The sequence below is a fragment of the Apium graveolens genome, chromosome 8, assembly GCF_009905375.1.
Source record: "Apium graveolens cultivar Ventura chromosome 8, ASM990537v1, whole genome shotgun sequence".
Classification (NCBI taxonomy): Eukaryota; Viridiplantae; Streptophyta; class Magnoliopsida; order Apiales; family Apiaceae; genus Apium; species Apium graveolens.
The window spans coordinates 160,033,848-160,105,936 of record NC_133654.1 but is presented as its reverse complement, the minus strand read 5'-3'; the positions used below and the strand labels follow the sequence as shown (position 1 = coordinate 160,105,936).

The window sequence follows — 72,089 nt, the reverse complement described above, 5'->3', positions numbered from 1 at the left end:
AATTGAAGCCAAGAAGCAGATACTTAACCAGATTAAAAGAATAAGACAAAGCTGGAGAGACCCAAATACACTCCCAAGACTCTTAATATTCCTTGCACTAGGGATAGAGTGCATTTGAGGCCATATTGGTTAATGAAGTTCAAGGATGAAAAGAATATCAGAAGATTTTTCATACTAGAAGATTAGCTAAAGATTTCAAGCAATGGAACTCTCATGAGAATGCAAGAGATGTTGGATCAATCTAATGAAGATGAATCTAAATTCTACAGACAACTCCAAGATCGGATTGAAGAGAACAATGAAATGCTGGGAAAAAAGACTAGACAGACAAGGAGAAAAGATTAATTTGCTCAGACTAGAGGAGCACCTTGAAAAATGGCTTGTGAAATTTCTATTAACCATCTTCTTTACAATTTTCAATAATTTGAAGCACTTTTCAGTTTTATCTATTGTTAAATGCTTTCTATGTAAAAAGGTGTTTTGTTATCACAAGTCCCTCTAAATTTATGCCTACAATTCTACTAGACATAAATTGGAGGAGATTGTTAGGAATATATTGTAGACTTGATGATATGCTACAAAAACACCTTAGTAGATTTGATTAAGTGTAATTGTAGCTTTCAACGGATAATGTACTCTGCCATCCGTTGAAAGAGTAGATTATGTTTAAATAAGTTTTGGTAGCACATTTCTGCATATTTTAAAACCTTAGAGAACTAGAAGTTGTAGGATATTCTAATTCATGTTGACTACTAGATTGATATTCAAGATATGTTGGCTAAGTGTAAATATTGGATGCCTTGTAAACTTCTATAAGTGAAATAGAGTTAATTGCTATGAAGATACTCTCAACAGATGTTCCACAAGGTTTCAACAGATGATCAACTAGAGTTTCAACGGATGATCAACCAGACTCTCAACGGATGATTCAACAAAGTCTCAACGGATGATCCAACAGAGTTTCAGCGGATGATCAAATTCAAAAAGCAGTCGATAGTGACTTGACAGTCACATGGGTTGATTGTTTGCAAATGGAATGTGGCAGCCTATTAACAGGTTTTAGAGAACAAAGAAGCATTTCCATTTCCATGCCAAATTGAAGATATTCAAAGATGCTGGATGGAGAAATGGAGCAACATGAAAATTAGACTAAGACATTTTTGTCTTATTAGTTTGTCTTTTTATCATATAACTTGGTGATATATAAACCAAAAGTAGCAAGTTAAAAATTAAGCAAGAACTGAGAAATAGAAAAAGTTGTATTTGTTAAGAATTTATCTGTTCTAAGTGTATCATACTTGTAAGCAGCTGTGTGTATTTTTATATCACAGAGTTCTTATTAATATATATCTCTGATGGGTAAGTTCAATCCACTAGAAAATTTTTAATCCTTGTGTTTAATTACTTTGTGTTTGAATACTTATTTATTTTCATTCCGCACTTTTGCATATTCAACACTGCTATATTTATATTTGTGAGAAGTTCTTAAAATTAAAAAGAAACCAAGAATTACATTCAACCCCCCCTTCTGTAATTCTAGTTGTGAGATTGTTTAGAATTAACAAAAGGATTTAGTACATCTTATTGAATGTTGTATAAACCTGTGTTTACTAATCTATAAAGTAAATATTGGTCCTTTGTTTTTAGTAGTAACAAAGAGATCTAAATTTTCTTGTACTCTCTCAAGAAAGAAGCTGAGTTCTTATATTTTTAATATCACAGATTTTGTAGCTATACAAACTTAATTAATATAAATTAAGTGAGTTTTAAAATACTGTGTTTGTTGTGCTTGTTATTTTAATTTTGCTAACACAATATCTCTACAACTATAAACGACTTTGTTCACCATATCCAAACAAGTTTTAAAAATGATGAAATCAAGAGAAAACATTCACCCCCCTCTATGTTATACTTAATATCTAACAAGTGGTATCATAGCAAAATTTGAAAGAAAACAGATAAAGATCTTGGAAGTATGAGTGCACAGAAGCTAAGTAGCATCAAGATACGAGCCTTTGACAGGGCCAACTATACACTATGGAAAAAGAAGATGATGTTATTTATAAGGATGGCCAACCCATTATATATCCAGATTCTTAAGAATAGCCCTTTCACTCCCATAGAAAGGGTTGAATAATCCACAGATGGAGACATGGTCATCCCAGCTCATTATGCCCCTAAAGCCCTCAAAATACACTGAAACTGAAAAAGAGAAAGTCTCTCTGGATAGTGGCTTGTAATTAATTCTGATAGAGTTACTTGACAATGTGATGTATAATAATATTATCAATTGTGACACAACCAAATAGATCTGGTAGAAAATAGAGATTTTGTGTGAGGGAACATAGGAAGTTAGGTCAAATCAAAGGAGGATACTGGTGTCTCAGTATGAGGGTTTTATGTATAAGCCTAAAGAAGGAATTACTAAAGTTTTTAAAAGGTTTAACAAATTGATAAATGACTTGCAACTTCATGACAAGTATTATGAAGCTGAGGAGGTGAACCTAAAGTTCTTGTTATCTCTTTCTGGCCACCTTGAACTAGAAGATATCAGCCACAGGAGAAGGAAGAGACTTTAGTAGAATGATATTGGAGGTGTTGTATGGAATCTTGTAGACATGTGAATTTAAAATGTTACAAAGAAAGTCATTAAGGTCAAACCAAGTACATGTAGTTGATGGATCCAGTGCCTTGGTTGTCAATGACAGTGAAGCAAGTGAAGATGGGCAAGATGCACAAACTCTGGTCATTCAAGCTGTAGAGAAAAAGAACAAAGGACCCCAAAAATAAGTTATTTTAGCGCTAGAGGAAGATGAGTACTATACCCTTGATGAGATGGACCAATCTATGGCATACCTGGCTAAAAAAATTTCTAACATCGGGGTCAAAAGCCAAGATTCTTCAAGAATAAAGGACAGTCTTCCAACATCAACAATTGGAAATCAAAGACTCGGTACAACTCAGCTAGCAAAGGTGGCTACAAAAAAAAAAGATCCGTTGACAGATCAAAGATAAGATGCTTCAACTGTGATGAGTTGGGACACTTTGCTACTGAGTGCAGGAAGCCAAAGAAAGTGAAGAAAGATAAAGTCTATCTGGAATTGGAAGCAAAGTATGAAGCTCTCTTAAAGAAACAACAAGGAAAATCTTATATTGCTGAAGAAAAGAGTTGGGATGACACTGATAAAGATGATAAAAAGGAAGAATTTGGAAATTATACTTTCATGACTCTTGAGCATGGAGAATCATCCACTTCAAAATTAGAGGTACCAACTCTAACCTCTATTGATTTAGATGCAATTCAATATAAAGAAACTATTGAAAAGATGAGTGTAGAGATGTTTCATATCCACACAAGCATGGTGGAAGCTACTGAGGAAGTGAGTAGGTTGTCAAAGATAAATGAGAAGCTTGAGATTGAGAATTAAGATTTGGAACTGCAGCTTGTTGAACTTGAGACTGTCAAGAAAGAAAAAGAATATTTGAAGAACAAGCTGTAGTGTTATAGTGAAATTGAAGCTGTGTTGAGGGAAAATTTAATAAATAATGAAGTGAGATTGAAGTCATTCAGGAATGCATCTGAGTTGGTTGGACAATACCATGAGAAGAACAAACCATGTTCTAACATAGCTATTGGTTTGGACTATGATATCTTGAACATCAACAAGAAAAATGAAGGTGACAAATGAAAGGCTATTGTAAATCAAGATGTCCCAGTTATGCCGAGAAAAGTTGATGCACCTTTGTCCAAGGCATGTGAAGTCAATTTTAGTGAAGTTGAGTTGGTCATCAAACAAGAGCTTGCAGATGAAGAAAATGAGAAGAAATGCACCAAAAAAACTCCAACTCCTAAAACTGAACAGAAGCCCATGGTAAATCAAGTTTCTGAGAAGCCAATTAAGGAAATTAAGACTGAAAATTCATGAAAGAAAAAGAAGAATAGGAATGGGAAAATTCGAGTCAATAAGAGCAATAACTTTGCATTTGTTACAGATGTTCCAAGGAAGCGATATAAAAAATATGGCTCTACAAGTCATCTAACTCACCTTTGCAAAAAGGCTGTTAGTGAGCCAAAAGTGGGAGCTTGCAAATATAATGAAGCAAAGGCTGAAGACCCCTATTCCTTCTGTTATAAATTTGATTGCATTCCTTAAAATATGAAAGTAATGACAGGTGATAAAGCTCTGCTATCATAATTTGAGGAGATGGCTGGCCCATTGGTCCTTTTGGAGACAACAGCAAAGGATTCACAATGGGATATGGCAATTTAGTTTCTGGAAATGTTGTTATTGAAGATGTAGCACTGGTAGTTGGTCTTGAGGTGAATCTCCTGAGTGTCAGTCAATTCACAGATAGAGGATTCAAAGTTTCATTTGACAAAGGAGAATGCTCAATTATCAGTAAGAAGACTGGTGAAGTTGCTTTGAAAGGAGCAAGAAAGGGAAGTTTGTTTGTTGTAGACTTATTTTCAGCAAATAAGGATGGAATATGTTAATTATATACCAAGGCATTTGTTGAGCAAAGTAAGTTGTGGCACAAAAAGCTCTCTCACCTGAATTACAAAGCTATCAATACTCTGGTGAAAAAGGAGTTAGTGAGAGATATGTCAAATCTGGAGTTTGTTCAAAATGAAGTTTGTGAGGCTTGTCAAAAAGGTAAAATGAAAAGGTCTAGTCACAAAAGCAAAACTGTGAATTTTATAAGTGCACCTTTGCAACTTATTCATATGGACCTGTTTGGACCAGTTAATGTCTTATCAATTTCAAGAAAGAAATATGCACTTGTGATGGTGGATGACTACTCAAAGTACACATGGGTAGAGTTTATGCATTCTAAGGATGAAACTCTACACATCATTATTGAACACATCAAGAAGATTGAGAAGCAGGCTGAAGATCAGAATTGTGTAAAAAGATTGAGGAGTGACAATGGTACAAAATTCAGAAATGCAACCTTAACTGAATTCTGCAAGGACAAGGGCATTGTTCAAGAATTCTCAGCAGCTAGAAAACCTCAGCAAAATGGGGTAGTTGAAAGAAAGAACAGACACTTGGTTGAGACTGCTAGAACAATACTGCAAGATGCCAATTTGACAACAAGTTTTTGGGAAGAAGTGGTTAACATTGCATGCTACATTCAAAACAACTATCTCATCAACAAAAATCTTGAAAAATCACCCTACTCAATCTTATTAAAAAGGAAGCCTACTATGAAGCATCTGCATGTGTTTGGAAGCAAGTGTTATGTTCTAAAAGATAACTCTAAATATATGGGAAAAATTGACTCTCAAGTTTTTGAAGTAAATTTTATGGGATATTAATTGGAGAGAACTTCCTACAAAGTCTCTGTGATTGAACAAAAGAAAATTATGGAAAGCACAGTTGTAACTTTTAATGATGACAAGTGTCCAGGATTGGAACGCCTTGATGAAAATGAAGCTAAAGCCCTAAAGTTTAAAAATCTCAACATTGATAGTGATTCTGAAGATGAAGCTGAAATCAAAATAAGCAACAAAATGAATAAAGAGTCAACTGATCAAGTGAATCATGAGAATGGAAGCTCATCTCAAACACCTGAATTTGATAGCACAAACTTAGGAGGAGAAAGAGGAGAAAGTTTTGCAAGTCATGCCAATGGTGAAGAAAATGCAGAAAATTCAAGTCAACAAACTCACACCAGAAAATGGGATAGGAGTCACACAAGAGAAGCAATTATTAGTGATCCAAATGCTGGAGTGTGGACTAGAAGTGTAACTGCTAATGAATGTCTACATGCATGCTTTCTTTCAAAAATAGAGCCTAAGAAAATTGAGGAAGCTCTACTTGATCCTGACTGGATATCTGCTATGCAAGAAGAGCTAAATAAGTTTGAAAAAAACAAAGTTTGAAAGCTGGTTCCTGCATCAAAGAACAGAAGTATAATTGGAACAAAGTGGGTGTACAAGAACAAAATAGATGAAAATTGAATTGTATCAAGAAACAAATCAAGGTTGGTTGAAAAAGGTTACTCACAGGAAGAAGGAATTGATTATGATGAATTTTTTGCTCCAGTTGCAAGACTAGAAGCAATAAATATATTTCTTACATTTGTTGCACACTCAAACTTTAAAGTGTATCAAATGGATGTAAAGAGTGCATTCCTAAATGGTGAGTTGGAAAAAGAGGTTTATGTGCAACAACCACCTGACTTTGAAGATCCAGAATTTCCAGATTTTATCTATCAACTTCTCAAGGCTCTCTATGGATTAAAGCAAGCACCTAGAGCTTGGTATGACACACTGTCAGAATTTTTGCTTAAACATGGATTTACTAGAGGAACAATTGACAATACTCTATTCTACAAGCAGCATGGTGGTGATATGATCCTAGTTCAAATCTATGTGGATGATATCATTTTTCGTTCTACTAATAAAAAACTATGTCAAAGATTCTCAAGACTCATGCAGAATGAATATGAAATGAGCATGATGGGAGAATTATGTTACTCTCTTGGACTTCAAGTCAGTAAAAAAAGTGATGAAATCTTTATCAGCCAAACCAAGTATGTTAAAGATTTATTGAAGAAATTCGGAATGGTTGATTGTTCACCTATATCAACACCTATGTCTACAGCTACTAAGTTGGATGAAGATAAGAAAAAGTGTAGACATTTTAGGTTATAGAGGAATGATTGGATCTTTGTTGTATTTAACTTCTAGTAGACCCGATATTACGTTTGTAACATGTCTGTGTGCAAGATTTCAAGCCAATCCAAAGGAATCACATTTGATGGCTGTGAAGAGAATTTTCAGATACTTAAAGGGAGCACCAAACTTGGGATTATGGTATCCTAAGGGAACTGGATTTGAAGCTGTTGGATACACAGATGCAGATTTTTCTGGATGCAGGGTTGACAGAAAGAGCACTAGTGGAAGCTGTCAATTTCTTGGACAAAGACTTGTATCCTGGTATAGTAAGAAGCAACAATCTGTGTCAACTTTCACAGCTGAGGCTGAATACATAGCTGCTAGAAGTTGTTGTGCTCAAGTACTTTGGATTAGAAATCAGCTAATGAATTATGACCTAGTGTTACACAAAATTTCAATTATGTGTGACAATACCAGTGCTATATCTATTGTTGCTAATCCAGTAAATCATTCTAGAACAAAGCACATTAATGTAAGGTACCGTTTTATTAGAGAACATGTTGTAAATGGTACCATTGAGCTTATTTTTGTTCCAACAGAAAAATAATTAGCTGATATTTCACTAAACCTTTGGATGAAACATCCTTCACTAGACTTGTTAGTGAAATTAGAATGTTAAATTCTTCATCCTAAAGGCAAGAACTCAGCTATGTTGCAGCAGATTAATTTTTAATAAATCAAAATTAATTTGATTTATTTGGAAATTAACAGGAATATGATTTATAAATATTTCATAAATCTCTGTATATTTATTTTCCAAAATTCAAAATTTAGCTTGGAATTTTTCATATTTTAAGAAAACTGTTTAACTGTTGATTTACATTCTAAATATGTAAAATTAGCATAACACGGAATAAAAAGCAATAAAAGTATATAGGGAACTAAGTTCTCGATAAGTCTAATTGACTTCTCGACAAGTCATTTTGAGACTTCTCGATAGAGTTCTCGATAAGTCTTTTTCTAGATTTCTCGAATGACTTCTCAACAAGCTTCATTATGACTTCTCGATAGGTCATTGTAGAGATCTCGATAAGTCACTTTGAGACTTCTCGATAGAGTTCTCGACAAGTATCATTCTTAGACTTCTCGATAACTCATAACTGGAATAATTTAGTTCAATAAATTATTTTAGTAAAATACTTTTGATATAAAATCATTCTAATTTTATTTTGATTTATTCAAATAAAAATAGGAAAAATTCAGTCCATTCAGGACAAATTGGGTATTTATTTGACATCTCGATAAGTCAATTTGTAGTTCTCGATAAGAGTCAGGAAAGTGACATATCGATATGTATCTATTCTCACATGTGACTTCTCGATAAGAAAATCCCAACTGTTTATTTCTACTTCTCGACAAGTCACTTACCTTTTTCTATAAATACCCAAACATCTTTACATAACCCCTCTTTACGCTTTCGAGATCTCAAGTGACCTAATTTTTCCAAATTCAAACCGTTCTCTCTCATTTCGAACTCTTTCTTCTTCAAATCTCTTACCCACTCAAATTCAAACACCTGAAATGGCATCAGACACTGTTAATGCTTTTATCCCAAAGGAGGGCACCAACTACCTTGCATTCACAGATGCCAACAAAGCTCCTGATAGCTTTAAGAGCTTTGTCAAGTTCCTTTCTGAGATATTCTTTGCAGGTGCTCTAACTTCAAATCCAATCCTGTATCTGGATGTTCTCAATGATTTCTGGAACTCAACTGTGATTATGACAGTGGTGCATGAGAATCAAGTTGCATCTATGGTGGTATGCACAATTCAAGGGCAACAGGTGGTATTCAATGAAAATGATGTCAACCTGGCTTTGGGTATTCCTACTGACAACATGGTGGAGGTCCCAACTCAAGAAGAGCTAGATGAGTTCATGGACTTTATCAACTATAGTGAGAAGATCAACATGGCTAGCTTGAATGAGAAGCATCTGAGGAGGGAATGGTCATTCCTGTTTAACTCAATTGTGTGGGCTTTCACTTGCAAATGATAGGGTATGACAATATCTCAAGTATGGTCAAGAAGCTGGTGTTCTCCATGGATCACAATAGGCACATAAATGTGAGGCTCTTAATTCTGCAGGAACTCAGCACAAGGCTCACAATGCCTTTGGCCACAAGAGGTAAGGAAATTTTATTTCCCAGGTTTATAATATAAACTTTAGATCATAAAGTTCAAGACATTCATTTACTTAATGGTATAGATAGAACAAAAATAGGCAATTGTAAACATGTGTCCAAAATTCTATTTGGCTCACTTATTACAAATAATAAGGTACATGTAAGTCTAAGAATCACTCCATTTATGTTGGAGAGATTCAGGACTTACCCTTACCCTATTCCTGATATAAGGTCTACAGTTATAATTAGTACAGTTATGGCTCCCGTACTTGTGGAAGAACAAACACAGGAACACCAATAGGGGCCTTCCCAAACTGAGACCCTTTCTTCTGTACCATTAGAAGCTGGGAAACCAACCACTTCATGCTCTCAAAAGGGTGAGGTGAGTAAAAAGAAGAGAAAGCAGGCACCCTTGACTGTTGTAAATGAGAGTGGTGAGGATCAAACACAACCAGAGTCTACCTTGGTCAAGAAATCAAAGAAGATAAAGCAAACTGAGTTGACCACTCAATTAGCTACCTCTATATCCTCCCAAAAGGATGCAGTTGTAACCGAGGGATTGAAATAGACTCTAGAGGCATCCTCTCAACAGGGTGTCTCTATTAAAGCATTCTCCCTAGTGCATCTTGTAAAGAGTTTGCATCACAACTTGAACACATTCAAGTTTATGAAAGAAGGAATAAGGAAGGCACACACTATGAGAGCACATCACTTGAAGCTCCCTCATCTATTTAGGGGGAGCTTTCAATACTCATTCTCAAATCACCACTCTTATCTCCCAAATTTCTTCTTCATATAATGAAACACTTGAACCCATTTCTCAAGTGTCACCAAAATCAAGTGACACAGTTCAAGAAATTGTGCTCACCACCCAGGAACCATATTCAGTTGGTGAGAGGCTACAAGATGGGGTAGACCTTGATGACACCAACAAAAATACAGGGGTTTCATCAGTTTTTACTGAAGACCCTGTGGCTGTCATAAATGCGCCTTCATGTACAAATCAATCTTCACATATTGAAAGGTTTGAGGGTAGTACTCCTGAGGGGGAGCTATCTAAATTCTCTCCAATTCAATTGGAGGTTCCTCATGTAGGAACAACTCACCTCAAAACCCCGGCTGAAATTACTTTAGCAATTGAAGCTAGGAGTTAATTGTCAATGATCCAATTATTGGGGAGACAAGTCAAGCACATTCAGGTGCCAGTTCTTTGCAAGAAGAACAGGAGTTTGAGGCCATGATACATGACAGTAACCTGGTCAAATCCCCTCCAATTCAAATGGAGGTTCCCACTCTTGGTGAAGAACATACTGTCACAACCACAATTTCTATTGCGAGTTTAACTGTTATTCCAATCACAGGGGTACCTATCCCCTCTCAACCCTTCTCGTCAAACCAAACAAATATACCATCTACCTCCAACCCTACACAACAACCCTCACACCTCATCTCATAGTGGCTGCAGGATGCTCAAGCTCAACCAATTTCAATGAATGACCTCCTTGTGGATCAACTCTCTGGCCTTGCCAATATTACCCATCAGTTACTTACAACTGATATGTCCAATCAGGATTATCAAACAATCTTGTTGTCCTACAAAGAAGATGTTAAAAAACAGCAACAGAAGATTGTAAATAAAGCTGAGCAGGATGGGAATGTGGATGCTTGGCTAAATAAAGATTTTAGTTTGAAAATGGATGAGGTTTTGGCTAGTTTTAGAGAAGAGCATATCACTATCCTAGGAAGCAATGCCAAAACTCTCAGTCCACAAGAAGTTTATGAAGCTATTACAGAAGAGATATATTTTACATCCCAGAGGAGCTATAATTGGAGATACCATTGTTTCTGGCACAACTCAAAGCTTTTCACCTCATTGATAAAGCACTACAATAGACTCTGGATAGTCATCAAGACAGAATCAGGAGATTGGTCAAAGATAAATTGGATGATATTATGCCAAACCAAGTAGAAATCAAAAACAAGTTCAACAAATTTGCTGACAAGATGGCAAGGTTTTATGTCACTATCATGGAGCAGAGCATCAAGAACTTAAAGAAATCCTTTTTGGCTCTGCATGAAGTTGTCCAAAATTAAATCACAAATAATAATGACACAAGGGTCAAATTGGATCAGCTACATCAAGCTAGATATGAACCCTCATCATTGTTGATGGAGGGAATCAAGGAATCTGTTCAAGCCACAGTTGGTGCTTCTGCCTCATCAAGCTCACAACAGCCAATCTCCACATCCACAAACCTCCAAATCCAATATCTTCAACAACAAGTCTCCAATCTGCAAGTCTCCAATGACTCACTCACAGCTCAAGTCACAGCTCTCACTACTCTGGTACATAGTCAATAAAATGACAGCAGGACCCTAGTAGACTCTCACAAACATCTCCAAATGCAAAACTCTATCTCATTGGGAGCTATTATGGGTGCCTTGAATGTTCTATTACCATCTATACCTGAAGCTTTGAGGCCAGAAATTCCAACTCTACTACTCCTGCCTGCTACCAAGACTAAGGGGGAGATAGAAGCTAGAAATCAACAATCCAAGGAAGCTGGAAAATCTACACAGTCAAAGGAAGCTGGAAAATCCAAGGAATAAGTTGAAATCAACAATCCAAGGAATCTGGAAATCAACAATCCAAGGAAGCTGGAAAATCCAAGGAATAAGCTAGAAATCAACAATCCAAGGAAGCTGGAAAATCTACACAGTCAAAGGGTTTAGTACATCTTATTGCATGTTGTGTAAAGCTGTGTTAACTAATCTATAAAGTAAATTAAAGTAAACACTAGTCCTTTGTTTTTAGTAGTAACAAATAAATCTAAATTTTCTTGTACTCTTTCAAGAAATAAGTTGAGTTCTTATATTTTTAAGAACACAGATTTTGTAGTAAGACAAATTTAATCAATACAAATTAAGTGAATTTTGAAATATTGTGTTTGTTATTTTAATTCTGCTAACACAATATCTCTACAACTATAAACTACTTTTGTTCACCATATCCAAACAAATTTTAAAAAGGCTAAAATATAGAAAACACATTCACATACTCAATATCTAACAAATATAAATGAGATACATGAAAAATAAATTTGTTTTTGTAAAAGAAACAAGTCTATTGTAGGAATGATCAATTATGCCAAATTTCATCAAATAGTATTTATTTGGTTTAATTTTGACATAATTATAGTGAAAGTTTAAAGGGGAGGATGGGGTGAGTGGTAGTGGTGAGTGAGTAAAAAAGAAAAAACCTGTAAAAAAGTGAAGGTGAAATAACATAAAAAAAGGGAAGGATGGGGTGAGTGGTGAGTGAGTGAGACAAACTTGAGGGACAAGAATTTGGGGGGACACTTGTTGCACCCTGATTGGGCAGAGGAAACAGGACAAAAAGGGAGCAGTATAAGATAGTGTTGGAATACGAACAACCTGCTGCTCCTCCTCCTCCATTTCCATTTCCATTTTGTATCAGCTGTCCTGTACTCTGCAATGCCATAGGCTCTCTGTCCTACTACCCTGCCTTGTTGTTTTCAGGACTCCTTTTATTTTCAAACTTACTTACATACATTTTCAACATCACCTGCAACCACTTCATTTCATCTCATCTGCTTGCGACTACTTTCTCCTTCAACACAGGTAACTACTACCACACTTCTTAGTACTCTGCCCCTGCCTTGTTTCCTTATTACTAATGCTTTACCTGTCTTGTTTACATATTATGGATCTACCTTTCTCAATATACATTCATCTTATTCATATGCATGTACTACCACTTTTTCTGTTTTTCATTTTTGCTATTTTCTGTTATCTACCCCCCCCCCTCCATTGCTTATCTCATTTTTCATTTCAGGGTTTTATTTCTCTCCCCCACCCCCTCCTCTTTCTCTCTCTCTCCCTCTCCCCCCCTCTCTCTCTCCCCCTCATATCCCCAATCTCTTGCTCTATATGATTATAAAAGTGTACTTGCTTCTACAACTTTAATCGAAATAAGTATTTTAACATAATTTTATTCTTCCACTGCATAACAAGTTACATATATGTAATGTACAGTTTATTTCAATTTATTTACACAGTCTAAACAGTTGTTTTAACTTCAATCGAAATTTCATTCCAATGCTCTAGGCCTAGATTTTATTTTATTCTCTGTAGTTGCTTCTGTTCAAGGAATAATGGTCATGATCTGTGATTTTGATTTCACTATCTGTGATATCTACTTGCGTCTAGTTTCCTGGCTTTACGATGTTCACAAGCTTTCCAGATATTTTAATTTTTGTACGGAAAAAATTTAAATGCATGCAGAATATTCATACTAAAGGTTGCTTCTGTCTTCAAGTGATTGTCTAAATTAGGTGCTATAGGTCCATTTGTAATTTTTGGTTGTTTCTTTTTTTTTTTGCTAATTATGTTTGGTTGTTTCTTATTACCATCTAAGTATGTACTTTATGCTATCTGTGTTATCTACCTCTATTTAGTAGATTCGATTTGGTTCGGGGTTTTGATTATGTTTCAAATTTTGTCACTGTTGTTCAGGAAAATGAGTTACTCGTCAGAAGAAGAAACTGATATCAGTGATTCTGAGTTGGAAGATTATTCTGAGACATGTTTCCAGAAATTATCGGATGGTGAACTTGAGGTGAAGATTTCTGGGGACGTATATAGATGTCCTTACTGCTCTCAGAAGAAAAGGAAGCAACAGTATGGGTTCAAGGATCTTCTGCAGCATGCTTCTGCAATTGGCAAGGGTTCAGGATCCAAGAGGGACACAAAGGAAAAGGGCAAGCATCTCGGACTTTTAAAATACTTGGAAAATCTTGGCAGAAGAAAGCCCTCAGAGACAATTAGGGCAGAGGGTTTGAGGCCCTCACTGAACAGTGACAGTAATGAATTGCTTGTTTATCCTTGGGTCGGAATTGTGGCCAATATTCCTGTTACTTTTGAGAATGGCAGATATATTGGGGGGAGTGGTACAAAACTAAGAAATGAGTTTGCTGTGCAGGGGTTTAACCCCAAAAGGGTCAACCCTTTATGGAACTACAGAGGTCATACTGGCTTTGCAGTAGTGGAGTTTGGAAAAGACTGGCCAGCATTTCATTGTGCCATGAAATTCGAAAACAGTTTTGAGGCTGCTGGAAAGGGAAAACAAGATTACATAAGTGCACCGAACCGGGGGACTGAAATCCATGGATGGATTGCCCGGGAGGATGATTACTATTCAGAAAAGGCAATTGGCGACTTTCTTAGAAAGTTTGGAGATCTGAAGACAGTCCAAGACATTGAAGCAGATGAAAACAACAAATCAAACATGCTCCTGTCAAATTTGAGTAATGCAATAGAGGAAAAAGCTATGCACCTTAAAGAGATAGAGGTGAAATACAATGAAACTACAATATCATTAAGTAGTTTAATTAATGAAAAGGACAAGATGTTTCAAGCGTACAATGAAGGTATAAACCTAGTTAAGTTCACTGGTCATATATTTTGACAATATTTTGAAACTCCTTAATCCATTTACATGTTTGTTGTGTAAATTAAGTATTGTCTCCTCAGTAGTAACATCTTGTATAATGTTGGATAGAGATACAAAAGATGCAGCACAACACAAATGCCCAACTTCAAAATATTGTCAAGGAGCAGCAGAAAATGAAACAGGAGCTTGAGCAGCGTGAGAAGGAACTGCAGAAAAGGGAGGCTCGTAATGAGGGTGAGAGAAAGAAGTTGGCGCTTGAGATGGAAATGGTAAGAATACATTATTTATCTATTTTTCCATATCTTCTTTTAGGCTGTTACTCTGGTAAGATCTCATTAATGTAATCGTGCATTTCTTTCCTCCTACTCTAAGAATGAGAGAGCCACCTTGGAGCAGAAAAAGGCAGATGAAAATGTGTTCAAGTTGGCAGAGGATCATAAGGTAGTTTACTTGATTTTCTTCTGGTTTTAGAATTTCATAACACATTCTATTTGTATATACTTCTAATGAAATATTCGTTTTTCAATTTCATTAAAACGCAGAGAGAAAAAGAAAAGCTTCGCAAAAGAACCATAGAACTAGAAAAGCAAATAAATGCCAAGCAAGGACTAGAGTTGGAAATAGAGCGTATGAGAGGGTCTTTGTCGGTAATGAAGCATATGGAATATGATGAGGATTCAAAGTTTAGACAAAAGATTGATGATACTCAGAAGGCCCTACAGGAGAAAGAAGAAGAACTTAAATATGTGGAAGCATTAAATCAAGCTCTTGTTGTCCAGGGGCTTAAAACCAATGATGAGCTTCAAGAGGCTCGAAAGGAATTAATTAATGTAAGTAATCTCTTTCATTATATGTCAATGCATATCTATCAATTCATATCAACCATCCTAGATTCTGGAATCTAATTAAACATGTCCAGCTAAAAACATTATAGATTAATTAGAGTTTTTAATGTGGGTGATTGCTGAACAATTATATATTTCATAATATCGGTGTACAAGTCCTCAAGTATATGACTCTGAGTTCATCGCGTACTCACTGGTTTATATATGACTACTCGTTGGTTTATATACGACTCCAATTCATGACAGTTGAGGTCATATGGTTTGTTTATGTCTCCGAGTTCATGTTATTTTATTTTTGTCGTCTTTGCTGGTCTGTTTATGATTTATGACTAGAATTCATATAATATTTTCTGGTTTGTTTAGACTCCATATTTGTCATATATCTAATGATGAAAAACATTTTGTAATCTAAAGTCTTGAAATTTATTTTTCACCTACCAATTTAATGTCATCTAAACGCGTGCAGCGGAAGGAACAGGCCCTATAACATATACTATAGTACTGTGAAATTTAGTGGCAGCTGCTACTCTACTTTTCCTTTACTTTTGACAAGTCACTATCTGGCTCTTCGGACTTCACAGATTTTATGAACAATTTAAAAGAATTATAAAAACTGCTTGTAGGTGTTGCAAGCAACATGTCTTCAACTTTTTGGCTAGTGCGATCCATTTAAGATTTGCTTTGCTTACCAACTTTTTTAATTAAATACTTAAATTTGTGGCTTCTTATACGGTACAAGAATTTTTATAGTTATATTTCTGTTAAAAGGATTTACTTGTAATTGCTGTTAATTACACTGCAGTTCTTGAAGGGGAGATCTCCTCAATCTCAATGGATTCGTGTAAAAGGAATGGGAGAGCTCGATGATAGTCCATTCCATACTGCATGCAAAAAAAAGTATGCTGGTCCACAGGCAGAAGAAAAGGCTGTGGAGTTGTGTTCATTATGGGAGGATCACCTGAAAGATCCTAATTGGCATCCTTTCAAGATCGTGGCTCTTGAAGGTGGTAATGATCACAAGGTATGGCTATTCATAGAACTGTGGTTGTGCTTGTGCAATTAAGGTTGCTTCCTGTTTTTGAACTGTAATTCTTAATTCTTTGTTTTGCCTCTCTTGAATTGTTATCAAAACTTGTTGATTCAAACATGCTGTGGTTTAGAAGATTATTTATTACCATCATGAATCTTGTTAGAAGATGCTTAATAGGCCTCTACTGATTTGTCATACATAGGTGTTTAACCCCCTTAATTTCACTTTCTTTGGTGGACTATGTCCTAGGAAATTATTAATGAAGACGATGAGAAACTGAAAAAGCTGAAGGCTGAGTGGGGCAGTGAAGTCCAGATGGCTGTGATTACTGCTTTAAAGGAGATGAACGAGTACAACCCCAGTGGCAGGTACATCATATGGGAGCTGTGGAATCAGAACGAAGGAAGGAAAGCAACACTAGGCGAAGGAGTATCCTATTTACTGGAATTGAGGGCTAAAAAGAGGTCGAGAACCTAAAAGGTACGGTGCAATCTTATAATCTGCCCCTCTCCCTCTCAGCCCCCAATCTGCAATCGTTCACCTAAGATTGAATCAAACTCTTCCAATCTACACTTGCTTTCATGTGCCCTTTTTCTGTGGCTTAGCAAGGCACAGCTCATTCCCTAAAATGAATTATATGACGAAATGCCCATAGTGAATAAAGAAGAGATTTTCACTATTTGCAACTAAGCAACATCTACTTTAAATTTTATTTCCCATCTTTTAAAAAGATATTGTTGCTAGCATATTGAAATCATATGTTTAACAGTTGATACTTGTATAATCTCAGTTTTTTCACATGCGTCATGTGTTGTGCCTTATGAGCTTCTTCTCTCTTCAGGAGTGATAGCTGCTGCCACATCTCCAGTACTTTTGTTTCCATTGAAGAATGAAGATGGAGTCTCTTTGGCTCTGTCCATGCTTGATTTTGGTGTGATAACATGTATTATTGTTCTGAAAGACTCATGTGGAATCCTTTTGTTGACTAATGTGGTATCAAGGGTTCTAGTACTCTTTCTGGTGAACCATATGGTTTAAAGTCTCATTTGCAACTTTACCTTGTGCAAATGCTATTCTTGATGGCGAAACTTCAATTTTCTACTAGTATTGTATTTTCATGTGAGTGAAACAAACCACTGGAAATATACAAAATTGTTTTTCTTCTGTTTTGCCGCAAATCATGTCAGAATATCAGAATAAAAAAAACTACATGAATCAGCTTATTATGAGGCTATTTCGTATATGTTATAAACTTTGTACCCCTTACTCTTTAAAGAGAACTAGCGTCATATTGATATCAAAATTTGACTAATGCTGCTTACAAATCTATGCTGATCATGAGAGGACCAATTTAATCTATTATTAATTCAAAAAGTTTGGGCTCATCTTATATCATCTTCAATGATTTTTATATGGAAATGAAAATGAGAAGGAAAGTGCATCCCTCTAGTCATATCAAATGATTCGCTATATAACAAATGATTTGCTGCTTTGCATAGATTGAATCTTTGATGTGACAATCACAGCACAGTAATATTCATGTCCAAATCTTGGGGTACAATTTAAATCTGTTTCAATTCAAACACCTAACCATTGAAAAAACAAATATCAAGCTGGAAATTTAATAATCGAAAATTCCTATTAACCATTCCACATCGGTATCTCTCAAATTCCAGTGCCATCATGGATGAAAAAGCCTGGGGGAATTTATGAGAAATATAAAACAGAACACACCAGTTACAAGTTACAACTACAAGTACCCAACAAACAAACACCAATTTAGTTCCTTACATCGGCTGATGCTCAGGATTGAATGCCAGAGCCTCTCTGTAGATTAGCTCCCTCATCTGTTCTTCAGTCAACGCATGCTGTTCAAAGTCAAAGCTGAAAGGAGCAGTACACACAGGCTCATCGCTTATGTCATGCAGTGACGTGAGGTAGGGATGTGCCAGTGCATCTTCAACTGAAGTCAACACACTTACAAGGTCAAATTTAAGTTCAATATAACACTGATACATACTATCACAAAAAAAGAAGAAAATTACACATCTGAATGCAGGTGTCTAATAACATCTAGTCTTATTCACATATACTAACAATTATCTTCAGAAGTTTTTAAGAAAAAGGTTCTTTAGACATTATGGCAGGGAAATATACTTGCATGTTAATTGATTTCCACATATCATCAAGAAGCTCTGACAAGTGAAATTAATTTCTTTTTTCAACACACAAGACCAGAGTCTATTGAGGATTGTTTCTGGAATCAATAATTTGACATTTAATCGACAACTAGAAGAGATAATTCTATTTATTCTCTGAATCAGAGCTTTCTGAAATGCTGAAGATGGCTAAACCTGAAGAATTTTTTTTTAGTAAAATTAGGAGCTGAGACTTACAAAAATGAAAACTTATTTTTAAAATGATGTTACATACAAAATGCAAACGAGATTTCTTAATTTAAAACTTTGTTATTGTGTACATTTAGGTGTAGGATATTTTATCCAGAAAGAAAAACAGGCAGCAATAAGCCAATAACCATACTTGTATGTAATATAAATTTGCTAAAAAGGAAAAAACTGTTGTGCAAGCACAAATCCAAAATATCAATACAAATAATCATAGCCATCTGTACGTATAAAATCTTTACAAGTCCTCAGATTCTCACCTGTAAGTCTCCTTCTAGGATCAAATGTCAACATCTTCTCAACAAGATCTATAGCAGAAGGATGAACATTTGGAAATTTTTCAGTCAGTGACTGCCGACGATAAAGAGGAAGCTGCCGAATGTATCTTTTTGCATTTTCATTCAAAAACTCCAGCTCAGCCTCTGATGGTGTGCCAATTAGCTGCAAGGCTATAAAAGTTAGTCGAGATGCAATGCTAAAAGGATCCTCTACGCAAGTGCACAGATGTGGATTTATCTCACAATGATGTGATGATTACAAAATAAATCTTCAAAGATAAGAATTCAAATATCATTGGATGGCAGCGCATATTTATGCAAAATTCGTAAACTGTATTACATTTATACAGAATAAAACAATGAAATGACATTTTAGCCAAAAATGGATTCTTTTCATGTTTAAAATCAAGACAGGTCAAGAAATAAGTTTCTGACCATAATCTGTAAAGTACAAAAAGTAAATCTAACTTCTAAAGAATAAAAGTAACAGCAGCAGGAGCAGACGATCGAATGATCATTCTTGTGAAATAACAAAAATGTGATGACATACAGAAGTAGTACCTCAATGAGCAATCGTAGCTGGTGTACGTGATCTCTGCCAGGAAATAAAGGCTTCCTGTCCATCAACTCCATGAAAATGCATCCCACTGACCATACATCAATAGCAGCAGTATAATCAGATGAATTTAACAAGAGCTCTGGTGCTCTGTACCATCTTGTAACAACATATTCTGTCATAAAATCAGTTTCGGAAGTCACACGGGCTAATCCAAAATCACATATTTTTAGATCACAATTGGCATTTAAGAGCAGGTTGCTTGGTTTCAAGTCTCTATGTAGAACGTTTGCAGAATGTATGTATTTCAACCCCCGGAGGATCTGATACAAGAAGTACTGCACAAGATAATTAAGTAAATCAATATGCATGCACTAAATAATAAGCATAGGGCCATAGGCTATCTTCAAACAAAAACAAAAAGAGAAAGTGGCAAGACAAATGAACAATTTCTTTAAAAAAATTGGGAGAACGTCAAACAAGATAGCAAACTGGTGTAAATGATCTCTTATATTTTAGTACAAGGATAGCATAATGTGTAATACAGGTTCAAGAACGAATTGGGATACCTATACACTGAAAATGAAAGGGAAATATCAGACCGCCATTTTAAAGTAGTTTTAAGTAATTTTAATCAGGTCAGGTAACTGAGCTAGCAACTTTTACAGGTTTGGAACCTCTGATGACACAATTTCTTCCCATATTATAACCAGTTTAAACTAAATGGAGTGTACAATAAGCATGTTACAAATTATCCTGCATGAAAATGAGGATATGAATACGTTTGGTCCAAGTAAATTGTCAGATATCACAAGAGGAAGTAATTACAAAAAATAAAACAAAATCGCATATTGATATACGCATGATCCTCCACAAACAAACTAACTGTAATCAAGTGAAGAAAGTTTTCAGAAAAAATCCTTAGTCCTTGTCTTCAAATTTGTGAATAGAAAAATTTCTAACCGAAGAAACATAAAGAAATAACAAACAGAAAAAGAAGAAGCACAATGTACTCTTTTCTGGTAAACTATAAAAAAATGCCACTGTGATAGCGTCATCAAGGGGAAAAAGTACTAAATGATCTATTCCACTCATCTCTGCCACATAAAGACATAAATATTCTTAAACCTCAAATTGTATCATACTTTTGACGCGAAATAAACAACTTTTGTGTTTAATTGATTCTATTTTATACAATGTGAGTATGTGATGAGACAGCACCTGGCAATGCTCCTCTGAAAGTCCTTGGTTTGAACGAATAATTTGATGGAGATCTGTATCCATAAGCTCATAAGCAATGTATACGTCATTAAATGACCCCCTCTGAGGTGGCGGTATAATATCTCTAATTGCAACAACCTGCGTAAGAAAACCAAGTGATGTCAGTAAATAAGAAACTTGCATTGATTTATTGAACTAACATAATACTTTCTTGGTACAATATTCGCTTGCGAAGACATGTTGTAAGCAATTCTTTGCTTTTATCAATATTACTATTGTTAATGACTCATCTTTTGCAGGCTGGAGAATGCCAAAATCTGGATTTTCAAGAATCTTTAGAGTTATTCTTTTATTTTAACAAAATTATAATATGTTACTGATGCTATTCAGGATATAAATTATGTTGATTCTATATGTTTTACACCTTTATCATGGAATCTGTACGCATAAAAGGTTATATGCAGACATGTGATGTGATATATAATAATAAGAAACGGGTTACATTGGTACTTCTATACTAGTCAATATTTGTTGAGTTGTGCTTTGGTGTGTGTTTAATTTAAAGTTATGATGGGAGTTTGAAGATAAAACAGAGAAGAGATAAATATGAGACACAGTTCATGTTAGAATGGAGAAAATTGTAGAACAATACAGAGACGAAGGACAATAATTGCTGATCCACGATATCAATATCAATATCAATATAATATAAATATATATAATTAAATCATAACTATTCACTCAATTTAAGTTTGTACTACTCTTCGACAAGCTTCAAAACTCACTCCTAACTCACTATTACTGGTAGCATGCTTCTCCTGCAACTAGTTATCAGAACCCACAAAGGCTATATCTCTCGAATAAACTAGATAAAAGTGAAAGTAAAGATGTTGATGCACCTACTTTCATATTGCCATCTAAAATCCAAATTATTTCTTCTTAGGCAGAGACAAATGAGCTAAAAGTACTGCTTTAGAAGTAGCTTCTTGTGTAATTCATGTAGCAGTGTATACAATAAGCTATGTTTGGTACCTGCATACCATAAGCTAATAGCATTCATAACAGATTCACAGTGCTGTTTGTTATGGCCAAACAAGCAATTTTAATATAAAAAGAATGAGGTTTGAGGTTACATAGATAAACTACCAGGCTGGGTAAGATCCCTAGGTTGCATAAAGCTTAAAATATTATTACAACAAAACTAATTCTCATATAAAGTGAACTCGAGAACCATAGGTTCCAAGGAAGAGAAAAGTGATCCAGAGCCAACTCATATGGCAAATCACCAACTGAATTTCACTACAAGCGGAAAGTCAACTTAAACCGATAGCATACTTACTAATAGAGAAGACAAAGGTTACACAAGACATGTTACCAATTTCCAATTTCCCTGGGCTAAAACAAGTGACACAAGACATATGACCAATTTCCTTAGAACTGTTTTCTGAAAATACTATCATAAATGTGGGTGTCTATTTGCACCAATTTAATGATACACGTCTGAAGTTAATATGGCAACTTTTAATGTTAATCATATGACCACTTCAATGAAAATTACTCTTGTTTCATCTACACAAGGAAATAATATAAAGTTTATAAATAAGTAATCTTGATTCTCCTAACATCTAGTCTTAAGTATGCTAGCATCTAGATAATAGAGAATCTTTAATTAACGTAATTTTCAATATTCCGTATTTTCGTAAATATCTTACTTATGCGACATAACTAGCATTAGTATATCACTTGTGTGGATATACTTATGAGGCATAACTGGTATTAGTATATCACTTGTGTGCATATCCGCACAAGTGAGAAAATTATATTATGCAATCTAAGGTTACTCTGAAGGAACTAGTTATCAGAATATAGCTTCTCTTTCTTTTGTTTCCCAAAACCTGTTACTGATTATTAAGGAAATTACACAACGGGGCATACTTCAGAAGCTGTTAGACAACAGACCCGAGAGCAGAGAAAAATCAATAACCAAACAAGATCAACACAATTTACAATATCCCAACTTGAAAATAGGATCATCATCCATTGAGGAAACAAAGAGTCCACCAGCCTAATTAACTTTTAAGAAGAAAATTATTAGCAGTCCAAAGAAAGTAAGAAAACTATTCAATACAACTAACAATAGTCCTCTTGCAGAAGTTTGTGCTTCATAATGAATGAAGTCACTAAATTTCCATGTTTTTGGCAAAACTACAAGTCATTCGCTAGATACACACTAATCTTATTCATCTCTAGGCTCGTAGACACATTAATTAAACTGTTCATATCATCATATGCACTTTAAAAAACTGAAACTAATACCTAGCTACATAAATTTAACACTCCTAATAAAACCTTAAAATATCTTAATGTACCTACAAGTCCAATTTTAAAAAATAAGCAAAATGCAGACTAGCTTCACAACACAATTAAATCAAACTAACATTTTCATGGTCCATACGGCAAGGAAGTATAACTTCGCGCAATGTCTGCTTCGCATAAACTTTATTATCGAAAGCATTCGCAATCTTCTTTATAGCTATGTGTTCATTCGTCTTCGAATTCAACGCCGAACTGATAATAACATCACAAAACACAACTTTGATAAAAAAAAAACCTAATTAATTTATCCAAATAGAAACATTGTTGTGTGGGTGTGGGTTAAGTAGAAATCAAACGAATGATATACCAAACGATGCCATGCGAGCCTCTACCGAGAAATTTAATTGGAAATTTATATTTAGCGGTGACTTCGAAGATATTACCACCTATATTGTACTGAATGAAACGGCCATCGTGGCTTAGAGTGGCCTCAATGTTCTCGGTCTCACCGGATTGACACAAATGGCTTAGACTGGCTGTAATGTTCTCGATCTCAGTGGATTGAGACTGTGGAGCTACGTTGGATGCGTCAAAGGATTTGGTTGAATTGTCCATCACATACACAGTTTTGTTTTTGTAGATGTGTGTATTTTAAAGATCTTGAAGAGATTGTCTAGTGTGTGTTTTGGTATGAGAAAAAGATAAAGCTTTTTTTTTCGATTTAATTGTATTTTGATTTTAACTTGTGTGTATTTAATTTATTCCGGTTTCGGGAGGAAGTGTCTAAATGCATGCACTTGATATTGAAATGTCACGGTGTAAGCTTGTGTTTAGGGGTGATCAATGTACACATTTTTTATACAACCAATTTAATTTAAAAACTTACAAAGACAAATGTTAAACATCTGCATGATAAATTAAAAATGATGTTACTAAATTATTTTCAATTATATCTTTATTAGAGTTTTCTTACAAATTCTTTTCATTTACACAAATTTTTTATGGTTGATGAATAGAAATTTCAATCTTATGTAATATTATTACGGTCAAATAACACTGGCTGATCTTGACCAAAAAAAATAACACCGGCTGAAACAAAAATATCCACTATGGAAAGCTTAGTTTTGAAGAGAGGACTAAATTTAATTTTTGATCAAATGTGGACAAACGTACAATAATTCCACTTGTGGTTCCAATTGCAAGAGTTACGCAGGTGTAGAAAAATAACTCATAAACACTGTCTCTGTGCACAAATGTGGGAAAGGGCAGGTGAACGTGTGGTGTGTGGCATGTGTGTCTGTCAGTCTGCGTGAGAGGGGGGATGTGAACACTAGAGTAGCAGAATTTACTAGCTAGACTTACAATAAACTAATACGGGATTATTTTAGATATTGATGCAAGGAGAAATACATAATTTTCTCCAACTCGTAGCTAAGTCTAAAAGTTTGATGTCAGGACATAGAGCTATATTTTCATGCAGCATTATAGACAATAAAGGTTAGACCCGTTAAGAACTTGTTGAATAAGTAACAAAACATGGATGAGAAGACCAAACTAAAAGATATGGGCAAACTTCGGAACAACAATTCTATTTGCTGACCATTGAATAAAATGAAGGGTTGAAATGCAGGGAGTCTCTTTGTGACTGCAACAAAGTGAGGCAGAGATATGAAAGTTTTCATGCCGGTATAGAATGGTTCTTATATTCACTTGAACATTACCACACGAAGGGATAATCACTTCTAGGGAGTAGCACAAGTGAATCACATGCTTCCCCAGCAAACTTCCACCACCTGAAAGTTTGATGCCAAGTATTTGTAGGATCTCCTAGTTCACATTTTGACCTTGAAACCTCTAGGGATATGGAATGAAATGCTAAAATTGCAGATTGGATTCTATATATTTACAAAACCCGGAAACGGTAACTGCTTCCGAGTACCAGTCACATGGCGAGGTTATGCTGGTCAACTGTGTGTTGTAGGATTACAAGTTACAACTACCATTTGGCACCAAATCGTATGGCCTAGGGATTCTAACTCACTTCTGTGGTCTTACTAAAATCTTGTTCGCTGCTCAGTCAATGCAGCAATGAACTGGGTTGGGGTTTCGCTATAGCGTCCAAGTGTTGTTATATGTATCTTTTTCCGCAGTTAAAAAAACTCTGCCACCTAACTTGAAAAATACTCTTTATTTCAGCTACATAAAGATGCAAAAGAGATTAGAAATGAAACTTATATTAATTTTGCTAGTTCTTAAGTGAACTAGAAAACATTAAGAACCAAGTGGTTGTTTAATTACACATGTGTATTGGCATCCTAAGAAAGTTGTACTTAGTAACTAGTTTATTGACAAAAAAATTAGGAAGTAGAAAGAGTGTGTTTGATTGGTATGTAAGAAGTAATTCCTGGGGGATGCAAATGACCAAGAGAGGGTGGGTAACCAACTTCGGGCATTTAAAGTTCCAAGGAAGTTATAATTTCTTTAATTATGTTAACCAAACAACTAAATCAATGTGTACTGCCCTTCCTGAGTATTAACATGTTAACCAAACAACCACCAAATATTTTGTAATTATTGGGATATGCTAGACATTAAGCATTTTGGAAGTAGCGGACAGATACCAGAAATACCGGATATCAAATTAAGGTGTTCCTTTTGTTTCCCTAAATTTACTACTCCTTGCATCCCAAAATACTATTCATTTTGGAATTTTTTCTATCCCATAATAGTTGTCCTTCTCTACATCCAATGCAAATTTATGAACAAATCTAATACTACGTTTTAATCATTTCCGATGCAACTTTACTACACTTATATATAAAACTAATGCAATAAATAAGGGTAAGGCTTGAAAAATATAATTCAACTAACTTTTCTTAATATGAGTTATTTTCCAAAAAGAGACTATTAAAATGTGATGGACGGACATTGATTAAAAAGAAAAAAATAAAATGGGGCATACCTCGAATCTGCTCGAGGACAGAGCCTCATAGAGGTACTATTAAACAAATGAGGCCCCAACTTAAAAAATTTAAAATCTTTTATTAAATTAAGGAACAAAGAGTAAATCAGCCCCGCATACAAAGATTTTTACGAATCTAGAGAAACTAAACTACTCCCTCCATCCCATTTTAGTATTCTATTTTTGAAGAATAACGCATATTAAGAAAAGTTAGTTGAATTATATTTTTCAAGTCTTACCCTTATTTATTGCATTAGTTTTATATATAGGTGTAGTAAATTTGCATTGGAAATGATAAAAGCAAAAGCTTAAATTTGAAAGTTTATTCATAAATTTGCATTGGATGTAGAGAAGGACAACTATTATGGGATAGAAAAAATCGAAAAGAGACTAGTATTTTGGAATGGAGGGAGTATATAATACAACTAACAATTATACTCTTGCGTAGTGTGTTCGCTTCACAATTAATGAAGTCATTAAAGTTTCCTTTATTCGGAAAATGAAAAAGCTACAAGTCAATTGCTAAATACACACAAAACTTATTCATCTCCGGACTAAAAAACACATTTACGATATTGTTCATTTCCAAACCATATAAGTGAAAGTAATACGTTACCTACACGCATTTATACAAGCAATCAGTCCACATATACCACATACATATCCACCCCACGTAATCAAAACCTAATTCATATATACACTCACACACATCCAATTCGCATATAGAAAAAACATAATACAAAATGCAACATAAATGTAATAACAAACAAAAAAAGAACTAACATTTTCATGATCCATATGACGCAAAAGCTTAATCTCGCGCAAAGTCCTCTTAGCATCGACCTTGTTATCGAAAGCATTGGCAATTTTCTTAATAGCCACGTGTTCATTCGTCTCCAAATTCAACGCCGAACTAATAACATGATACAAACACAAAATCAATCAGAAAAATTAATCAAAATAAACAAATACAACATATATGTAAATTAAATTGAAGGATAAAATGAGTGAGTTACCAAACGATGCCGTAAGCGCCTTTACCGATAGGCAAGATAGGAGGCTTATACTTAGCCGTCACTTCGAAGATGTTACCGAAGATATTGTATTGAATGAAACGCCCGCCGTGGCTCAGACTTGCCGGAATATTCTCGATCCCGGCGGTTTGAGATGCCGGAGCTGCGTCTGACATCACGGTGTCCGAAGGCTGAGCTGAGCCGTCCATTAGATACAAAGTGTGTGTGTTTTGAAGATCTCGGCGAGATTGTTTAGTTGTGCGTGTGTTTTATATGTGTAAGAAAGAGAGAGAGGTACTACTCTTTCTTTTTTTCGGTTTTGATAGTATTTTTTTTAACCTTTTTTTTTATTTTTTTAATCTTTTGTTTGAGGGAAATGGACAAAATAGTGCAGGCTATTGTCATTGACGTGTCACGGTGTAAGCTTGTATTTTCTGGGCGAGTTGTGTGCACATTGGTAATTTTGCTACTGTATAAATTTTTGCCCACACCGGGCGCTCCAAAATATATAATCTTTTTAAATATTTATATTTATAAAATTTACTTAAAATGTGTTATTAATAAGATGGGTCATGTTGCCGTTGTCTGTCGGTGAATTCTTATCCAACATATTAATGTCCTGACCGTTAGATTTACTATCCAACGACCAGGATTAAAAAAAATAATTACCTAATCCGTATTTTTTTCCCGCGGAATGGAGGGCTTCCGTGCTTAATATCCACGGAAGGCAAAGTCATTCCGCGCTTTTTAGTAGCGGAAACACTGTACTTATAGTTTATAACCCTAAAACGATCACATTTTCTTTTTTGTGCAACTTTTGTCAAATTGGAGAGTAAATTTGGGGAATTTATTGGTTTTGTTCATCCTTACTCACTAATTTCCTTTTGGTAAGCTAAATTTCTTGCTTTTTTCTTGTTTTAATTATGGATAAGTTGTTTGCTAGGTTTGAAGGTAGAAAAGTTTTGAAAAGAAGTGATAAAGTGATTCATAATGTTGTAAACAGTGAAGTTGTTGATGTTAGTGGTAGTTGCTTACGTAATGATAATGTAGATTATGTTAACCTTATTGATGATTGTGATCAAGATATTTTTGTTTGTGAACAAAGATTTGAAAATGAAGATTTGCATGAAAATAATGAGTTTATGCATGATTATAGTGAGACAAGGGATAGAGTATTGTTGGAGAAAAAGATATTGTAATTCTTTCTTAAGTCAAAATTTCCCTAATTTAGTAGCCGCCGAAAATGTAAGTAGGGCTTACGCTTTGAAAAAATGGGTTTACAGTTAAGATCCAAAATACACAAAGGCGTGTGGACAAAATAATATATGCCCGTACTTATGTTTGTAATTTAGCGGGAGAAAACCGCGATAAAGAACCCGTAGAGGATGAAGAAGTTTTGATAGGAAGTGTAGGTAGTGCGAAGAAGAAAAGGTGTAGAGATAAATTTCCTAGATGTGGATGTAAATTTAGGATTTATGTGATTAATAGGCGAAATACAAGGCATAGGGAGATAACATTGTTGGAGTTAAATCACAATCACGAAGTTGTGTCGCCTTCTAAGATGAGTTTGATTAAAAGGGAGCGACATGTAACCGCCGCTTAAAAGAGTTTAATTAAAAGTTTCCATGTTTCGGGTATTGCATCTAGACAACAAATGAATATATTTGGAAAAATGCACGGAGGAGAGGAGCAAGTAGGGTTTCATGCCCAACACTTGAGAAATGTCCTGCTTGTTTTTAGAAAAGATAATTTGGGTGTGAATGATACTCAAGCGGGATTGGATTTGTTACATCGGTTAGAAGTGGAAAGTGGAGGAATTTTTTTTTATTCGGATTCTAATTGATGAAGAAGGAAGATTGAAGTGCCTTTTACGGGTTAACCCCGGTCATTGTTGGCCTACAAAAATTTTGGTGACGCGGTTGCATTCGATACAACATATCGAATAAATAGGTATGTTATGTCGTTTGTGCCTTTTACAGGGGTGAATCATCACTATCAATCGCTTCTCTTTGGATTTGCACTAATGCGTGATGAATTGAAGACTACATTTGAGTGGGTTTTGGGTACTTGGTTAGAGGTCGTTGAAGGAAAAGCACCTTTGGCTATTATCACCGATCAAGATCAAGCCATGGCGGGGGCAATTCAATCTCAACTACCAAATACGACACATTTGTTGTCTTCGTGGCACATTAGTAACAAATTTCCGGAGAATTTCTCAACTTATTATGCAAAGGATGAATTTAAAGGTGACTTCAACAATTGCATATATCACTCGTTGACCGAAGAAATTTTTGAGGATAGGTGGGAAGCATTGATCTTGAAATACAAGTTGGAAGACGTGGTTGCAAGGCTTGTATAATTTGAAGCATAAGCGGATCGATACTTATACATGTAACATTTTTTCCGCGGGTCAAAAAATAACATCGAGAAGCGAATGAATGAATGCCATTTTTGATGCTTATGTAGGGTCTTACACGGGGATGAAAGAATTTGTTGAGGGTGCACAAAAAACTTTAGAAAGACAATTCATGTGTGAGAAAGAAGAGGATTATAATACACGTCACAAAATTCGTTGCATGCGAATGAAGACCGCCTTGGAGCACCATGCCGCCTCCATTTATACCATGAAGTAGTAAAAAGGCATTCTCGGATAAATCTCATTGCAACTATGGCTTCCTCACGATCACGCAATAACCACTACAAGAAACAAGTTATCACACAACAATTGTAAAATAATACATCCAAAATACAAGCAAGTTTAACTAGTAATAGAGCATGTAAGCATAATCAGTAGTTCAACATGCAATTTTTACATAAGATCATTTAGCACAATTTGCATGTTATCATGGCATCAACATTTAGCACAATAACCAGTATCTAATAAGTATTGACACATAATAAGATACCATGCTTCAAAAATATCAGCATACTTAATTATCAAAGTTTGAGAATTGTCCTGATATCATTCCCAATTCATTCACCAATCTTGTGAATGTAGCTTCACATAGAGGCTTGGTGAATATATCTGCTACTTGCTGATCTGTTGGAACAAAGACCAATTCTACTGTACTAGCTTCTACATGTTCCCTTATGAAATGGTACTTGATGCTGATGTGTTTAGCCATTGAATGCTGCACTGGATTTCCTGTCATTGCAATAACACTTTGATTATCAAAATTTATAGGAATAGAAGAATAGTCTAAGTCTAACCCATAATCCAGCAACTGATTCTTCATCCATAGAATCTGAGCACAACAGCTTCCTGCAGCAATGTATTATGCTTCTGCAGTTGATGTGGAAATTGACTTTTGTTTCTTGCTATACCAAGAAACCAATCTGCCACCAAGGAATTGGCAGGTTTCAGAGGTGTTTTTCCTTTCTATTTTGCATCCTGCGAAATCAGCATCTGAATATCCAATTAGATTAAAGTCTGAATCTCTAGGATACCATAATCCCATATTCATGGTGCCTTTGATATACTTAAAAATTCTTTTCACAGCTAATAGATGAGGTTCTCTAGGATCAGCTTGGAACTTTGCATAGAGACAGGTAGCATACATGATATCAGGTCTAGTAGCAATCAGATATAGGAGTGGGCCATGGGAGTTGATACAGTTGAGCAGTCTTGCATTCCAAATCTTTTGAGTAAATTTCTGGTGTATTTGGATTGATTTATGAAGATCCCTTCATCAGTCTGATTAACTTGTAACCCCAGAAAATAACTCAATTCTCCCATCATACTCATTTGATACCTGGACTGTATTAGCTTTGCAAATCTCTCACAGAGTTTATCATTAGTAGATCTAAAAATGATATCATCAACATATATCTGTACTAATAACAAGTCCTTACCATGGTATTTATAAAAGAGAGTTTTATCAATTGTTGTTAGGTCCAAATGTACATATAGAGGGGGAGTGAATGTATGTTCTTCGTTTTTCGTTAATTAATTGCAGCGGAAAGAAACCTCGAAAATGAAATATATAAATACTAAGAGATTCACGGAATAATTCTTATTATTATGAAATTAAACCGTAAAGGTTTGCTTACAACTCCGAATATAAATAATTCGAAGCAATAAATATAGAGAGAACCAAAATAATATCTATCAATCTAGGGTTCTATCTATCACTCTAAGAAATCAAGAGAGCTTTAAATAACGAGTGTTACAAGTTTGTAAGACTTTAATTGGTGTGGAACAAATTGGGCAACACTTCTCTCCTTAATTTCAATAAATGAAATCAACCAACTCTCCAGGAAAAAATTTCTGCAGAGCTTCGATAGAGTTTTTGCTAAGAAGTGTTGTTTTTGCAATCTGCTGTAATTTTTTTTAGAAGGTAGAATGTAGGAGAGATAAGGACTGAATATGTGACTTAACCATGTCCACATATTTAAATTTGACCAGCTTGCAGGAATAATCTGTATGGCGACCACAATAGAGAGGTGAGCTGTTGCCTTGTAATTATTTTCCAAAATTCATTTTCTATGGCGACCAAGAATGAAACCCATGTAGTGTACAATCTGCCTTAGAGTAATTTTTGAACACACCTGTGGCGACTAGAATGCTTATCCTTGAATTCCTGTGGAGACTTAGAGGGTGTCTGTGGCGACTTACTGATGTCGCCTTTTTCTTAGTATTATTCGCCTATGGCGATTCTGCATGTACTTGGTTCTTTCTGTTTTTGAATAAACAAAAGAGGAGAAGGAAATGGTACCACAAGCAGGTACATGCAGCTGCTCAGAAGAAGCGCATGCCAGAAGGTGCTGTTGAGAAGCACGCTCCATGGAGAAGAGGGGAAATGCAGGTCGTGCGCACACGCATGCGTGGGGAAGCAGCCCGGGAGAATTCAAAGAAACACCGCCATACTTCTATTTTTGTATTGTTTTATTTCTTTTGTTTTTCTCTCTTTGTACAGGTGAGGGTCCCACAAAAATACACAAAAGACCTGTATCCTTTTATTTGCACAACTGTGTTATTCTCTTTTTGAACAAAAAAAGAAGTCCCGCGGGTATGCAAGCACAGGAAGAAAATGAAGCTAAGCTGCCAATCCTTATTTCTTTTGCAACACTGATTTTCTTTTTCTTACAAATAAAATCCGAATGATTTCAGTTAAGAAAATAAATAAAATATTTAGTTAATAAAATAAATAAATAAATGAGTACACTTTCATTTATTTATTTAATTAAAAACAAATATCAACTTATTTTCCCAAAATTAAATATTTATATTAGATTAAATAAATAAATGACTGGAATTTCATTTATTCATTTAATAATAAACCAATTATTAATTTACTTATTTTAAAGTCAAATGTGATATTAAATTAAATAAATAAATAAAATAATTTCCATTTATTCACTTTAAATAAAACATCAGTCATTGATTAAAAATAAATCCTGTAAATCCTCGGTTGTACTCCTCTATATCTGCAGGATCCTAATCTCCTTGACTTTGTACCTCAAAATATTTCCAGACTCCTCGAGTACAAAATCCACTTAACAGTGTTTCTAAAAATAATACTCTGTTTCCTTTCACAGATCACTGACGTCTCGTGCACGGTTCTGGTTCACAGATGACTAGTTCCGCTCTCAGGCCTTCGTATTATACCCGTACAAACCACTGTTAAGTCTTCTACCAAATATAACCAACTTTACTAGGAATCCTTGAGGTCTTCACACTGATTCTAACAACTGCTTCGAATGACTCCAACCTTGTTCCTCCGATGCCTGAACATATTAATGAACTTCATACGGATCACTGTTGACATCTTCTTCACTGCAACTAACAAAATGTTTTGTGCCTATACCCAATTAAACAATCTGTATTGATCCTAGTGGAACATAGATTATTTCAAAGTCCTTGTTCTATGTTGAGTTATCCAAACCAGTATTGTTGAGTTATATATGCAGCTTCAATCTTGCTCAACAATCTCCCCCTATTTGACTATTACACCCGACGGTCAAATAATAATGAAGAAGCAACAGTTTGGAGGATAACTCAACTAACCTTATCCAAAAATCTTCAATCAGCTTTCAACTTTTAATCCCGGACTTGGAAAAAATACTATCTTATATCTACCGCATCTTTTATACACATTTAGCTTCAATAGAGAACAAATTCTTCTCTCCCTTATGTAAAGTTGCAGATAAATACGTCTTCCAAATACTATCTACATTCATCTTCATATCTTCCCATAAAGCACATAGACACATTTTGGAATCCATAACCAAAACCCAATAATCTCTCTCCCCTAAGATGAAGAACCCCTTCCTTAGTACAATAAAGTTAAAAATCCTTTTTCTTAGTTACAGAAAGATTATCAGTTCATAATCTCTTTATAATCTCTCCCCCTTAGTTGAGTAATCCTTCAAAATGTATTCAGAGTAAAACCTTAGGATTAACCAACTAAGTGAAGAGACTATCTCGTAACCATTCCTCACAGTGCAAGTGTGTGATTACCATTTAGTGATCTCATATTGTGTTTCACTCCACTCTACACTCAAGTGTTTGTCACGCACTCTCACAGTGTGTCACTCACTCAAAGCTTCAAACATCCAAGTGTACCTGCGAGAAAATCCTTTTCATAGAAAAGTTGCCTTCCATCTTCAAGGATGGAAACTCTCAGTCAAGAGATTCGGAAATGTTCCTTCTGAGAGGGGAAATTAGGATTCTTTTAAGTGGCAGAATTCCTGATATCCCTCAACTTTCATGAAGAAATATATCTTATAAACTCGTTAGTTGATATCTGAGTCCTCATTTACAAGTTACAGTTATGACTAAGTCAAAATCATTTCCAGATTTGAATTCTGGGAAGATAACCATTGATCAATGATATGCCATTAGGGATCAAAGATTTCTTCTAAAGTCTGTGAGGACTTATCAAAGTAACCAATCAGGACCATATGTTCTCATTCAAGATCAGAGATAAAGATTAGAACATGATCCAAGATTTCAACCTATTGCCATTAACCTTGATGTGGTTTGACAATGATTGATGCGTCAATACCTTCCTTGTGTGTGTGAATCTCGCATGTGCATTGGAAACATTTTAACCAAGGAGTAGTGACTCTTATACTGATGCCCTGACTAACAGGCGAATTTTCAATAGATAACATTCTGTTGGGAGAATGCACCTAGTAACTGTTTATATGCCTTTTCAGCTCTATATCCTTTTGAGAGAATATAGATGTCTCAGGTTTTAGATACTCTACTTCTTTGTGAGAGACAGAGCTGTAGAGTTGACCTTTCCTTCCTTATGTGGTGCTTCTTGGCACTATCTCCCTCATCCTCAACACAACTCCAAAACCAAATGGTAATTTTATTTGATCACTAAGTTGATATCTCAAGAAAATTAAGTGAATCAGAGCAAAATCTGGGGGATATATCAGAGTAAGGTAATGGAATACTGTTTGAGAAATGTTTGGTTCTAAAGACTTGGGTTAGAACCTATGAGGTTTGATAGGCTCTTTGTCAGTTCCTAGGACCACTGAGGGTGTTAAAGATCACAAACATCCGGAGTACAGTATCAGAGAATTTAATGATCAAGAATAGAGTAGTCTCAGAACTAGAGATCTTTTACCTTTACTTACCACTATATGGATTCATGAAGGATGTCTTAGATGATTATGCTTTCTGATTATTTTGACAATGCTACTCAATCAGATCTCATTAGCTCAAAATAGTTCAAGTTAGTCCAATACAGATCAATACTATAGAGGAAAGAAATGAACATTATTTTAAGCTTATAAGACATGCATAAGGTAATCAGAGTATAAGAAATATATCAGGATCAACTATCCAGAGCAAAACATAAGCATAGCAAGATCATCAGAGTTACACACAGAGTCAACACATAAGTCATAAAATCAATTAATTATGCCAAGAGTATATCCAACAAGTTTGCACCAATGGTTAATCAACACAAGACTAAACAAATTAAAAACTACTCCTAACATAATCATGTCACAACTATCACTGGTTATGCTGCATATTTATTCTAGCACAAAACAGACAGAGCTATTCTAGTATAAAAGGAGAATCAGAGTGACCAAGGAGTCTGTTGTCAGAGTTATGTAACACCCCCAGATCCGGGTCGTCACGGTCTTTCTTTCCACAATATCACTTAACTGAATTAATAATAAATAACCTCATGTTGTGACCCCACACTAACACACACCACAACCCGTCATAGTCTCAGAGATGAAATTGAAATAAGTACAAGTCTTTGAATCCACAATTTAAAAGTTATTACAATCCAAAATGATTACTTGATAAGTTTACAATTAATTGCCATTATCTGCCACAAGTTATAATTATACATAATTGATTCCCAAAAGTAGAAGGTCTGATCTACAGATAGATCTACCTCTGCAGCTATAGCAGCTATGATCTCAACGGGAAGGCGCGGGGCGCTTCCCACGCTCTTGCGCTGGGTCTGCTTGAGTCTGGCCATCTTTCCTAACTGTTGTTGTGTGATGAAGAAATAATGCAAGAGTGAGCATTACAACTCGCAAGATAATATATAGTGTAAATGATAATGCAAATATCTAAATGGATAACTTACTAAAATCCTTTATCAAGTGTAAGATAATTACTTACTGGATATAAACAAAAACAAGGGATAAAGTTACCAAATACTTCACTATACTTATATCATTTATAAAGCTACTTGAACTACCACTGTTCAAAGTATAATGAGCTTTCAACAGTTCATCACATAGATGAGACTACCAAACAAGATTTGAATAGATTAAATCTTTGAAATATTATTGAATGAAATGAAGTTATGAGATACTTCGTTAAGTCCCAATATATATATCCACATATATATCTCTTTATACATTTCCTGAAAACCTCTGTCATGTAAAGTATGAACAGAGTTTGTAACATCCAATGAATTTTTGGAAAGGAAAAGAATTGTGGCATAAACCTGATATCTTGATGATCAGGCGAAGATACCAATAAGTAACCTTTTCTACTAGTAGATGGACGAATTCCCTACTGGTCATCACCCTGGTCGCAATAGGACCTTATGCTGGACTGCCACTCAGCCACTTAAGCATTTGATAGACTCCCACTGAGCCACTTACACTTTCATGGACGCCCACTGAGCCCATGTTGCTTATGCCGACTCGATAGATGGACTTACTTCCCGAACGTTGGGTAAGTAATCAATTTATTTACCAAAACAGCAACCTTGTTGCGAATATAAAATACACCACAGAGCCGGATCCCTCCGGTTTTGAGCGAGTATTTAAATTCCCTTTAAAAGGAAGATCTTAAATATAAAAATGAGTTTTGGGATCCGCTCTAACTTTTAAAAATCATTTTGAAGACTCGAAAATACTTTAAAGAGTGTTTGGAGTAATGCTGATTTAATAAAGTAAATCAGTCCCGATATATTAGAAAATATCTGAATATTATCATTTAAGTAATATTCCCATAAGGATAATCCTTATAAAACTAATTGAAGTAAAAGTTTTAAAACTCATACTTGAAATGAATAATAAATAACCAAAGATATACTTATGCGAAAGTACGATCTTTATTTGAATAATCGAAAATATGTTTGATTATCGAAACATTATTCTTTAATAAAATAAAGAATATTATTTAGTAAATAATCGGAGTCATAGGTCCTCAAATGAATATTCAAATAATATTCATTAAATAATATAAACTGAGTCATAAGTCCTCGAATGAATATTCTTCAAGTAATATTCATTAAATAATATAAACTGAGTCATAAGTCCTCGAATGAATATTCAAGTAATATTCAATAAATAAAATAAAGTTGCCGAATAAACCTTATTCGATTAATAGTTTTGAAAACTATATTAATATATATATATATATAAATATATATAATATACTCGGAAACATTGACTCCCGGTTTTAGAAAAGGTTCACCTTTGGGTCCCCTACACTCAGGGTATACGCAACTATTGCTTATCTCTAGCATAGGTATTATGCAACTAATAAGAATTTGAATCAACAGATATATATCAAGATTACGAAACAGACATGCATATAAACGATATCACATGCTCCAATATATCGCAAGAATTTGCTAATTAACCAACATGCATCTATCACAAGATAATGCATATACATATGTATACATCACAACAACAATATAACGGGTAGAAAACTTGCCTGGGCAACTGGGGGTGATAAATGGCCTGGGACGAGTCTGGTAACCTATAAACAACATATAAGTTGGAATTAAACCAAAGTCGCTTATAAATCTATACTTTAACCAATTAGACTCTAACACTCGCTTTGCGCTCAACGATTCCCTTAAGTCGCTCGAGTACCCTCGGCTCCACCATTTTTAATAAATTAACCATTAAGGGTTTTAAGGCGATTCTTTCGCGAGTGCCTTACCAACTGCCTAATACACTTTACAAAGTAAGGTGAGGGGTAATGGTTCGTTCGCGAAACGCCGTTACTTAAAACGGTCGTTTCTCCTAAACCGTACATCGGATTCAAACGAACCACATATCAAAACGAAGCTCGTAACATGAACTATCTAATCATGGAAATGGTCAAAATCTAACAGGGAGTTCTCGGGTCCTAATGTTAAGAGCAAAAACAGTCTAAAGTAAATCGGACATTACGACGGCTATGTTTACGTGATTACCAATTTTATTCTACTCCAAACCAACCCACAATTAACTCACAATCAACATCCCAACCAAACTCCATCCATACTTCACCATAACAGCCCCAACAACTCAAAATTATCAATTTATACTATTCTCAAACATGAATTTAAACTATACTTAAGTTCATTAATTAATACTCCAAGAATTACAACTCCAAAACATCACAAAGCCAACTAACCTCTACATACACAACAATCAAGCCTCTCATGAACTATAACAACAAAAATAAACCTAATACTAAAGTAAATTTAGGGTTTGGAGGGGTTATACCTTCCTTGGAGAGTGGAGAATCAAGTAATTAGCTTGGAATCACCCTTAAAAGTCCTTATCCAAGCTTAATCTAAACAAAAACTCAAGAACAAAAATTTTAGTTCTTGAAAAACACTATTCACCATCTTCTTCCATGATTTTTAGGAAGAGATTGTGAATGAATTAGAAGCTCAAACGTATAGGATAGCTATATCTATGCATAAGGAGTCTTAGATAATTCCCTTGCTAATTAACAAAGCTTGGAACTAGGATTTTGAATTTTCTTTCTTTGAAAAAGAAAAGAAGCCGAGAGCTTTTGATGAAGAAGGTGAAATAGCTTTGTGTTTTTGGTGAAAATGAATTGTTGGTTGACTTGGTGGATTTGTTCTGTTTTGATTAATTACCTTTTTAACCATGAAAAATTGTGTGGTTATTAATCAACCACACCTCCTTCCCTTATGTCATGCTTAGGTCATCATGTGATGTCACTCTCCCACACTTGTCCTCTTCTTGTTGGTTTGATGACATCATCATCCCAAACCTCCTTGATTAACTCTTAATTGCTTGCCTAATGACCGCTGATCTGTTATACGGTTCGCTTAACTTTCGTTCTCGTTTATCGTTTGAGGGATCATACCCGGGATCTTATTACTTGGGTTCCCTTAACCTTTCTCAATACATTATATTCCTTTTATGATCCTCTCTTAAAATCCTTGAATTTAAATGCTTTTTATCCTGTTACCTTATACTCAATTCTTTCGGTATCTGGTGGATTTTCGGGAAAAATCAAAGTGTTCGGATTTGGATTCTGACGATCTTTACATACACTTATTTAACATATAGAGTACTAATACAATCTCAGAATAACAATAAAAGAACCACTACATAGTGTGGCATGAAAAGTTTTCTTATTCAGCAATATCAGCAAAAACACTATTCATAAGGGTTACAAAAAAAATCAAAATTTTGGGGTTATTACAAGTTACCTAGGGTCTGAAGCTCAACAATCATACAAAATCACTCAGAAATATGATATAATCACACAAGATATAATCAGAGCACTCAAATTAGTTACACATGATCTAAGGTAGGATGTAGACCTATAAATCAGAGTTATGATAAGATCAAAAATAAGATTACAGGATCTAAAATTAGAGTGCAAATAACATGGGATGTGTGTGTGTGCTAAAATAAATATCAATATCAAGAGTGTTTGCATCAGATAAAACATATAGCATGTAAACATTCAAACAACTCATATATTGTATCAAAAACTCTAACTTACTTACCACTAGCATATAACATGTAACATATGGTAATCAGTTAGCTTCAAAACAAGTTTACAACCATGGATATATATAATGAATAGATATGTAAACTTACTTTCCCCTCAAAGCATCATCATTGGGGTAGTAAAGTTTACCCGCACCAAATTACATTTGTTGATTTCTAATTAATTGGACAAATTCAACATGCCAAGTTCACTAACCAACTTATTGAAGGTAACTTCATCAAGTGGCTTCCTGAAAATGTCTGCAATTTGGTTCATTGTGGGAACATAATGAAGTTCCACAATCCCATTCGTTATATGCCCTCGAATGAAATAATACCTTATATCAATATGTTTGGCCCTTGAATGCTGAACATGATTATTTTAGATTGCTATGGCACTTGTGTTATCACAGTAGATCGGAATATTCTTCAAATCAAATCCATAGTCTCGGAGTTGGTTTCTCATCCAAAGAAGTTGAGAACAATAGCTACCGACAACAATGTATTCAGCTTCAACAGTAGATGTAGAAATTGAATGCTACTTCTTACTAAACCAAGAAACCAATCTTCTCCCAAGAAATTGACAGCTTCTTGAAGTACTCTTCCGATCAATCTTACAACCAGCGTAATCAGAATCTGTGTAGCCGATGAGATCAAAGCCCGTATTTTTAGGATACCAGATACCTAGATTAGGTGTACCCTTCAGATATCTGAAAATTCTTTTTAATGGCTATCATATGAGATTCTTTCGGATCATCTTGGAACCGTGCACATAAGCATGTGGCAAATATTATATATGAACGACTCGCAGTCAGGTAGAGTAATGATCCAATCATGCCTCGATAATAAGTGATGTCCACCATCTTACCAGACTTATCTTGATCAAGTTTTATGGCAGTTGCCATCGGAGTCTTTGCAGGTGTTGAGTCTTCCAACTGATATTTCTTCAGAAGATCTCTGATGTACTTCGTTTGACAAATGAAGATACCATCTGATTTCTAACTCACTTGTAGTCCAAGAAAGTAGCTCAACTCACCCATCATACTCATCTCATACCTACTCTGCATAAGCTTAGCAAACCTTGCATAAAGTGCATCATTCGTAGACCCAAATATAATGTTGTCAACATAGACTTGCATAAATATGGTATCATCTTTATGATTCTTATAAAACAGAGTCTTATCTATGACACCTCTAGTGAAACCATTTTCAAGTAGAAATTCTGAGAGAGTGTCATACCATGTTCTAGGCGCTTGCTTTAAACCATAAAGAGCCTTGAAGAGAAAATAAACAAAATCTTCAAACTCAGGATCTATGAAACCAGGGGTTGCTCCACATAGACCTCTTCTTCAAGCTCACCATTCAGGAAAGCAATTTTCATATCCATCTGATATACCTTGAAGTTTGAATGTGCTGCAAATGCTAAAAATATCCTGATGGCTTCAAGTCTAGCTACTGGTGCAAAGGTCTCATCGTATTCAATCCCTTCTTCTTGAGAGTATCCCTTAGAAACCAGTCTCGCCTTGTCCTTGTTACAATTTCATCTTCATCAAGCTTGTTTCTGAAAACCCATTTTTGTGCCAATCACTGATTTGTCTTTAGGTCTGGGTACAAGCTTTCACACTTTCTGTCGTTCGAACTGATTGAGTTTCTCTTGCATAGAAATCAACCAATCGGGATCTCCAAGAGCTTCATCTACTTTTTTGGCTCCATTTGAGATAGAAACCCAGAATAGAAACATTCATTTATTGTAGCTCTTCTAGTCTTAACTCCACTATCAGGATTACTAAGTATCAAGTTCTGAGGGTGGTTTTTACTCCATACTCTATGTCTTAGTAGACTGTCCCTTGATGACTCAACATTTCCAGAATCGTGTTGTGTCTGACTACTGGATTCTTGTTCTTCTCCTTGTTCTGCTCCCCCTGAGTTGTTTCCAGCTTGATCTCCAGAATCTGAAGCTTGAGGACTAGTCCCTGAGATAGTGTGACTTGTCTCATGACCATTGCCTTCAGAATCTACATCAGAATTATGATCATCAGGATCATTGCCATTATCATTGTTGTCTGGAACAACTTCAGGTTCATCTTCTCCATCAGAAAATCCTCAACATCAAGATTATCACTATCATCTTCTTTCTGAATACTTGAGAGCTTGGTGTCATCAAATGTTACATTAAGGCTTTTTACAACCTTTTGATCACTAATCACATACACCCTATAAGCCTTTGACTCCAGAGAATAGCCTAGAAAGATACCTTCTTCATCTTTAGCATCAAACTTACCAAGATGATCATCGTCCTTAAGCACAAAGCACTTTCCTCCAATCACGTGAAAGTATTTCACTGATGGTTTCTTGTTGGCCATTAACTCGTAAGGGGTCTTCTCGTACATCTTGTTGATCAGGGTTCTGTTTTGAGTGTAGCATGCAGTGTTAACTGCTTCAGCCCAAAAGTAGGTAGGAAGATTGACTTCATTAAGCATAGTCCTTGCAGCTTCAACCAATGTTCGATTTTTCCTTTCAACCACTCCATTTTGTTGTAGAGTCCTTGGTGCCGAAAACTGTCTTGATATGCCCTTCTCGACACAGAAATCATTCAGCTTTGCATTTTTGAATTCTGTTCCATTGTCTGATCTGATTGTTCGCACAGACACTCCAACTTCTAACTCAATCTTGTTGATGTGGTCAATAATCAAATCACGTGCTTGATCCTTTGAATGTAAGAATAACACCCACGTGTATCTGGAATAGTCATCAACAATCACTAAGCCATATTTCTTTCTTGACATAGACATGACGTTGACAGGACCAAACAAATCCATGTGAAGGAGTTGTAGTGGTTCAATGATGTCAGTCATTGTCTTCTTCTTGTGTGATGCCCTCTTTGACTTTCCCTTCTCACATGCTTCACAAAGTCCATCAGGACTGAATTCCATCTTGAGAAATCCTCTCACCAATTCCCTCTTAACCAAAGAATTTATGGTCTTGAAGTTCAAGTGGGAGAGCTTCTTATGCCATAACTAACTTTCATCTGGAGAGGCTTTACTATAGAAACACATTACTTGACCATCTGCAGAATTTCAGTCAGCTACGAATAAATCACCCTTTCTAACTCCATTGAGAGTCAGCTTCTCATTCTTTTGATTAGAGATCGAGCACTTCTCCTTCTTGAACAAAACTTCACATCCTTTGTCACATAATTGACTAATACTGAGGAGATTATGCATAAGACCTTCAACCAGAGAGATTTCTTCAATAATGACATTGCCAATTTCCAAACAGCCATATCCCGTAGTATAACCTTTGTTATCATCTCCAAAAGTAACCACTGTGCCAACTTTCTCAACCACCTTTGATAGCAAGGCTCTATCTCCAGTCATATGCCTTGAACATCCACTGTCCGAAATCCACATGACCTTCTTCTGCTTAATGCCCTGAAAACAAAAGTGATTAAGTTTTCTTTGGTACCCAAACTAAGTTGGGTCCAGAAGACTTAGAAGCATTTGAATATATAACATTTCTCTTCACAGAATTGACAGGCTTAACCGTTTTTGCTTTATCATTGACTGTTTCCTTGTCACTTTTAGAAGCACCAACAGACTTGCTCTTGGGCTTGGTGACAGGTGCAACTTTTCTAGCTTTAGGAGGGCTTACAGTCCTTGATCTACCAGTGTTCTTACTAACATGCTTATCATGATCATGAGATTTATTATGTGAGTGTGTGGAATCAAGATAATTGTGCATGAAAGATACTACATATGGAATGCAAATAGATTTATCACACTTAAAAACTTTAGGCATGTTAGGCATGTTATGCACATAAGCATTCTTAACATTCTTTACTTTAACCTTATTATAAGCATGAGTAAGGTGACCAGCAGAACCACAGTTATTACATAACTTCCTAGGGCCATTAGTTCCTATCCTGCCATTTCTTGGAAGTAAAACCTAGTTTGGGAAAAGATAAGTCAGAGTCACTAGCAACAAACATAGGTTTCTTTACCTTTTTCCTCCTTGAGAGCTCGAGATCCTCAACAAGCATCTCATGATGAATTTAAAGATTATCTTCATCAAAGGGGTCAATAGTAGCTTTCTTAAATAGAGGCTTCTTAGTTTCCTTAAGAATATGAGGTGTATCAGGGGAATTAACAACTTTCTTTACAGGGTCATTTTCAACTACTCGTTTCTTAGAAGCTTTTCTAAGTTCGTCGTAGTCTAGACCTATTCCAACCTTTCCACCTACTTCTTGATCAGCTATGAGCTTCTTAGCAAGATTTGCAGAATCAGTAAAAGCATGCAATTTAGTTTCTAATTCTGCATTCTTGTTCCTTAGCTTTTCTTCTGTCTCAAGGTGCTTAGTAATCTTAAGCTCTAAATATTTATTGGTTTGCTTAATATTCTCAACACTGACCCTATCTAGAACTAACTTATCATTTTCATCTTTAACTTTCTTCAGTTCTACTTTAAGGTCTTCGACATCAAGCAGAGTACATCTTAGTGTAGTACTAACATTTTTATACACTTTTTTTATGATATCATGTTGTTCAATGCATTCATTTGTAGTGCATCATGCCTTAATATAATGATGAGAAACAACATTTACATACACTAGGACAGTCTGCCTGAAAGCGACACATTGTTCATTCTCACACAAGTTATCTGGAGGTAAAGCATGAATAGTTGGAAATGTTACCTGAGAAGAAGATTTTACCATCAATGCTAGATTTCCATATTGCTCTTCTTCATCATCGGTGTCATCCCAGCTTTTCCCTTCAGCTACGTACGATTTCACTGGATACTTCCTTAACTTACCGGAGTCCTTCTTCTGATAAGCTTTGCCTTTATCCTTTCCTTGCTGAGACTTTCTACACTCAGTGACAAAGTACCCAACCTCATCAAAACTGTAGCACATGAACTTACTTCTGTCTTCCATCCCTGTCTTGTAACCTGATCCAAAAGATGAACTTGACCTCTGACCACGGTTGCTGTTTCTAGAACCCCTAAAGCCTTGCTTCCTTCTAAACCTGATGTTATTGAACATCCCATCCCAGCTAAGTTGGCCATAGTAGGATCTTCCATGCTTTGCAACTCCCAGAGAGGTTTCCATCATCCATCTCAGCTTCAAAGAGTGTTTCAGCTTTAGACTTAGGCTTTTCAGCAGTAATGTCAAGCTCTTTGATTCCACTGGCTACAAGTGCAGTTGTCTTGAGTAGTTAAACATTCTTTCTATCAACTGTACCACCACCATAGATGATCTTCATTTGTTCATGCTCCATTTTATGAGTCTTCTGTTTACCATACAATTTCTCAAGTGTCATGGTTTCAAAGTCAACACGCTCACGAACAAATGAAGCCTTATTCTCTAAGTGATGAGGTAGGACTAATATAAACTTCCTGTTGACTTCTCTCTTAGGATAAGTCTTGCCATGAATACTCAATTTGTTTAACAACTTGTTCAATCTTTCAAAGACTTGAGTAATACTTTCTCCAGGCAAGGACTTAAAGGCCTCATATTGTGAAGTCAAGATATATAATCGATTCTGCCTGACATCCTCAGTTCCCTCCATAAGCAGTTGTATGGTCTCCCAGATGTGCTTGGCACTATCACAGACCATAATTTGGTGACTCATATCATCATCCATCGAATCCACCAAAATAAGCCGCAGGCCTTCATCGAGAGCTATCAGTTTTTTGTCACGAGCACTCCATTCTGCTTCAGGACATGATATTTTCATATTAGGCAACTCCAGATGATCCTTCATCGGCACATGTCTTCCTTCTCTCAATACTCTCATATACTCTGGACTCGATGCCCGAATATACAATAGCATTTTCTTTTTCCATAGATTATATCTCGGTTTATCAAACTGAGGAACCTTGATACTACTAACTTTCTGAGAACTCATCTTTTCAGATCTGAGAAAAATTTGCAATAAACCATCTCAAAATATGATAACCCAGTCAGTCAACAATACCAAACCAATTAAGTCAAAACCAATAAACCCAAACCAGCTCTACACACCGAAAGCACTCCCAAACTCCGTACAACCAAAATCAACAACAAAACTTGCTAATCTAACGGATCAGATCTGTATATCGATCAACAAGCTTCGATACCAATTGTTAGGTCCAAATGTACATATAGAGGGGGGGTGAATGTATGTTCTTCATTTTTCATTAATTAATTACAGCGGAAAATAAACCTCGAAAATGAAATAAACAAACACTAAGAGATTCACAGAATAATTCTTATTATTAAGAAATTAAACCGTAAAGGTTTGCTTACAACTCCAAATATAAATAATTCGAAGCAACAAATATAGAGAGAACCAAAATAATATCTATCAATCTAGGGTTCTATCTATCACTCTAAGAATTTAAAGCTTCTATCAAAAGATATTAAATACAATGAAGAGAGCTTTAAATAATGAGTGTTACAAGTTTGTAAGGCTTCAATTGGTGTGGAACAAATTGGGCAGCACTTCCCTCCTTAATTTCAATAAATGAAATCAACCAACTCTCCAAGAAAAAATTCTGCAGAGCTTCGATAGAGTGTTTGCTGAGAAGTGCTTTTTTTGCAATCTGCTGTAAATTTTGTTTTTGTAGAAGGTAGAATGTAGGAGAGATAATGACTGTATATGTGGCTTAACCATGTCCACATATTTAAATTTGACAAGCTTGCAAGAATAATATGTATGGCGACCACAATAGAGAGGTGAGCTGTTGCCTTGTAATTATTTTCTAAAATTCATTTTCTATGGCGACCAAGAATGAAACCCCTGCAGTGTACAATCTGCCTTGGAGTAATTTTTGAACACACCTGTGGCGATTAGAGTGCTTATTCTTGAATTCCTATGGCGACTTAAAGGGGGTTTGTGGTGACTTACTGATGCCGCCTTTGCCTTAGTATTATTCACCTATGGGGACTCTGCATGTACTTGGTTCTTTCTGTTGTTGAATAAACAAAAGAGGAGAAGGAAATGGTACCACAAGTGTAACGCCCCCAAATCCAGGGTCAGAGGATTTGGTCGTCACGATGAAACCTCAATCCAAATTAACCTGTTTAATCAAAATGCAAATGCCATCGAAAGATATTTATCATTTATGACCCCAAACTAATCCAAGATTTTTTAAGGTTACATTCTAGAAACAAGATATCCAAATTCCACAAATAACTTTTTCACTTTCTTTTAAAACTCATTTCAATAATTCCGAAACTCAAACTTAACCCACTAATATAACTTCGAAAAGAAGTATACTAGTCCCAAATACACAATACACAACTATAATATAATATAATATAATATAAACAACTTTACATAATAGAACTTACACTAGCCCGCAAACCCTGGACCAACCACCTTCCAAGAGCTTCTTCTTTGCTTCCTCGAATTACGCGGCTAAACAGCGCAAGCTAATCCTCACTGGAGGTTAAATTTGAAAACAGGCAAGTATGAATGAAAAAAATGCTCAGCAAGTTCATTATAGCATGTATATGGTTGTTTTGATATAAAACCGACATCTGCATTAGAGTAAAATATTTAAAATCATAATTGCTGAAACAGAATTTATTAAAGAATCGAATAATTGTTTCTCACTGTATTCAAAACTTTGTTTGATATTTTCGAGTGAAATGCTTCATCAATACTTTGAATCTTGACGAGAATAAAACTCGTAAAACAGTGTTTATGTAAATATCATAAACAACAATAACAAGAAGGAATGATTATGGATTGAATCATAAACTTTATTCAAAACCGAACTCTTGATATTAATACTCATTTTGTTGTCATGTCAAATTAGATATCAATACGAACTTTGATGCTCACAACATCCCATACTGAAGTCAGCATCAATCCTCTATACTAATACCACCTTTGATATTTAACAACAAAGTAAGTATCAGCATAAATCAGAAACTGAATCAAAATCCATTTCACCTTTTATTCAAAACCAAAACACATGATAAATCATTTATTCTATGATTATCAAAACAATTTAGAAACAACAGTTTAGATTGGAACCAATTATATTTCATGTTGTTCCTGATGATCCGTCACGAAACAGTACCGGTATCCCGCAGCCATACCGTAAATATAGGTACTACCCGTATCCCGCTGTCATACGGTACCTATAGGGCACCAAAAAAAGGCATATATTTGCTTTGAAAGATATTACAGCTGGACCGATATCTCGATCACCTACGCTGTAATTGGATTCAAAATATATATCACTTGAACAATAAGTGATGATAGAAATACTTGCCTTTGGGATTTAGCAGTTAGTCACACTCGTAATGACACATCTATTCTGACAATCTGTCTTAAAACATCACCGTCTTTCTTTTCAACACTTTATTAATATGCCGCTCCTGCGATTGCTAGAAGCCAGATATACAACACCATTCCATCTCATTCTCCTCCATGTCTGGTCCTAATCAACTCGAGCGATCTGCATCTATAATTAAAAGATATAACTTTAATCGTCTAAACGATAATAAATCGACGAACTTCGCGTCAAAACCCATCATATACCCATACGATAGCCCGCACATAATTATATCAGTCAAACACAAGGATTGGGACTCACATACACAAGTAATTCACATAACATATAAACACGTAACTCACATATCACATAATTCATATCACACTTGCTCGGTCCGTCAAAAGGTTCAACTCCGTATGTTCAAAACCAAAATCGGGTCAAAAATATGATTTTTCAATCACTACACGACTTAGAATCGATTTACAAAATAAGTGACCTTTCGAAACAAAAGGTTTTGGGTCTCGAAAGTATTTTTAATGAAAGTAAAATATTTTTCTGAGTTATACACGTTCGTTTCGTATTAAACGGATGAACAATTTATTTATTACAAATAAAATAAGAATAAATCAATTAATAATAATATTAATTGATTTTTAAATACTCAAATATTTTTAAAAAAAACTCAAAATAATTTTTAAACCATTATTTAGGAAAAATCAGAATTAAAAATGACTTTTCCATAATTTTTGGAATTAAAATAAAATTACTACAAATTATCTAAATAAACTGATTAATTATCAAAATAATTAATCAATTTAAATGAATAAAATTTTTGGATTTTTGAAAATAATAAAAGAAAATAATTTTTGGAATTTAAAATATTTAAGTAAATAAGTTTTAGAATTTAAAATAATAATTAAATAATTTTTAAAAATAAAAGAAATAATTTTTAGAAATATAAATGAATTTGGATTTATTTTAAAAACAAAAATCTGGAAAACATTTCAAGAATTGGGGGTTAGGGTTTAAGGGGATCAAACCCGGGTTGGAATTCGGTCAACCGGGTTGGGTCAATGGCTGAAACGGGTTGGTGAAGAACTCACCGGAAACTGGGAAAGAAGCCCAGAATCCGGCGATTCTTCCCGATTCCGGCAGCCTCGATTGGGAACCAAAACGGCTCCCTTTGGTTCAGTTCTTTCACCCAGCCATTTCACAATCGTTTCTCCAGATTAGTGAACCCATCCACAGCCTTAAACAACAACAGGGGCCTAAAATTCGGCTACCATCACCATTAAAGCCGGTGACGAGCTCGGATTTTCCAGCCAACAACAATTTCTTCTGATTCGATCACCAAATTCAGCGTAATATATATAAAAACAAAGCTTACGTTACGTATAATCTATGCCCTATATCCATATCTCCTAACAATCATTTATAAGAACATAAAATCGATCTGAAAAAATCCTAAAAACTTATAACTCGGACTAAACAATTTCGAACTCAATCAATTGAAATAAACACACAAATCGATTATACTAATCAATCTAAAGCTACTCATAACCTCAAAATCAATCAACAATCATCAATAAGCAAAATCAAAATTCAAGAACAAGAACCACAAAATCGATTTTCACAATTATTCAACCTCGATTTGTAAAAATGGTACCAATAGAACGGGCTTGAAACAAGGATTGTTTTGGTGTGTAGAGCATCAACAACCGATTCCTAGAACTCCCAAAATCATTGATTCTTTGTTTTTGAAGAAATTTACCCCCAAAATGTTCTTGATTTTTTTGTTTTTAATAAAAATAAAATGAAATAATATAGTTAATGAGACTATTTATACTTTTTGAAAAATAAATACCCCAAAATAAATTAAGGGTGTTTTTATCCCCTAACTAAAATAATTAGGCCCCAAAAATAATAGTTACGGGGAATAATTTTAAAAGCAATAAAATACAGAATTTATATCAAAATTCCCCAAAATTGCGAATATTTTAAAAATGCAAAAATAACGGGTATTTGAAATACGTATGATTCTATAAAAATAAAAACGTGAATTTTGTGGGCCTTGGCGTCCCGGTGGGTCCCGGTCCGTTGATTTTTGAAAACCCGAAAATGATTCCTAAATTAATAGAAAACCCCGAAAACGCTTAAATTACATTCAAACACACATAAAATGAGATAAAACGAGTACCTCGATAATAATGCACTGGGACACGCATCCAGATTGCGGATACTCTCATATAAATGCATTTTAAACACGTAAAGAATATCCCGTTGGATCATACCGGATTCGAAAACAGATTACTTAGCCGCTAAGTAACTATAAAAATGATACAATTTAATATCAGATTTGGATAATTATCAAAACCGAGCTTCTTATAAAACACTTTATTCGAAAATAATGTTATCGAAATGGTTATCGTATCGAAAATTTTGCGCCGGGACTCGTACGGGTTAAATCATAATCCAGATTGAAAAAGTCAAAACACAAAAAATTTCCGGAATTATCCTATTAGGTTAGGAAGGTGTTTTCCGAAGACTTTAGGGTTATACAAACGTAAAAACGGTTGAGGTTGGACAATTCCCGGTTTTATAAAATTAGTTTTGTAATTATACGGAAAATAATTATTAAATCTCCAAATCATTATAAAATCATATAGCAATCTAAAAATTACCAGAGAAATACTATAAATATCTATACTTTATTCTGGACATATAAAAATTAGAATACTCAAAGAATATCACATATAAACATCCAAAACATCAACTCCAATTACCAGATAATTCATTAAAATTCACATAAAAATCACATAAACAATTTTAAATAATAATAATAATATCTGAAAATATGGAATATTACAATCTACCCCTTTATAAGGATTCCGTCCTCAGAATCAGCAAAAGAGAACACTAGGGATCTTTTGGACAACTTTCCAATCTTTCATACTTAACTTTTCTCAAAATTTCCAATAACACTGCAATTTCTTATAACACACGGTTATCACGGGAGCTTCACTCCGCACCATTGTTCCTTCTACATATCATTTAACCAATTTCTCAAGAAAATCATTTTTACTGATTGCGAGAAAGAAGAATAGAAAGAAAGATAAAGAGAAAGAAAAAGAGAGAGATAAAGAGATAAATAGAGAGAGAATAAAGAAACAGACTGACTTTGTTATACGCCACTGATATTTTAATCGCATTGCCATCCACTGTCGCTCGTGGTAATTTCATTCAAAAGTCCTACTTTCCATTTACCCGAATAAATCATCTCAACTTGATTGGCATACCTTTGCATATTTGAAATAATAAAATCATGAAATTTTAAAGAGAAAAGAATTTCATATCATAGTGGGTGTCCCACGATTGTGGTTACCAAAAATTTGAACTTTTGAGAAAGTATTGTTGAAATGAAAGAATAACCGAGAGATCAATATGATCAAATGAACTTGGTGTTGTGTGCCAAAATTAAGACACTACTAAAGGTTGTTAACCTTCTTGTAGTCACAACACATATAAGTGATGGCGTCCCATCCAACTCCTATCACACAGACAGGTATACCTTGTGTCCCCTATAGTTAGGATTGTTCATCTCAGTCAGAGTAAAAGAATATTAAATGAATTCAAAATCAAATGAATAGTAAAGGATTTATAATAAATGACTTGTTAGGGAAATCCTCGGATCAAAACTGAAAAGGTTCAAAGCTGATATTTCTGGAGAAAATGAAATCCAGAAAACAAGATTCTAAACGGGTATTAGAGAATATATCCTCTAACAGATACCTCTTTTGAGAGAGGTCAAAAGAAGTTATAGAAAAAGAAGGTATTGCCAAAGTCTTAATATTTATCTTCTATTTGAACTCTTCTGTTGACTCGTCATCCGCTTCTAGATACTTCTTCATGTTCCAACGATATCGATAATCTTCATTGTCGTCGAATCATAGTAGCCTCGGAAGATTCCACAATAGAAGTTTGCAACTGTTAGGAGTTTTGTCCATCTCAACACAACCATCCCAAACGAAAGCGCCTATCTTAACTTACCCGTTGGTACTATATCCAATAGTCCAACAGGAACTCGATATGAGCTCAAACGTTCTTACATAACTATACACACTCCTATACACTCTCGTTTCTAGTTTACTATAACCTCAGCTCTGATACCAACCTGTAATGCCCCCAAATCCGGGGTCAGAGGATTTGGTCGTCACGATGAAACCTCAATCCAAATTAACCTGTTTAATCAAAATGCAAATGCCAGTGGAAGATATTTATCATTTATGACCCCAAACTAATCCAAGATCTTTTAAGGTTACAGTTCTAGAAAAAAGATATCCAAATTCCACAAATCACTTTTTCACTTTCTTTTAAAACTCTTTTCAATAATTCTGAAACTCAAACTTAACCCACTAATATAACTTCGAAAAGAAGTATACTAGTCCCAAATACACAATACATAACTATAATATAATATAATATAATATAAACAACTTTACATAACAGAACTTACACTAGCCCGCAAACCCTGGACCAACCACCTTCCAAGAGCTTCTTCTTTGCTTCCTCGAATTACGCGGCTAAATAGTGCAAGCTAATCCTCACTGGAGGTTATATTTGAAAAAAGGCAAGTATGAGCGAAAGAAATGCTCAGCAAGTTTATTATAGCATGTATATGGTTGTTTTGATATAAAACCGACATATACATTAGAGCAGAATATTTAAAATCATAATTGCTGAAACATAATTTATTAAAGAATCGGATAATTGTTTCTCACTGTATTCAAAACTTTTTTTTGATATTTTCGAGTGAAATGCTTCAGCAATACTTTGAATCTTGACGAGAATAAAACTCGTAAAACAATGTTTACGAAAATATTGTAAACAACAATAACAAGAAGCAATGATTATGGATTGAATCATAAACTTTATTCAAAACCGAACTCTTGATATTAATACTCATTTTGTTGTCATATCAAATTAAATATCAATACGAACTTTAATGCTCACAACATCCCATACCGAAGTCAACATCAATCATCTATACTAATACCACCTTTGATATTTAACAACAAAGTAAGTATCAGCATAAATCAGAAACTGAATCAAAATTGCATTTCACCTTTTATTCAAAACCAAAACATATGATAAATCATTTATTCTATGATTATCAAAATAATTTAGAAACAATAGTTTAGATTGGAACCAATTATATTTCATGTTGTTCCTGATGATCAGTCACGAAACAGCACCGGTATCCCGCAGCCATACCGTAAATATAGGTAATACCCGTATCCCGCGGCCATACGGTACCTATAGGGCGCCAGAGAAGGCATATATTCGCCTTGAAAGATATTACAGCTGGACCGATATCTCGATCACCTACGCTGTAACCAGTAACCATTCCAATAATAAAATATTTTATTAAAAAGGAGCTGAATCAATCGACATCCTAAATAATTTTATTCCCCCATTCATTTGGGTAGGAATACTCGGAACAAAATCATCTTTCTCAAAACCCAAAACATTTTTAAATCCAGTAATTTGATAAGTAAAAATATTTAACTATTCTGAACATAGAATAGCAGAGGGTACTTGCATGATAAGCATTTTAATTCAGCGATATGTAAAACATTTATCTATTCTGAATTAAAAATAAGGAAAGCAATACTTGCATAATACGATTCAAAATATATATCACTTGAACAATAAGTGATGATAAAAATACTTGCCTTTGGGATTTAGAAGTTAGTCACACTCGCAATGACACATCTATTCTGACATTCTGTCTCAAAATATCACAATCTTTCTTTTCAACACTTTACTGATATGCTGCTCCTGCGATTGCTAGAAGCCATATATCCAACACCGTTCCATCTCATTCTCCTCCATGCCTGGTCCTAATCAACTCGAGCGATCCACATCTATAATTAAAAGATACAACTTTATTCGTCTAAACGATAATAACTCGATGAACTGTACGTCAAAACCCTATCGTCTACCCATACGATAGCCCGCACATAATTATATCAGTCAAACTATCGTCTACCCATACAATAGCCCACACATAATTATATCAGTCAAACACAAGAATTGGGACTCACATACACAAGTAATTCATATAACATATAAACACGTAACTCAATATCACATAATTCATATCATACTTGACTCGGTTCGTCAAAAGGTTCTCCGTATGTTTAAAACCAAAATCGGGTCAAAAATATGATTTTTCAATCACTACGCGACTCAAAATCGATTTACAAAACAAGGGACCTTTCGAAACAAAAGGTTTTGGGTCTCGAAAGTATTTTTAATGAAAGCAGAATATTTTTCTGAGTTTATACGCGTTCGTTTCGTATTAAACGGACGAACGGTTTATTTATTACGAATAAAATAATAATAAATCAATTAATAATAATATTAATTGATTTTTTAATACTCAAATATTTTTTTTAAAAAAACTCAAAATAGCTTTTAAACCATTATTTAGGAAAAATCAGAATTAAAAATGACTTTTCCATAATTTTTGGAATTAAAATAAAATTAATACAAATTATCTAAATAAACTGATAAATTATCAAAATAATTAATCAATTTAAAAGAATACAATTTTTGGATTTTTGAAAATAATAAATTTTTTTTTGGAATTTAAAATATTTAAGTAAATAATTTTTTGAATTTAAAATAATAATTAAATGATTTTTAAAAATAAATGAAATGATTTTTAAAAATAAAAGAAATGAATTTTAGAAATATAAATGAATTTTGATTTATTTTAAAAATAAAAATCTGGAAAACATTTCAGGAATTGGGGGTTAGGGTTTAAGGGGATCAAACCTGGGCTGGAATTTGGGTCAACCGGGTTGGGTCATTGGCTGAAACGGGTCGGTGAAGAACTCACCGGAAACTGGGAAAGAAGTCCAGAATCCAACGATTCTTCCCGATTCCGGCAGCCTCGATCGGGAACCAAAATGGCTCCCTTTGGTTCCGTTCTTCCACCCAGCAATTTCACAATCGTTTCTCCAGATTAGTGAACCCATCCACAGCCTTTAACAACAACAGGGGCCTAAAATCCGGCTACCATCACCATTAAAGCCGACGACGAGCTCGAATTTTCCGGCCAACAACAATTTCTTCTGATTCGATCACCAAATTCAGCGTAATATATATATGAAAACAAAGCTTACGTTACGTATAATCTATGCCCTATATCCATATCTCCTAACAATTATTTATAAGAACATAAAATTGATCTGAAAAAATCCTAAAAACTTATAACTCTGACTTACAATTTCGAACTCAATCAATTGAAATAAACACACAAATCGATTATACTAATCAATCTAAAGCTACTCATAACCTCAAAATCAATCAACAATCATCAATAAGCAAAATCGAAATTCAAGAACAAGAACCACAAAATCGATTTTCACAAATATCCAACCTCGATTTGTAAAAATGGTACCAATAGAACGGGCTTGAAACAAGGATTGTTTTGGTGTGTAGAGCATCAACAACCCATTCGTAGAACTCCCAAATCATTGATTCTTTGTTCTTGAAGAAATTTACCCCCAAAATGTTCTTGATTTTTTTGTTTTTAATAAAAATAAAATGAAATAATATAGTTAATGAGGCTATTTATTCTTTTTGAAAAATAAATACCCCAAAATAAATTAAGGGAGTTTTTATCCCCTAATTAAAATAATTAGGGCCCAAAAATAATAATTACGGGGAATAATTTTAAAAGCAATAAAATACATAATTTATATCAGAATTCCCCAAAATTGTGAATATTTTAAAAATGCAAAAATAACGGGTATTTGAAATACGCATGATTCTATAAAAATAAAAACTTGAAATTTGTGGGCCTTGACGTCCCGGTGGGTCCCGGTCCGTTGATTTTTGAAAACCCGAAAATGATTCCTAAATTAATAGAAAACCCCGAAAACGCTTAAATTACATTCAAACACACATAAAACGAGATAAAACGAGTACGTCGATAATAATGCACTGGGACACGCATCCAGATTGCAGATACTCTCATATAAATGCATTTTAAATATGTAAAAAATATCCCGTTGGGTCATATCGGATTAAAAAAAGATTACATAGCCGCTAAGTAACTATAAAAATGATATAAATTAATATCAGATTTGGATAATTATCAAAACCGAACTTCTTATAAAATACTTTATACGAAAATAATGTTAACGAAATGGTTATCGTGTTGAAAATTTTGCGTCGGTACTCGTACGGGTCAAACCATAATCTGGATTGAAAAAGTCAAAACACGAAAAATGTCCAGAATTATCATATTAGGTTAGAAAGGAGTTTTCCGAAGACTTTCGGGTTATAAAAATGTAAAAACAGACGAGGTTGGACAATTCTCGATTTTATAAAATTAGTTTTGTAATTATACGGAAAATAATTATTAAATCTATAAATCATTATAAAATCATATAGCAATCCAAAAATTACCAGAGAAATACTGTAATAACTCGAATTTTTGAGACCCTGTAAAACTTTTAATGAATAGTAACCCTGTCAGACGGGAAAACTTTTGAGCCCACACTATATAGTGCATAAGAAAATGAGTTTCGGAATAGATATTACGACTTTACGTACCAAATAAGTGTATGTAAACGCTATTAGTTTTCGAAAAAACGAACTTTGAAAAATGACCGTAATTACGACTTATCAAGGATTACGGGAATCACAATGTAAGTACGAGATTAAAATCCTACGGATTTATATTCAATTAGGATATATAAAAATATAAGGGATATAAACGAAAAGAATTACATTGCGAACCAATTACGAATAAGTATTGCGGAGAACGTTTAAGTAACCGAGCGAACGCGTAAACGATTAATTAAACGTAACGCACTAACTAAACCATGGTAAGGAAGTAACCATGGTTACTTCATCAAATAGTGAGCTAACCCTAGGATGACCAAGCTAGCTAGAAAATAGTGTGCTAAGGAGCTAACCTTGTAGTTTAGCTTGTAAGCTAGCAAGCTACAAAGATTTGTCCATGGATTTGGAGACAAGGAATAAACCTAGAATGCTATACTAGGAAGAATAAAAATAAAGTTGCAAGATATCAACTCACCTTCCAAGAAGCAACCTAAAAATTCTTCCAAGAGAAGCAACCAAGGGCTATAAATACCCCCCCACCCCCATTTTTCTCTTCCATTCGGCAATTTGAAGAAAAAGGAAGAAATGGAAATTCAAAACTCCAAGCTCTAGTTCTTGTAAAATCCTACAATTATTTCCCAAGTCTCCTAGCAACTAAACTAAGGTAAGAAAAATCTTTCATCTCTTTTTATCAAGGTTTGATGGGTGGAATAAATTCAAGAAGTTCACTAGTGAATAGTGTGAATAGTAACCTCTCTTTGGTTCTTGATTTTTAATGGTGGTTTTAGGTTCCAAAAATCATACCAAGAACTTCCAAGACTCCACCATCCTCAAGAACACATCTCAAGCTTTCAATAAAGGTAAAAATCTTTGGCCTAACTTTATTTAAGGTTCATGTTTAAGATCCATTTAGTGGGTGTTAGTAAACCTAGCATACTAAGTGTTGTTTATGAAATCTTGATGATTAAGTTAAGTAGACTTAGGGTTGGTTGTTATTGCCTCAAGAACATGATGTTCTTGAGAGGAGTTTGTGTGTTGATGATGATATGATGATTGTTGGTGGTTGTGTTGATAGTTAAGGCATAAACGAAACCCCGATCGTAAACGTAACTTCGTTAAAACCAACAAACCGTAACTTTAAGTTTCTGCAGAAAGTCTCGAAGTTGTAAACTGTAGATTCTTGAGAAATAACCTTTTTTTAAGATATACAATATTATAAGGATCGTTTAGGCGCTTGAATCACTTAATTCCGATTTACGGATCAAAAGTTATGATCGTTTTAGTAAAAGTGTTTTACGCGACAAAAACTGCTACAAATCACGAACTTTGAAAATATAAAGGATAGACTTAAAAGTATTCTTAAATCATGAAATTTTTACAGAGCGTAACATGTAGAGTTTCCTAACTGTCATAAAAATTTCAAGTGAAAATAATGATTTCTCAATTTTATAAAAATGTCGGAGCCGAGACCGCGCGAGTAGAAACCGTAAGAATCCTTAAGCGGAGCCGACAACGATAATGAGAATGAACTCAAGATACTTAGGAAAATGAAGTGACCATAAAGTGTTTATGACTTAAAAGAAATGTTAAGGGTAGTATGAGTTGAGAGGGTGTATAATGAGTAGCGCATGAGTGCGAATTACCGTATATTAGGGCGGAACCTAACGAAATGAAATGTGTTTATGGTTATAGATTTCCGAGCGAAACCTAGAGCATCCTCCACCTCGAGATACCCAGGCAAGTTTACAAACCCAACTCCATTTTACGATAAGTATATATCGTGAAAGATTATTTCGCTTTAAGCATAATGTATGATAGAAGACCGAGGGTCGGTCGGGATTTAAGATAAAACCCGGAAATCGTTCCGGAGGTATTATAGGACGGATATAAGTCCATAATAGTACGTTTTAAAGGGACTCATCGTCCACTTACGAAACATTAAAACACCTCGAACTTTTAAAATGATTTCCCAATGAGCATATTCCCTCAACTATATTTTATTGATTCGGATATTAAATATTATATACGTATTCCTTTATTATAGGAGTAGTATACTTCAACGTTTATTTATTTCAAACCCGATTAATCATTATAGATCATTACTTATGTAAACACAAACTAGTTGAAGAATATTATTTAAATAAATCTTTTAAAAAGAATAACTCGTTCGAGGTATGATGAATATCAATTATCATTTAATCATTTATAGACTACTATTTAATTAATAATTATTTATTTAAGGATTGTTATTGATTGAAAGATCATTGATCCTGATATACCTTCTGATTTAGAAGTATCATTCGAATAATTTCAGATCGTCGGTGAATATTATCCCGACCTATTATTATATTGAATATAGTTTCAAGAAGAAACTTCCCCCTTATTAATTATATGTTGACAACGGTCAACTCACATCCCTAGTACTTCCTCCGAAATTCTCGGAAGTACGTATATACATATATATACACTTATATTCTAAAAAGATAAACTATCTCTATCAACAAGCAAAACGCTTGGGGAACTTCGATGTGGTTCAAGTTCCCGAGATTGATAGGATTCTGTTGAAGGACAATGGAGGGGTAGACTCTGGTACTATGTGTGCTGGATGGGCTACCAAAGGTACCGCAGACGAAGGTACTTTGTGTACTCAGGAACTTGTGAAGTATGTGTATACCCGAAAATGGGACACGTAGCTCGAATGCGGCCAGGGTGATACCCGAGAGATGACGGTATTAGTCCTTTTACTAGTAAAGAAGGTTACTTTCCGTAGGACGACTGATCATCGTATGCGGTGGCTCCTGTGAGATGTCCAAAATCTTCCAATTGGAATTGATATGCAATACCGTAACCCAAGCCTAGGTGCTGGGATTACTATTAAGGTATTTGCGGGTTATAAAAAAACCCCTTAAAAGAATTATTCTCATAAGAAGGTGTGGGACACCGAGAAATATACTTTTAAATAAAACATATATACAATATATAATGTTATTATACAGTCATTTTCATACTGTACATTATTATGCTGAGCATCTTAGCTCACACTTGCTTTCTTAAATTGACACAACACAACAGTGAATCAAGATGCCTGCCATGAGAACCACAGCCAGGAAACAGGTAGGAAATGGCCAGCTGTTCCGTAGATTGTTTGGTGCAGTACCTCAGGTAGTCGGAATAAGCTGGATTAGTTTTCAGTTGTTTATAGTTCGGCTTATTTATAAGTATGGTTTATGTAGAATAAGGAACAAGAAGCGTATATTCGGCCGGCGGATTAACCTTACTTAAAGGTCACCCCCGGTAAGACTAATTACATTTGGGTTGTAATAAAATTTCTCTAGTAATGATGGTTCGTTTCCAAGACAATAACCTGTAGTGTGTGTGTGTTAAGTGTGGGGTCGTGAAGCGTGAGTATTTACATATTGTAGTTGAAAGGAATATGTCATAAGTCCAATCATGTATTAGGATTTAGGAATAACTCTTTATGTAATCTGTTTTTGATTTCATTGATATTAATAAAAGACTTGTTTTGTTTTTATTACGGGATTTATCTATTTAAGTGTTTAAATAAGATATACCATAGTTTAGAGTAAAGCTTTTTATGGATTATGATGAGATCATAATAGTGAGACCTAAAAAGATAATAACTCTAAACTTAAATAGTTCCTGGTCATAGGATTACTAACTGGTAATTAATAATCCGAAAAGATCGGTACATACTATGCTTGCTTCATTATGAAGGATGTCTGTTCTCATAGACATTTGTGTGGTGACACTATAGCTAGTATGTAGGTGCTTATTATAGAATAAGTTCACTGAACATGACTCGCACAGCTGAACAACTGATGGAGTTCACTCACGTGTCAGCAGTTGTTCACATAGTGATAGTTGTACAAGTATCCTTAGACTTGAGGTCATCATAGTCATCTTGTGTACACTGAACTATGCTTTGGTTTAGTTCTTAGTCTCCAGGGACAATTATTAGGGCTCTTCTGGGTATAGGAATTTGTACACGAAGATAGTGTATGATCAATAAAGGATCTACCCCTTCCAGTGAAGGAAGCGAATGTTCAAGGCTGATCCACTTATGCTAGTTCAGGAATCTCTGGCCAGAGTGAATGAAATTAGAAAGGAGTTTCTAATTTGCATAGAACTACGCATAGTAAATGGTAAGCAAGTGATTAAATTAGATAGGCTTGACACGAGATCCATGCCTTGTATTTAATCGGGACATTGTAGGGTAGAAGGAGTTTATTGTACGGTAACTATTCACTGAATAGGTTTTTGATATTCTAAGCAGTGAATTCATATTATCCGGATAGTCGCGATATGCTGAGAAGTATCCCTCACGATGTAGAATAAATGTGATTAATTAATTAATCATATTTAATAAATTAGAGAATTTATATAAATAATGATAAAATAGTTTTATTATTATTTATTTCTACTACCGGCTTAATATTGAACCTACAGGGTCACACCATAAAAAGAGAATGATTTAATGGTGGAGGAATTAATTAATAATGGCTAATAATTATTTATTTATGAAATAAATAATTAATTGGCAAATTTAATAATTGATTAAATGAGATTTAATTGATTATAAATTAATTAAGAAAAGTTCTTAATATTATTAATTAAGGATTTAATTTTTGGAAATTAAATCAAGAGAGAGAATTATTTCTAAAGTGTTTAGAAAAAGGATTAATAATTAAAAGGTGTTTTAATTATTAATGAGAATAATAAATGGGATAATAATAATATTATTTATGAGAAAATTTCAGCTGAAAATTTTGCCTATAAATACACTATTATAGACCCTATTTTATTCTAACCCACATCGAACCCGAAAACCCAAAAAGTTTGGAAAACCCAATTCTCTCCACCTCCTTCCTCCTCCTTAACATCGTTTTCTTGGTGGATACCGGTGGAGTGCTTCACACTTGAGGAGCAACTGCTAAGGATCTCTGATCGTTGTCTCCAAATTATTTTAAAAGGTTAGATTCGATCCCTCGAATTTTTATTCATGATCTGTATGCTTTTATTTGGATTTTGTATGTGTAAAAGTGTTTTGCCATGCCCCCGCTGCGTTAAAAATCCAACAATGGTATCAGAGCGTAGGTTGTATGCATATAGATCTGTGGTAAAAATTTTAGAATTTTATGTGCTTGTATGAATTAATTATGATTTTTATAAGTTATATCATGGATTAATTTTGTCTGATGAGAAATCGTTTCTCAGAATAATTTTGAATGTTGATCTGGGTTCTACAAGTGTTGTAAATCGTCTGGGTATTTTTCTTATAATTTTAGGATGTATAGATTTTTTATTATGAATTTTTGAAGTTCTTGTAATTAAAATTCATAATTAAATAATTATATATATATATATATATATGAATTGTATGTATGTATATATCTGTATATGCTGTCATCTGCTGTGTTTGTACTGTCTATTGAAGAAAGATAAGCAGCACAGAGAATGACAGATCAGGCGGCACTAAATTCGAGGAAAAGGTACGGCGGTTGCTGCAGAAAAAAAAATAGGGGTGTAACGCATTCCGGGAATGCGTTACACACCTGTGGCGCATTCACGGAATGCGTTACACCCTTTAATGGCTTAAAGGGGGTGTAACGCATCACCGGAATGCGTTACAGGGCTTGTAACGCGTTCCTGTAATGCGTTACAACCCGTCTGTTGATTTTAAAATTGATTTTCTGGGAGTTTCGTAACTCCGTTTTGGGCGTGCAATATACCGTTGGATTCATTTTTCCGAGATGGATCTAATGGAGTGATCAATTTTAGTTTATATAAAAGTTTTAAACTGTTTATATTTCCATGAAGTGTTTTAAAGATGTTTTTGACTGTTTTAATTGCTTTTAAATGCTTCATGTGATACATAGAGATGTATAATGCTTAGAATAATGTGCTAGATGATATAACATGCCTACCTTGATGTTTATTCATGTTTATATATGTGATATATGCTTAGTTTATCATGCGATGATAGATTTGGGTGAACTTAAATAAACATAAGGCGTTTGTTAGACAACCTAGTATAGTGAAATTGTTTCATAACCTTAATAATAATATTATGAATACAATCATGAGATTCTTGTGTTTATGAAACACGTAATTGAATATGAATTTTCGATATGAGAGAAAGGATGATTCTATCAACAACAGATTTCTATCTGTAAGAAAGGGTTATTAAGTGACGCCTCTTGACAATGCTCCACCCGATCTGGGAATCATCTGATTATTGATTATTGATTTGAAATATTTAATTTAAAAGGAAGAATCTCTTTATAATATGATTATGATTGTAACGTAATATAATCCCTCTAAAATTAAATAATATCAAGTAGTAATTGGCCAATGACACAACGGGCTTGTGTCGGTCATAGCCTTCCAACATGATAGAAAGTAGTTCTTATTTTTGAATCATTGTCGGTTCGTGCTACAACTGAGGGCTTTGATTTCGAAATAAGAAATACTTGTCTATTACATAGAGATGTGTACATTGAATAAGAATCTAAAGGTCGGTACGTGCTACAGCCGTGGGCCTTTGGGGACTGATTCAACTGTACGGAATGTTGGGTTAGACTTGACTTAGAATATTGAGTTTGTCGTGCTACAGCCGAGACTCAATTATTCAAGAGGCTAAAGTTTGATTAGGGAATAACATAAGATGTAATTGACAAGAGTTGTCTGCCTATTGAACATTACATGGCAGTTCGTGCTACAGCCGAGGTTGTGTAATGGAATGTAGGATCCCTATTCCCACTAGCATTATGAATGCTTAATTTTTCACGTAGGGGGTTGAATAAATTAGGTAAACTAGTGGGAGCCACTTATGAATAAAGACCCGATTCATATAGTGTTTTTAATATGAAATCAAATATTTGCTAAGTGTTGTTATGTGTTTATCATTTACAGATTTACTATATTATGTCTTCTGCACTATCACTCGGGAGCATACTAGATGCTCACAAGTTGACTGATCCTAATTTAGCTGTATGCTTTCACTGTAACAAGTTAGGGCACTGGAAGAGAAACTGCAAGGTTTACCTTGCAGAATTGAAGAAGAAGAAGGGTAGTGAGACTACCGCTTCTGATTCAGGCATATTCATGATCGAAGTTAATATGTCACTAGGTCAAATTTCTACTTGGGTATTAGATACCGCCAGTGGTTCTCATATTTGTAATTCGTTGCGAGGACTAAAGGGAAGTAGGAATCTTGAAAAAGATGAGGTGATTCTACGTATGGGCAATGGAGCAAGGGTTGCGGCCATAGCTGTAGGATCATTTAGTTTACATATGCCTACGGGCAAGACTATTATTTTGAATAATTGTTATTACGTTCCCTCTATCATGAGGAATATTGTTTCTATCCCTATGTTGGATTTGGATGGTTTTTCATTTATTATTAAGAATAATGAATGTTCTATCCTTAGAGATAATGTTCTTTATGGACGTGGAATTTTAAATAATGGTCTGTATGTATGTGACGTAGAGCATGATTTACTTCAGATTGAACAAACTAATAAAAGAAAACGAGATGATGAAAATCTGACCTATTTATGGCACTATAGGCTAGGTCATATTAGTGAAAATAGACTTCAGACATTGCATAAGGAAGGGTTACTAGACCCCTTTAATTTTGAATCATATCCTACATGCGAGTCTTGTCTATTGGGTAAAATGACCAAATCTCCATTTAGTGGACATGGAGAGAGGGCTGCAGATTTGCTAGGATTGGTACACACAGATGTATGTGGACCAATATCTACGCAAGCCATGGGAGGATTTTCGTACTTCATTACTTTCATAGATGATAGATCTAGATTCGGATATGTGTATTTGATGAAACACAAGTCTGAAGACTTTGAAAAGTTCAAGGAATATAAACATGAAGTGGAGAAACAAACCAAACACAGTATTATAACTCTTCGATCAGATCGAGGTGGTGAATACTTGAATGGAGAGTTTCTAGATTATCTCAAAGAAAATGGTATAGTCTCCCAGTGGACTCCTCCATATACTCCACAGTTGAATGGGGTATCTGAAAGGAGAAATCGAACTCTGTTAGACATGGTTCGGTCCATGATGAGCTATGCGAATCTTCCAGTATTCCTATGGGGTAACGTATTGGAAACCTCAGCATATTTACTGAATAAGGTGCCTTCCAAATCTGTTCCTCAAACTCCGTATGAGATATGGAAAGAAAGGAAACCGAGTCTTAAACACGTTAAGATTTGGGGATGTCCAGCTTATATCAAGAAAGTTGACCCAGATAAGCTGGAATCTTGATCCGTAAAATGTAGTTTTGTGGGATATCCTAAAGAGACTTCAGGGTATTACTTTTACACCGATCATCGGGTGTTTGTCTCCAGACATGCTACCTTCTTGGAAAAGGAGTTTATCCTTGAAGGAAACAGTGGGAGCAAAATTGAACTTGATGAAGTTCAAGAAGCACAAACTACTACGGTTCAAGTGGAAACACCTGTTCAGACTGAACAACCTTCTGTGGAACAGCCCATTCGTAGGTCAGAGAGAGTGTCTCGCCAACCTGAGAGGTATTATGGCCTTGTCATTGAGAATGACAATGAGTTGTCAATCATTGATGAAGACGACCCTAAGACCTATAATGAGGCTCAGAGAAATGGCATAGTGCCATGAAATCTGAAATGGAATCTATGTATACCAACCAAGTATGGACTCTGGTTGAAGCGCCTGAAGGTGTTAAGCCTATTGGGTGCAAGTGGGTATATAAGAGAAAGATTGGAGCAGATGGCCAGGTGGAGACCTATAAGGCTAGGCTAGTGGCAAAAGGATTTAATCAAAGACAAGGGATTGACTTTGATGAAACCTATTTGCCTGTAGCCCTATTAAAATCAATTCGGATTTTGCTTGCGATTGCTGCTTACTACGACTATGAGATCTGGCAAATGGACGTGAAAACGGCCTTCCTCAATGGGGAACTTGAGGAGGAAGTGTATATGACACAGCCGGAAGGTTTTCTTTCCAAGGGAAATGAACACCTAGTGTGTAAGCTGCTGCGAACCATATATGGTTTAAGGCAAGCTTCTCGTAGATGGAACACCCGTTTTGATGAGACAATCAAAGAGTTTGATTTTATCAAAAACATGGATGAACCATGTGTCTACAAGAAGGTTAGTGGGAGCGCGGTAATATTTCTTGTTTTGTATGTGGATGACATACTTCTTATAGAAAATGATATACCGATGCTGCAATCAGTCAAGGTATGGCTATCAAAGAACTTCACCATGAAGGACTTGGGAGAAGCATCCTACATTCTCAGTATGAAGATCTATAGAGATAGATCTAGAAGAATGATAGGTCTTACCCAGGGTACATACATCTAGAAAGTGCTTAAAAGGTTTAGCATGGAAAACTCCAAAAGAGGTCTCATACCGATGAGTCATGGAGTGTCCCTTTCCGAAAAAATGTCTCCTAAGACACCTGAGGAAAGAGAGCGTATGAGTAAGATTCCTTATGCTTCAGTAATAGGATCTATCATGTACGCTATGTTGTGTACAAGGCCTGATATTGCTTATTCAATTAGTGTGACGAGCAGATATCAGTCCAATCCAGGTGAAGACCACTGGAAAGCAGTGAAAAATATCCTTAAGTACTTGCGAAGGACTCAGGACATTTTTCTTGTTTTTGGCGGTGAATCTGAGTTGAAAATAGAGGGTTATACTGACTCTAGTTTTCAATCAGAGAGTGATAGCAAATCCATGTCAGGGTACGTGTTTACTCTAAACGGTGGTGCGATAAGTTGGAAGAGTTCCAAATAGTCGACAACGGCTGACTCCACAGCGGAAGCAGAATATATAGCTGCAAGTGAGGCTGCAAAAGAAGCTGTTTGGATGAGGAAATTTATTTCTGAGTTAGGAGTTGTTCCTAGCGTCGAAGAGCCTATTGTGTTGTATTGTGATAACAACGCATCAATAGCACAAGCCAAGGAACCTAGGTCTCATAAAAATTCCAAACATGTCCTGCGGCGCTTTCATCTGATTAGGGAGATTGTTGAAAGAGGAGATGTCAACGTCGAGAGAGTTGACACACATAACAACGTAGCAGACCCACTCACAAAGCCACTTTCTCAGAGTCACTTTGATCGTCATAAAGACAAGATGGGTATTAGATACCAGAGTGATTGGCTTTAGTACAAGTGGGAGATTGAAAGGAATATGTCCTAAGTCCAATCATGTATTAGGATTTAGGAATAACTCTTTATGTAATCTGTTTTTGATTTCATTGATATTAATAAAAGACTTGTTTTGTTTTTATTATGGGCTTTATCTATTTAAGTGTTTAAATAAGATATACCATAGTTTAGAGTAAAGCTTTTTATGGATTATGATGAGATCATAATAGTGAGACCTAAAAAGATGATAACTCTAAACTTAAATAGTTCCTGGTCATAGGATTACTAACTGGTAATTAATAATCTGCAAAGATCGGTACATAATATGCTTGCTTCATTATGAAGGATGTCTGTTCTCATAAACATTTGTGTGGTGACACTATAGCTAGTATGTAGGTGCTTATTATAGAATAAGTTCACTGAACATGACTCGCACAGCTGAACAACTGATGGAGTTCACTCACGTATCAGCAGTTGTTCACATAGTGATAGTTGTACAAGTATCCTTAGACTTGAGGTCATCATAGTCATCTTGTGTACACTGAACTATGCTTTGGTTTAGTTCTTAGTCTCCAGGGACAATTATTAGGGCTCTTCTGGGTATAGGAATTTGTACACAAAGATAGTGTATGATCAATAAAGGATCTACCCCTTCCAGTGAAGGAAGCGAATGTTCAAGGCTGATCCACTTATGCTAGTTCAGGAATCTCTGGCCAGAGTGAATGAAATTAGAAAGGAGTTTCTAATTTGCATAGAACTACGCATAGTAAATGGTAAGCAAGTGATTAAATTAGATAGGCTTGACACGAGATCCATGACTTGTATTTAATCGGGACATTGTAGGGTAGAAGGAGTTTATTGTACGGTAACTATTCACTGAATAGGTTTTTGGTATTCTAAGCAGTGAATTCATATTATCCGGATAGTCGCGATATGCTGAGAAGTATCCCTCACGATGTAGAATAAATGTGATTAATTAATTAATCATATTTAATAAATTAGAGAATTTATATAAATATTGATAAAATAGTTTTATTATTATTTATTTCTACTACCGGCTTAATATTGAACCTACAGGGTCACACCATAAAAAGAGAATGATTTAATGGTGGAGGAATTAATTAATAATGGCTAATAATTATTTATTTATGAAATAAATAATTAATTGGCAAATTTAATAATTGATTAAATGAGATTTAATTGATTATAAATTAATTAAGAAAAGTTCTTAATATTATTAATTAAGGATTTAATTTTTTGAAATTAAATCAAGAGAGAGAATTATTTCTAAAGTGTTTAGAAAAAGGATTAATAATTAAAAGGTGTTTTAATTATTAATGAGAATAATAAATGGGATAATAATAATATTATTTATGAGAAAATTTCAGCTGAAAATTTTGCCTATAAATACACTATTATAGACCCTATTTTATTCTAACCCACATCGAACCCGAAAACCCAAAAAGTTTGGAAAACCCAATTCTCTCCACCTCCTTCCTCCTCCTTAACATCATTTTCTTGGTGGATACCGGTGGAGTGCTTCACACTTGAGGAGCAACTGCTAAGGATCTCTGATCGTTGTCTCCAAATTATTTTAAAAGGTTAGATTCGATCCCTCGAATTTTTATTCATGATCTGTATGCTTTTATTTGGATTTTGTATGTGTAAAAGTGTTTTGCCATGCCCCCGCTGCGTTAAAAATCCAACAGTAGTGTGAGTTGTGTGAGATTAGATAGCGTGGCTTCTGAGACTCCTGACCCCGGGTTTTGGGGCACCACAGAAATGGTATCAGAGCCTTAGGTTATCAAATCTTGGAAACGATAGGATATAAAATATGTAGACCTAAGAATAATAAAACAATCAATTAGAGCTCAAGTCGAGTTCATCGTCGGGCTACGCGGGTAGTCTTGACTGTTTTACCCTCAAGGGAATTCCAACTCTAAGTTAGTAACACCTTGCCTATTGTGTCAGGTACCAGTGGAGCCTAGGAGGGAGGTTGACCCTGTTGATGATTTGATGATTCCTGAGCATAACCCTATTCCCGAGCCAGAGAGCCCACTCATTGATGATTCAGACGATGACCCTACTGAGGATGTCCTAGAAGAGGAGACTGAGCTTCCTGTCCCCATAGCTAATGGCATAGTATGGAGAGATGTAGAGATGTACCCACACCAGGCTATTCGCTCTCCTACACCACCCCCAGGGATCCAGAGCCCTATGTCCTATACTGATGACGATGATGAGGAGGCGATACGCGCACAGTTCCATGAGGTCCAGAACATATCCTCTAGCGACCCTGACTCACCTCTACCACCACCGGCGACCATGGATGTAGCCGTACACGACTGGGTAGTGAGTTAGCTTAACACTGAGATCACGGCGGCGTCTGCCCGCATTGCTGAGTTACGCCAGGCACTGACAGCTGAGAGAGCTACCCGACTAGGATACCCCGGAGACTTCAGAGCTACTTCCCCAGCCATAGCCCGTAGAGAGATCGATGGGATCGAGCTCCATACCAGGGTTCAGATGAGGATGACATCAGTGGGAGGATACATCCCGGTAGTCAATGCAGAGATGATGATTGCAGGGGTGTTGAGGAGGGTGCGTGACCTCACTCGCAGTGATAGTGACTGAGAGATTAATGACTAGATGTAGACCTTGAAGAAGGCTGAGTGACTTGTCACCAATTTTGATAGGATTGCTAGTAGTAGATAGCGTTCCTAGCCTTTCAGGGTACACGGCTTATGTATTTTCCTTTCAGTATTTAGAACTAGCAGTGTTAGATTGTAATCAGGCATGTATGAACTCGGCTAGTTGTTTCATCCCCAAGATATAATTGGGAGATCTTATGAATATATATCGAAGCAGTTATTAAAGAATTGATGTCTATATTAATGCACTTTATAAAACCTGTTAAATAATAAATGACATGCTTATATATGAATAAAATAACCTAATTGTCATAATCATGTGACCAATTTTCCTTATCAGAATAATGCCACCCCGTAGAAGAGGAACCAGGGCACAACCCGCAGAGTCTGTTAACCAACAACGAGGTGACCCAGTAGTAAATGAGGGAAGTGAAGAAGACATAATAGACTATAATGAATATGATGAAGAAGAATATGTAGAAGAAGAGGCTGAGGATACCCATCAGGGAGGGAACCCCGTAAATGAATTTATGGAACTGCTAAGAGCAAATCTGAACCAACAGCCTATTCCACCACAGCCCCCTGTTGCCCAACAGACTGCAGCTACTGTCTTTAGAGCCTTCAAGTCCCTCAAACCCCCAGAGTTTCTAGGATCTGCTGACCCCGTTGAAGCACGGTCCTGGCTCAAAGAGATAGAAAAGTCCTTCGAGATACTAGGAGTTGAGGAACGACATAAGACCATTTTCGCTTCTTACATGTTGAAAGGAGAAGCTAACTATTGGTGGGAGTCCAAACGAAACCTAGAAACTGATGCTGTGATCTCATGGGATAGATTTACCCGATTGTTCTTAGACAAGTACTTCCCTAGGTTTATGGAAACCCAGATGGAGATTAGGTTTCAGGAGTTGAAACAGGATAAGATGACCGTGGCAGAATATGAGGCCAAATTTATTGAGTTGTCTAGATTTGTGCCTGAGTTTGTGAATACTGAAGAAAAGAAAGCGTGGAGGTTCCAGCTTGGTCTGAAACAATGGATACAGAACCGAGTAGCAGTGTTAGAACTGACAGACTATGCCACCTTAGTACAGAAAGCCTCGATTGTTGAAGCTGGTAGTGAGCAGACTGTGAAAGAAAAGGAGAATAGGAAGAGGAAGTTAGGAAGCCAAGGAATAGGAACCGGAAATAGGAGCCTTCCAAGTAGGTTCGTCAGGGGAGCGGTGTCCCAATCTGCAAGAGGCCCCGGATTCAGAAAGGCCCCAAGTGAGAGCATTGGCCAGGGCGGCGGACAATCTAGGGCAACATTTCATAGCCAACCACGTGCCCCAATACCAGAATGTCAAACCTGTAAGAAGAGGCACCTTGGAGTGTGTAACCAGACAAGAGCCCCTCTGAGATGTTACCTGTGTGACCAAATCGGACACCTTGCCAATAGTTGCACCCGGCCCAAAGTAACGTGTTTCCAATGTGCGAATGTAGGACACATGAAGCGGGATTGCCCAACGTTGAAGCCCCCAGCCTCAGGAATGAGTAGAGCTGCATCTAACCGACCTCCAGCCGCTAGGACCTTCAACATGACTGTTCAGGATGCTGTCCGAAACACTGACGTGATAGCAGGTACCCTTTTGTTAAATTCCGAACATGCAAATGTCCTATTTGATTCTGGAGCAACCAAGTCTTTTATATCTCAAGATTTGGCTAGCAAGTTAAAACTTAATGCCATACCCTTACGTGAGGTATTATGAGTGGAAATAACAAACAAAGAAATAATCCCTGTAAATCAAATATACCCTAAGTGCAAGCTGAAATTAGAAGAGGAGATTTTCGAGGTCGACTTAATACCATTCGCGTTAGGAGAATTTGATGTGATCTTAGGAATGGATTGGTTATCTCGTAATGGAGCGCAAATAGATTGTGAACAGAAGAAAGTTAAGATGAGAGTGCGGAATGATAAAGAAGTAGTGTTTAAAGGTCAACGAAAGAACCATAAATTTTTGACCATGCTTCAAGCAAAAAGATTGTTGAGGAAAGGTAACGAGGCCTATTTGGCTTATGTGATAGATACCCAGAAGGAGGTCCCCAACATACAGGATATACCCATAGTAAACGAATTCGAGGATGTATTTCCAGAAAACTTACCAGGATTACCACCTGACAGAGAAATAGAGTTCGCTATAGAGTTAGCACCAGGGACAGCGCCAGTATCCAAGGCCCCATATAGGTTAGCCCCAGTTGAGATGAAAGAACTAGCTTCTCAACTGCAAGAATTATTAGATAACGGAATGGTAAGGCCCAGTGTGTCACCATGGGGAGCACCAGTACTATTCGTAAAGAAAAAGGACGACAACATGAGATTATGTATAGACTATCGAGAGCTGAATAAGCTGACTATAAAGAATAGGTACCCTCTTCCCAGAATTGACGACCTATTCGACCAACTCAAAGGAGCAGTACATTTTTCCAAAATAGATTTAAGGACAGGATATCACCAGTTGAAAATCAAACCGGAAGATATACCAAAGACTGTTTTTGGCACTAGGTATGGACACTATGAGTTCTTAGTCATGTCGTTTGGATTAACCAATGCACCCGCAGCCTTTATGGATTTGATGAATAGAGTGTTCAAAAAGTACCTGGACATATGTGTGATAGTTTTTATAGATGATATTCTGATCTATTCAAGGACAGAGCAAGAACATGCAGAACATTTGAGGATAGTCTTAGAAATCTTGAGGAATGAGAAATTGTATGCCAAGTTTTCGAAGTGCGAATTTTGGCTGAGAGAAGTTCAGTTTTTAGGACATGTGGTGAGTAGCAAAGGAGTTTTAGTTGACCCCGCCAAGATAGAGGCGGTATCCAATTGGGAAAGACCAGCAACCCCGATAGAGGTTAGGAGTTTTGTAGGTTTAGCAGGTTATTACCGGAGATTCGTGCAAGACTTCGCTAAGATAGCCGGTCCACTGACTAGACTTACCCGGAAGGCAGAAAAGTTCGTATGGACGGAAAAGTGTGAAGAGAGTTTTTAAGAACTGAAAAAGAGGCTGGTGTCAGCGCCAGTGCTCGCTCTTCCCGATGGAAAGGGAGAGTTTGTGATATACAGCGACACATCACTTAAAGGATTAAGATGTGTACTAATGCAGCACGGCAAGGTTATAGCGTATGCCTCTCGACAATTGAAGGAGTATGAGAGCCGATACCCTACGCATGACCTAGAATTAGCAGCCATAGTATTTGCCCTAAAAATTTGGAGACATTACCTATACGGTGAGA

The 72,089-nt window shown here is 35.3% G+C and overlaps 3 protein-coding genes across 3 annotated transcripts; 1 reads left to right on the top strand and 2 right to left on the bottom strand.

Moving 5' to 3' along the window:
• Positions 1-12,268: 12,268 nt before the first annotated feature.
• Positions 12,269-17,384, top strand: LOC141677065 (protein INVOLVED IN DE NOVO 2-like). Its single transcript, XM_074482800.1, has 8 exons — positions 12,269-12,449; positions 13,344-14,257; positions 14,389-14,549; positions 14,653-14,721; positions 14,823-15,110; positions 15,928-16,146; positions 16,405-16,635; positions 16,997-17,384. The coding sequence occupies exons 2-7, from the start codon at positions 13,348-13,350 to the stop codon at positions 16,630-16,632; spliced, it is 1,875 nt and encodes a 624-aa protein (XP_074338901.1). The 5' UTR covers positions 12,269-12,449; positions 13,344-13,347; the 3' UTR covers positions 16,633-16,635; positions 16,997-17,384.
• A 243-nt stretch (positions 17,385-17,627) lies between these two features.
• Positions 17,628-27,213, bottom strand: LOC141677066 (mitogen-activated protein kinase homolog NTF4). The gene is made up of 7 exons (XM_074482801.1): positions 26,910-27,213; positions 26,677-26,806; positions 20,616-20,753; positions 19,400-19,732; positions 18,821-19,001; positions 17,947-18,118; positions 17,628-17,852 (listed from the first exon to the last, which is right to left on the bottom strand). Exons 1-7 carry the CDS (start codon positions 27,113-27,115, stop codon positions 17,837-17,839), a joined length of 1,176 nt encoding a protein of 391 aa, XP_074338902.1. The 5' UTR covers positions 27,116-27,213; the 3' UTR covers positions 17,628-17,836.
• A 17,092-nt stretch (positions 27,214-44,305) lies between these two features.
• LOC141680098 (uncharacterized) lies at positions 44,306-44,998 on the bottom strand. Its single transcript, XM_074486414.1, has one exon. It carries the CDS (start codon positions 44,996-44,998, stop codon positions 44,306-44,308), a length of 693 nt encoding a protein of 230 aa, XP_074342515.1.
• Between the last annotated feature and the right edge of the window lie 27,091 nt (positions 44,999-72,089).

Excerpts from the sequence above, each read along its gene's own strand:
- LOC141677066 (XM_074482801.1), bottom strand. The coding sequence starts at position 27,115 with ATGGACGGCTCAGCTCAGCCTTCGGACACCGTGATGTCAGACGCAGCT. Across the intron at positions 20,754-26,676 it reads GTCATATGGATCATGAAAAT|GTTGTTGCAATTAGAGATAT; the intron begins GTTAGTTCTTTT and ends TTTCTTACGCAG. Across the intron at positions 19,733-20,615 it reads TTTCAGAGGAGCATTGCCAG|TACTTCTTGTATCAGATCCT; the intron begins GTGCTGTCTCAT and ends TATCTTGTGCAG.
- LOC141677065 (XM_074482800.1), top strand. The coding sequence starts at position 13,348 with ATGAGTTACTCGTCAGAAGAAGAAACTGATATCAGTGATTCTGAGTTG. Across the intron at positions 14,258-14,388 it reads GTTTCAAGCGTACAATGAAG|AGATACAAAAGATGCAGCAC; the intron begins GTATAAACCTAG and ends AATGTTGGATAG. Across the intron at positions 14,550-14,652 it reads TGGCGCTTGAGATGGAAATG|AATGAGAGAGCCACCTTGGA; the intron begins GTAAGAATACAT and ends TCCTACTCTAAG.
- LOC141680098 (XM_074486414.1), bottom strand. The coding sequence starts at position 44,998 with ATGAGTTCTCAGAAAGTTAGTAGTATCAAGGTTCCTCAGTTTGATAAA.